The sequence below is a fragment of the Apium graveolens genome, chromosome 9 (assembly GCF_009905375.1).
Source record: "Apium graveolens cultivar Ventura chromosome 9, ASM990537v1, whole genome shotgun sequence".
NCBI classification, from domain to species: Eukaryota; Viridiplantae; Streptophyta; class Magnoliopsida; order Apiales; family Apiaceae; genus Apium; species Apium graveolens.
In genome coordinates this window covers 89,418,560-89,490,648 of record NC_133655.1, presented here as the reverse complement: position 1 = coordinate 89,490,648, position 72,089 = coordinate 89,418,560, and the positions used below count along the sequence as shown (strand labels likewise).

Sequence of the window (72,089 nt, the reverse complement as noted above, 5' to 3'; positions counted from 1 at the left end):
GAGATTTTGAAGAATTTTTCAAGAATGTTTGGGAATCAGATTGAATATGAGTACAACTTATCATCCTCAAACAGACGGCCAAAGTTAAAGAACGATTCAGACGATTGAGGACATGTTACGCGTTTGTGCCATTAATTTCAAAGAAAGTTGGGACGAGCATTTACCCTTGGTAGAATTTGCTTACAATAATAGTTACCATGCCAGTATTGGGATGCCACCCTATGAAGCTCTTTAGAGATATAAATGTCGATCGCCAGTATATCTGGATGAAGTAGGAGAACGTAAGATACTTGGACCCGAATTGGTGCAACAGACGAAAGAAATTGTTGAAGTTATTCAGAAAAGATTAATTGCAGCCCAAGACAGTCAGAGAAATTATGTAGATCAATCAAGGAAAGATATGGAATTTGAAGAGGGAGATTTAGTATTGTTGAAAGTATCGTTGTGGAAAGGATTAACGAGATTTGGAAAGAAAGGAAAGCTGAGTCCTAGATACGTCGAACCTTTTGAAATTTTAAATTTAGCAAGGTAGCCTATGAATTGGCATTACCCCCACATATGGAGCACATTCACAATGTTTTTCATGTATCGATGCTTAAAAAGTATAATCCAGACTCCAGGCATGTAATTGAGTACGAGCCAATAGAACTTCAGGCAAATTTGTCATATGTAGAGAGTCTAATAGAGATTCTAGAAGCAAGAGAGAAAGTGTTAAGAAATAAAGTTGTAAAATTGGTAAGAATATTATGGAGAAACCCAAAGGTTGAAGAGTCAACCTGGGAGCTAGAAAAGGATATGCGAGAACAGTGTCCTCATTTTTTCCTTAGGAGATTTTGAGGACGGGATCATTTTAAGGGGGGGAAGGATGTAATATCTGGGATATATCGTGTAATTATTTTTATCAATAAATAAATATTTTTTATCTATTTTGTGATTATTCTGTGAATTATTTGTTAAGTGGTATATGTGTTTGGATATTTAAATATGATAAAATTTCAGTATTTTAATTTTTATATGTCCAAAATAAAGTATATATAATTGTCATATTTTTTCTATTAATTTTTATGTTGTTATATGATTTTATAAAAGATTTATGGATTTAATAAATTATTTTTCCGAGTATTTATAAACTATTTTGTATAATCGGGAACCAACCGACTTCAACCGTTTTTACATTTTTGCAACCCGGAAGTCTCGGAAAAACTCCTTCCTAACCTAATTATATTATTTCGAGCATTTTCCATGTTTTGACTTTTTCAATCCGGAGTACGGTTTTCCCCGTGCGGGTCTCGGCGCAAAATTTTTGATACAAAATTCGTTTCGGTAAATCGATAAAACCCGTATTTTTGAGAAACGAGATCTTTTTATTAAACTATTATATTATCTTCTCGTAATACGTGTAACCAAAGTGCTGAGATCAAGTCTGCAGTTATAAAATGTATAGACTTGGATATTTATCCTAAAACCTGTACCGTTTTGGATCTTTTTAATCAAATAAACGTAATATTTTAACCGATATGATCCAACGGGGTACCAATATTCCGTAAATATAAATAGCCTTTACCGTATTTTATTTTGTACAGATAATAATTTACAAATAGTTAAATATATAATTTTCCAGAGAAAAACCCTAAATTCATAATAGTTTCTGAGAATCGAACCTTAATTTCAAGGCGTTACCGAAGTCCGATTGGAACGCTCGAGTAACCAAAACGAATGATTTGAAGAGTACTTTTAGGTTCCATGGCTTGTTTAACTGCAGAAACAACTAGTATTTTTCTATATTTTTAATTTATTTTGAATTATTTTGAATTAAAATATGAATTTTTGTTCAAGATGTTGTTTGTATGATTTGATGATTGCATGTTGTAGATCTTTTCTTCCTGATTATTTTGGTGTATTATATGACTGATTTGGAGTTCAATAACATGTTCAAAATTTAGTTTAATTTTCGAATTTTAAAATTAGGGTTTATAATTCGTTTGAATGTTCTTAATTGAAATAGGGGGTTTCTTCTACGGGGGTTATTAGATTAATTGGTTGGTAGGGATTTGTAGAGCTTGAAAAGAGGAGTCGATTGGTGGTGGTTTCATGTACAGACGATACCGGAATCGAGCTGGCCGGAGCAAGAAATAACTCGTTATCCGGCAAGTTTTCTTTGAGCTTTTCCGGCCAACTCAGGGGTAATTAACTTGATTGGTTTATATAGACGGCGAGTTTTCTTCGAGCTTTTCCGCCCAACTTAGAGCTTATTAACTTGATTAGTTTATACGATTGAATTCCTGGTGAATTATAGATCATTTCTAGAGGTGGTGGTGGCCTGAGCATTCCTGGATTGCCTTCTCCGGCGAAACAGGGTGTTTTCTGGGGACGGGGTGCAAAAATTACACTTTAGTCCTTGTACTTTTGAGAACGATGCAGTTAGGTCCCTATAGTTTCACAAAATTGTAATTTTAGGATTCCTATTTAAAAATTATTTAAAAATCATATTTTTATTTATTTTAATTACAGAAATTCGATCTTAATTATTAAAAAATTTAAAAATTATTATTTTAATTCCAAAACCTATTTTTAATTCAAAAATAAATCTGAATTAATTAGTTAATTAATTTTATTTAATAATTAATTAGTTAATTGGTCAATTAATTCAAATATTAATTGATTAATTGATTAAATTATTATTATTTATTTTAATTGATTATTTAACTAGATTTAATTATTTATTTTAATTAAAAATTCTGAAAAATAGTTTCGAGCTTTAATATATTATTTTAAATTGTTTTCAAGGCTCGATAATTATTATAAACTGATTTTAAAGCCAGATTCGGGAAATCGAACCCTGTTTATTGTTTTTAAAAAGATTCAACGGCCCGTATTAATTCCGAAAAATATTTAAAAATTCGTATTAAATATCTGAAAAAAATCATTTTAACATCAAATCTTCTTTGGAAAAGTATTTCCATATATCTTATGTGCTATATCCTATATGTGATCAGATTGATGTGTTATATGCGCATATGTGCATTGTTTGACTGTTTTAATCGTAACTTTCAATCTGTACATCGGAGTTGGGTGAAACGAAGGGTAGATAGAAGTTATACCGAATAGAATCAAGTGAGATAAGTATTGATAGATACTTGTGATGTCTGAGCAGAAGAAGAGAGGCGTAGGAAAGGGAAGCAGAGAGTTGGTGAATAAGAGTTAGTGATCGGAAGCAATTGAAGTGTTAGCGAGTTAAGACAAGGCAAGTGTTCTGAACCTTCTCAAGATATATTGTGAGTAATTGATTGTTCTATTTATATCGCAAGTGCTTTGAAGTACTGAACCCTAAACCATGATTTCAGTTATTGATATTTGAGCCATAATTCTTATTCTTTGTAAACCATTGATTTCTAAATACCCAGATACGAACCACAGATATACGATACTACTCCACAAATACATACAAACTCAATACCAATCACTGAACCAAAATTTTTTTAACACTCAAACCTTCATACCTTATACATTGAAAGACTAGCCCTTATAACCATGAGACTTTGATTCTTCTGTTATCCAATTCTTATACTGGTTGATAGCCAATCTTTGTATTTACTATGTTGTTATCTTGTGAAGATTGCAAATCACCTTATGCTTGAAACCCAATGTTATTTATGATTATGTTTACTGCTTTACATTTTTTATTCTATTATTATTATAGAATTGGATTATTTTATAAAATGTGGACCAGATTCATGGTCAGACCAATTTGGTGGTCGTATTAGGCCAATGTGTGTCTTGGATCCGGTATTAGAGCAGAGTTGTGTGCCTTGCTCGGGGTTAGTGTGTGACTGATCAGCAGCCTAACCTTGGTTTTTAAAATGAAAACTTAATATCCAATTCTAATCTCTACTCATCCATAAACTTGATACCTTAAATTATTTCAGTTGATCACTGTTAATCTCTGTATTGTTAATGTGACTTATTTAGCTAGTTAGCTCATTTGTGCGATTATATTTATGTTCTTTTCCAGCTAATAAGGAACCTGTTGGTAGTGAGGATCCCCAATCAAGTGTGCGAGCTAGGATTCTAGGTTGAGCGGAATAAGCTAGCTAAAGGCTTTTGTGATAGTTTAAGTTTGGGAAGTTTGTAAGAATATTTTCATAATCAGTTGTAAGTTTGAATAGTTGGGATTTGGAACGTTTGTAATATAAGTGTGTGTGTGTGGGTTGTGTGCATACTTTAACCTGTTGTGATCCGTGGATGAAGGTAAGTAGGGTCATTGCATATTATTACTATCTTAATTATTGTTACAAGTAGGTTTATATATATGGTGTGTGTGTGTATCATAGACCCCAAACTCCTGCCCGGGTTTGGAGAGCTCCATAAACTACCTCCTAAGCTTAAAGATCCAGAAAGCTTCACGATACCTTGCACCATTGGCAATCTATCGTTCGACAAGTGTTTTTGTGACTTGGGAGCTAGCATCATTCTAATGCCCTTGTCTGCTTTCAAGAAACTTGTACTACCTGATCCTAAGCCTGTGAACATGTCTTTGCAACTCGGTGATTGTTCCATCACTTATCCACGAGGAGTAGTGGAGGATCTCTTGGTTAAGGTGGATAAACTCATCTTCCTTGCTGATTTCATCATTCTAGACTTTGAGGAAGATAAGAAGATTCTCATTTTCTTGGGAAGACCATTCTTAGCTACGGGACGAACCCTTATCGATGTGCAAAAGGGTTAAATAACCATGAGAGTTCAAGGGCGGGATGTCACGTTCAATGTCTTCAATGCAATGAAATTCCCTACTGATGAAGAGGAGGGTCTTAAAGTAAATTTGGTTGAATCCATAGTGACTTCGGAGCTTGATCACTTGCTAAGGACTGGAGCCTTAGAGAGAGCCTTAACGGGGGATTTTGATAGTGAAGATGAAGAAGGGGAAGAGCAGATACAGTATTTGAATGCACTTCCATGGAAGAGGAAGTTGGACTTGCCGTTCGAGTCTCTCGGATTGAAAGAGATGAAAAATTCTCTAAAGCGTCTAAATCCATCTATTGAAGAAGCTCCTACATTTGAGCTACAACCACTGCCTGATCACTTGAGGTATGCATTTTAAGGTGATGCATCTACTTTGCCTATTATTATTGCTTCTGACCTTTTCAGGGAGTGATGAAGACAAGATCTTGAGAATTCTGCGAGAGTTTAAATCAGCAACCGTATGGATTATAACAGATATCAAGGGAATCAACCCTTCTTATTGTGTGCATAAAATTCTACTTAATGAAGGGATAAAGCCAACGGTTGAGAAACACAGTAGGTTAAATCCTATCATGAAGGAGGTTGTGAAGAAAGAAATTCTTAAATGGCTAGATGCAGGAATCATCTATCCTATCTTTAACAGTTCGTAGGTGAGCCCGGTGCAGTGTGTGCCTAAGAAAGGAGGCATTACAGTTGTATCTAATGAGAAGAATGAGCTCATCCCTACTCGAACATTCATAGGATGGAGAGTTTGCTTGGATTATCGGAAGCTGAATAAAGCTACCCGGAAGGATCACTTCCCGCTCACATTCATTGATCAGATGCTTGACAAGCTGGATGGACATGAGTATTATTATCTTCTGGATGGATATTCGGGATATAATCACATTTGAATTGCTCCAGAAGATCAAGAGAATTCCACGTTTACTTGTTCATTTGGCATTTTTTTCTTTTCGTCGAGTCTCTTTCAGACTTTGTAGTGCACCCGCTACTTTTCAGAGATGCATGATGGCCATTTTCTTAGACATGATTGGCACTAATGTGGAGGTGTTCATGGATGACTTTTCCGTGTTCGGGACTTCCTATGACGAATGCTTGCATAATCTTGGGTTGGTGCTGAAAAGATATGTTGAGACCAATATGTTGCTCAATTGGGAAAATGTCACTTCATGGTGCAATAGGGTATCATTCTTGGGCACAAGGTATCTAGAAAGGGTCTTGAGGTGGATAAGGGAAAGGTAGGGGTCATTGAAAATATTCCTCCGCCAAGCTTAGTTAAGGGAGTCCGCAGTTTTCTTGGTCATGCGGGTTTCTATCGGCGATTCATCAAATATTTCTCCAAAATCTCTAAGCCTTTGTGTAATTTGCTGGAAAATGATGTTCCCTTCAAATTCGATGAAGATTGTCTAACTGCTTTTGAAATATTAAAGAAGAGTTTGACTACAGCTCCTGTGATTACTGCACCTGATTGGAATGAGCCCTTCGAGATTATGTGTGATGCTAGTGACTATACAGTTGGAGCAGTTCTTAGCCAGAGGAAGCTGAACATTTTCCATGTGGTTTACTATGCTAGTAAGACCCTTAATGGTGCTCAGCTGAATTACACTACTACAGAGAAGGAGTTGCTGGCAATTGTCTATGGTTTTTAGAAATTTCGATCTTATTTGCTTGGGACAAATGTGATAGTTTACACTGATCATGCTGATATTCGATATCTGGTCTCGAAGAAGGATTCAAAACCTCGGTTGATTCGATGGATTCTCTTACACCAGGAATTTGAGCTGCAAACCAAGGATCAGAAAGGTACAGAGAATCAGGTAGCTGATCATCTATCACGCTTGAAAGATCAAGGCAAAACTTCGGGGGACAAGACATTGATCAATGAATCTTTTCCCGATAAGCAACTTTTTGGGGTGCAAGAAGAAGAACCATGGTTTGCAGATATTGTAAACTATCTTGTGAGTAATGTTATTCCCCCAAAACTCTCCTATGCTCAAAGGAAGAATTTTCTATATGAGGTGAAGTGGTATCGATGGGATGAGCCGTTATTGTTTAGACATGGAGCATATCAGATTATCCGGCGATGTATTCCGTATAGTGAGATAGAGGGAATTCTGTGAGACTGTCATTCTACTGTGTATGGTGGACATTATGGTGGAGACAAGACAGTTGCTCGTATCCTTTAATCAGGATTCTTCTGGCCTATGTTGTTTAGGGATGCTCATCAGTTCGTTTTGACATGTGATCGCTGCCAACGAATGGGTAATATATCCAAGAGAGACGAGATGCCTCTTAATGCGATGCTCGAAGTTGAGATTTTTGATGTTTGGGAATCGACTCCATGGGGCCATTTGTCTCGTCCTGCAATAATCAGTATATTCTGTTGGCGGTTGATTATATGTCTAAATGGGTTGAGGTTAAAGCTTTGCCAACCAATGATGCTAAGGTGGTGATTAAATTCCTTCATAAGCAGATTTTCACGTGTTTCGGCACTCCAAGAGTCATAATCAGTGACGAGGGATCGCATTTTTGCAATCTCAAGTTCACTGCATTGATGAAAAAGTATAACGTGAACCATCATACTGCCACAACCTACCATCCTCAAAATAATGGGCAAGCTGAAGTGTCTAATTGAGAGATTAAACGTATCTTGGAGAAGGTGGTGAGTCCAACAAGAATAGATTGGTCTTTGAAGCTAGATGAAGCTGTTTGGGCATATAGAATAGCATTCAAGACTCCTCTTGGTATATCTCTTTTCCAGTTGGTGTATGGGAAGGCGTGTCATTTGCTTGCGGAGTTAGAGCATATGGCATATTGGGCTTTGAAGAAGCTAAATCTTGATATGAAAGCTGCTGGAGAGAAAATAATGCTTCAACTAAATAAGCTCGAGGAGTTTCGACTACAGGCTTATGAGAATAACAAAGTGTACAAGGAGAAAGTCAAGAGATGGCATGATAGGAGATTAGTGCACAAGTCTTTTGTGCCCGGTCATAAGATTTTATTGTACAACTCTCATCTTCGACTTTTTTTAGGAAAACTTAAGTCGAGGTGGTCAAGGCCATTCACGGTAAAAATTGTGTTTCCACATGGAGCTGTGGAGATTTTTGATACGCAGCCGGATCAAGCGTTCAAGGTGAATGGGCAGAGATTGAAGCATTAATATGAAGATACGGTAAATCGTGAGGTGGTGAACACCGTTTTATCAATAACTTGATTCAAAGATTCACGTCAAGCTAGCGACGTAAACCAAGCACTTCGTAGGAGGCAATCCATATTGTTATATAGTACGTTCGACAAGAAAAAAAAAAGCAAAAAGCAAAAAAAATCAATTTTCCAGAAGCCCGGCGTGCAAAAAGCGGGGCGGCCACGCGGAAATGGCAGAAATTTGGCGCGGGTATGCGGGGTGGCCGCGCGGAGGTTCTAGAGGAAAAAAATAGAAAACAGAAAATTTTAAAACACAAACACCCCGGCTGAATTTTATTCCTTTTCCTACCTTAATTCTTATTCCTATCAATTCTAAACCCTACTCATTCCCTCACCTAGCCTATATATACATATACATCTCTTATATACATACATCTTTCTATTCTCTCCAAACCCTAATTTTTCATATTCACTACTTATATGCCAAATCTCTATTATTCTCATGGTACCCAAAAGATCGAGAGTCGTGTTGAGTAGAAGCTCTAATCACTCATCTAATTCGAGTGCTGGTGGAGTGGTGGCTCGATTTTCTTCTCCGGATGCACAAGCTGAGTTTAATCGATTGATGTCCAAATCAATTATGAAGGAGAGGGGTTTCTTACCCACTGTGAGAAATGGAAAGCTCTTGGAGATGATTAGTGCGCTGGGATGGCAAACTTTCTGTGAAGTACCCACCGCAGTGATGATGAGCATTATTTTGGAGTTTTATGCGAATGTAAGGGTAGATAAGAATGGGTTATATATTGTACGTGGTTTGACGGTAGATTACATACCGGCGGCTATTCGTAGGGTTATCAATCAACCCGTGAGAAAGCCAACGCAGGAGGATTGGGTCCAAAATACAAGGGAGGATTTTAATCTTGATCATATTGTGGCTGAGTTGTGTGTTTCGGGAACACAGTGGATGTGCAAGAGGGGTACAAATAAGCTGCTCACTTTTCCGGCGGCATGCATGAACAGGTATGCTCGAGCATGGAATGCTTTTATGTGTGCGAATATTATGCCTTATTCGCATCAGCATGATGTTACTGTTGATCGTGCTATTTTCCTTTGGGGGATCTTGAACGAGGAGTATGTGGATCTCATCCATGTGATATATCATAATATGTTGCGGTTTCTGAAGACCAGGACATCGGGGGTGATTCCTCATGCCTCGATTATGACGAAGCTTTGTGCTTCGGTTGGTGTTCGTTGGCCAGAGTTGGAGTAGTTGCAGATGTCGAGCGCTCCTATTGATAGCTCCAAGATCTCATTTATGCAAGAATGGTATGGTGAAAAAGCGGATACGAAGGGTCTGGGTTACAGTTATGATCATTTTCCCGGTGGCCAGCCAGCCAATCAGACTTATGCTGGTGGATCTCCTCCGGCTAGGCGTGCAACTTGGAGTGCTGCTCGAGGTGAGGTTAGATATTCACGTGTTCAGCAGGAGGCAGGAGATGGTTCTAGGCTTGACGATGCGTAGTTTCAGAGATTGGTCAGACGCATGGATGTGATGCACGATATGCACAGTCATTTTGTGGCTGACTTAACACAGGCTTTCGGCACTGCTTTTCGAGCAACTGGTGTTGAGGTCGATTGGTCGGTGTTTGGTGTGATTCTGTGTATCCGCCACCTGATACTCCACCCGAAGAGGGTGATCTTTCTGATGACTGGGTATTCCTGAAATCCTTATTATTACCTTCAATGAGGATATTGAAAATTTTAGGTTTGGGGGTGATAATGCAAGGATTAGTGTGTGTGTGTGTCCATATAGATTCATATAGATTCATGTTGCATATTTAGTGTATTTCATTTACATTTTTGCATGATTGTTCATATAGGACATATTTATTTGTTTTTATGTGAGTTCATATAGTTTCATGGGCATGTATATAGCATGATCCCTTAGGCTGAGCTATTTCTGATTGATAAGTTAATGTTAATTTGAGTGTAGTGATAACGAATAGTGGGTCGTTTAAGTCTAATGAATTGATTTTAATTCCCAGAAAAAAAATCACAAGTCTTATAGGATTTCTTTTGATCTAGATCATGATTATACTTGATTTGTTGAGATTTAATCACTTGGTTATATTTAGAATTTTTGGTATTCTCTTAATGACGTAAAAACACTGAATTTTAAATTGGAGAAAAACTTGGATTTCATTGTTAGTTGTGAATAAGGTTAGGCGTCAAATGGCTAGTAGCCGGCTCATATTTTTATGGATAGTCTAGGGTTGAATGAGATGGAGCGAAACACACTCATTCAATAATTGTTGAAAAAAAAATAAAAAAAGAAAAAAAAATGTGTTTATGCATAATTGATTTAGAGTGAGCTCTTTAATACTCGATTTATTAAGTTCTAGGGGATTTTGTGTCTAGTGACCTAAGGCTTTTATAGTCAGGGATCCACTAACATAACGCTCGCTACATGGGTATTATTGTATAAGTCTTTTGGGACCTGATTCATTGCACGATCAAATAAGCATCTTTGTTATGTATTCAATATTAGCATGAATCCTTGTATAACTCTGGTAAAAATGAGGTATTGTGAGTCATTGTGCTTTTAACATCTATTATGTTTATAAACTTGTGATTGTTTTGATGATAGATGAGTATGGTTATTGATCTAGTATCGAGAGTATATCTGTTAAGCATCCACAAAAGCACGTTTCTGTTTGTGAGTTGGTTTGTGGGATTTATTCGAACTCTGTTTAGAGTCATTGCATTCTTAGAGGCATTGGCTTATTCATTTGGTTATGGTTATTCTGAGGGGATCGATTGCATTATCATTTAGTTGCATTCACGTAGTTGTATTCATGTATTAGTTTGTTTTGTAGTTTTGAGTCTATTTATGCTTGAGGACAAGCATCGATTCAAGTTTGGGGGTGTGATAAGTGGATTTTATATCTATTTGGAACGCTTCATTACAAGCTTAAGTTGGTGTTTTGGACTCAAGTTATTAGTATTTTTGATGTGTTTTTCTGTTTTTGTGTTTTTGCATCACAGACATTAGTTGGATGAATAATTGAGCTTTTCAAGGAAATATACTGAAAGGATGTCAGAATCTAAGGTCAAGACCATTCTCATTTTGAATATCATCTCGATAGCTTCGCGTGGACTATTGGATCGCCAAATTCTGACAGACAGAACTCGAGATACAGCAAAAATAAGAAATGAAGTCAAGGGACAGAAGCACGGTGCGCCCGTGCGAAAGGCGGGGCGACCACGCCAGAGAAGCAGCAAGCACGCGCGCCCGCGCGGAGGTTGGGGAGGCCGCGCGGTAGTCCTGGCCCAGAATCATGATTCGAGTCCGATTTTAAGAGTTTGAAAGCCCAGGTCGTCCACAAGCTTATATAAGCCAATAATAATTCATTTTTACTAACAAGGAGCCAAGGGAGAGCAATACGAAGACCTGGAGATCACAAGACGGCTACGGAGAAGAAGACTTTTGTATTCTTTAATATAGTTGATACTTTGATTCTTATTTTCAATTTGTCTTTGAACCTTAATACTCTTTTATTATTTATTATCATATTTTCATTGGAACCCATGGTGGCGATGAGTTCGATTATGAACTAATCATTGTCATGGGGTTCTAACGGATTTATTTATGGATTTTAATAGTTAATTGTTTTAAATCCTTTGTGTGTGGTGATAAATGATTTCCTAATTTGGTTGTGCTTATTCTTCTTTGATGCGTAGCTAACATCTAAGATTGTTTGTAAACTCTATTGAAGCGAAAGTGAATATAGAGGTTTAGAACTTGTCATGCTAGTATAGGTTCATGTATATTTGTTATACATGATTTGTGGGTAATTTTAACCCTCTTATTTACCCTATGTAATCACGATAAATAACTTGCTCTTAAACCATTATGTTTTCGATCTTTATAGACATATAGGGACTAAGCATAATTGGTATATATTCAACTTATATCTTAATTGTGGATTTTTTATAGTAGAGTATACATATAACGGAAGTTAGCGGGTACTAGTTTCGTGTTATCTGATTAGTTGTCATCACCATCACATGCTAATGATAAGGACATAAACTTTGAATGAAGTATTTAATGAAGTTAGAATCTCATGTTTATTCTCATATAAGTAATTCAATCGTAATTCTCTTAGTTAATGCTATTTAGTATAATCACTTAGTTAAATCAAAAATAAATTTGTTATTGTCTTAGCATTGAACGATAACTATACATTATTGTATAAGTGCATAATCTCAAATTAACCTAAACCAGTCTGTGTGGGAACGAACTTTACTTACATCTTATACTACTTGTGATCACGTGCGCTTACGTGTATTTTCACGTGTGTTTTAGTCCGAACATCATTTCTCGTAATTAAGTATGAAGTCTTGGGATAGGGAGTGTAAAAAGCCAAGTTTTTAGAGGGTTCGGGATTTATTATATATATATATATTTATTATATATATATATATAATAGATATAGATTTGGGGGTGAAGGACAAATTTAGCCTATTTTTACATAAAATTGACAAAAATAACTCATTTCTGAAAAGTTGGCCAACTTTAGCCGATGGGATACCCAACTGTCAGTGGAGTATCCGCTTTATACAAGATACCCAACTGGCAGTGGAGTATCCCATATATGAAATACCCAACTACCAGTGGAGTACTGTATCTTATACAAATTGGGATACCCAACTGACAGTGGAGTATTCAATCGGTCAAAATTGGCCACTTTTTTCAGAATGACTATTTTTGTTAATTTTTTTCAAAAATCTGCTATTTTTGTCATTTTTTCTAGATTTGGCCGATTGAACTAATGCGGGCGGCAATAGCATCCGCCGATTGGTTAATCATCTGGCGCCTTGTAAAATAGTCTTCCTCATCCGTGAACATGTTTCTTTATATGAATGTTTGTAGTACTGATAAAGAATATGAAGAGAGTAGTATAAAGATTTATAATTTTATTAGTTAATGAAATCTAGTTAAAATTCATAATTTCATATATATCAACATACACGGTTGCATAAGATGATCGGTGGTATGATTTAAAGATGGTTAGCGTACTTCTACATATGAAATGCATTGATAAATATTTACTAAGACTCAATGTTGTAGTTTACCACACTCCTGATAAGATGCTTGTATGCACACTAATCATTTTCAGGGAGGTGGTCAGCGATGCCATCTGAGTTTTTTTTTTGAAATGTGTTTTGAATTCAGATTAGTCTTTTAAACTTCAGCTTATACACGTCCATATTTTTAAGCATAACAAAGCCTAATTATCTAAAGGATCCTCGACCAGGAGCGAAATCATCAATCTATCTATCTATACCATTATAAGCAGAACACCCTCTATTTGGTAGTTGCTCGGTAAAGTTGTTTGGTAGTTGTTCGGTACAGTTATTTGTTATGACAAATAACAACCGTCACATCTAAAGTCAGAAAAATGAGAACCATTGGATACAATAATAAAATATTATTATATTAATATTTAAACTGCTCTCATGGATTTAGGGTTCGAACTCCGTCAACAGCTTATTATATTTAAACTTTTATATTCTTTATTTAAACAATATATTATATTATATTATTTATTTTCAGTCAAGTCTCAAATTATTATAAAACATATATTATTATAATTTATTATATTCTTCAATTTATTTTTCAACTATTGAAAATTATATTATAAAATATATTATTAAAAACTATCAAATATTTAAAACAATCCGTGCGATAGGCTAGTATAAAACTAATCACAAGCAAGCATTTAAGTATTGTGATCATTTTCATCATATCATTTGCACTCATAGATGACTAATCACATGTGAGAATTTAATCCAAGGCTTCAACTTAATCTACCCAATAAAAATTAGTTAAAAAATCTGGGACAGAAATTTTAGAAATAAACACTTTTGTTGCTGGTAATGTTAATCTTGAGATATTTTTCTTATGTAATCTATCTATGATTAATACAAAACACAGCTGAATCCTTTGTGTAACCTTAGATTAAACAGATTCACTTCTGCTGTAAGAGCAACTACAATGGACAAAATTTAGGAATTTGGATTAAAATTCACTTTTCGAATGCAACTTCACATCTCTTACAAATTTTAGGTGAGAGAAAATGTTGGAAAATATGGGTATAAGTCCCATATTGGTAAGTCATATTTTTGAGCATTATGACTAAAAGATGTGTGAGATATGATGATATTCTCTTAATAATGGAAATTATTATTTTCCATTAGAATTTTGCTCAAATATTATGGCATAAATTAATTTGATTTTGTTTCAGATTAATTGATATGGTGTATGTCTTGATATATTTAATCTGATTCTGTTTCAGATTATTTATGGAATAGAGTAGCTTGCAAGTATTATACCGATTCCATAATTAATGATATTTAATTATGGAAAAGAGTAGCGCACAAGTCTATCTACACCTATATAAACACCTCTAAGGCGTTAGGGTTAGACACACCAAAAAAAACATATTCGCCTCTAAACACAAATCTCTCTCTCTCGGTGATAGTTTCGTGCCCGTTCAAGCTCGCTGAAGGTGCTCGTTATCCGTAACGCCGCCGCTACCTCGTTTTATCCTGGGAGGCTATCGACTCGCACATACGGTGAGAGGCGAAATAGCTTTAAGGAGACAGTTTCAACTGGACTCGAGGATCTCTCTTCTAGTTTATATCTTTTCTTCCTCCGTTTGATTTCGTTTACTCACGCACACACTTGTTTGATTATTTGTATTAATCGCAGATTGTTTTCACAATCTTAAAGCTATTTATTTTATATACATCTGTGACTGATACATCTGTATCTGCTTGTTTTGTTGAGTAACAGATCGATGGAGAACCAAACTGTGAACGATTCGATGAACATGACGGCTGATCCCAACGCACAGATCACTGGATCTGATGGGGTTCACCAGCAGCCGATTAACCCTAACGCACGGATCGTACGATCTGATGGGGGTCAAACGCCTGTTGGACATGTGCCTGTGGGACACACTGTCATTGGACAGTTTAGTGTTCCTCTTGGACAGATATCGGCAGGATTCACTCCTCCGATCATATATGCGGTGCCTACTGGTGTGCATACACCGGTAGTACAGACGCACGTACCATCTGTTCCACCCGTGGTGCCTGCTGCACCTGTTATGCCAACTGTATCTGCTGCACATGCTGAAAAACCTGAGAAGTTCAACGGAATGAACTTCAAACGTTGGCAACAAAAGATGCACTTTTATCTGACCACGTTGCATATGGATCGCTTCCTTAAGGAAGAACCACCGTTGCTCACTGCTGAGAGTAACATGCAGACTGTGTATGCTGCTGATGCTTGGAAGCACTCCGACTACATTTGTCGGAACTATGTGTTAAATTGTTTGTCTGACTCGTTGTATAACGTATATAGCGCGAAGCCAACAGCTAAGGTCTTATGGGAGTCACTTGACCATAAGTATAAAACCGAGGACGTTGGGGCAAAGAAGTGGATTGTTGGCCGCTTTCTTGATTATAAGATAGCAGACTCTAAGACTGTGGTCAGTCAGGTACAGGAACTGCAGGTGATCATTCATGACATTCATGCTGAGGGAATGGTCATAAGTGAGTCTTTCCAAGTTGCTGCTGTTATTGAAAAGCCTCCACCTGGATGGAAAGATTTCAAGAACTACCTTAAGCACAAGCGAAAGGAGATGTCTATGGAGGATCTTATTGTTAGACTTCGTATTGAAGAAGACAACAGAGGGTCCGAGAAGAAAGTTAACGTTGCCACTGAGAAGGCAAACATGGTGGAGCATGCTCAAAGCTCCAAGCCCAAGAAGGCTAATTCTGGTAAAGGGGCAAAGCTGGCACCCAAGGGAGGGATTTCGAAGTCGAAAGTTCAAGGGAAGTGCTACAACTGTGATAAAGTTGGTCATAGGTCTTCTGACTGCAAGAAGCCCAAGAATCCCAACAAGAAGAAAGAAGCAAACATGGTAGAGAATATCTCCAAGGAGATGGGTGACATAGACCTCTGTGCTACGGTCTCTGAAGTGAACCTGGTCGGTTCTAATCCACGTGAATGGTGGATTGATACTGGTGCTACTAGGCATGTTTGCTCAGACAAGGCAGTTTTCTCTAGCCTCAAAGCTTCCGATGCTGGTGAGAAGCTCTACATGGGGAATTCAGCAACTTCTACCATAGAGGGTGAAGGCACGGTGATCCTGAAGATGACCTCTGGGAAGAATCTGACTTTGAAGAATGTACTTTATATGCCTGATATTCGCAAGAACCTTGTGTCTGGTTCTCTGTTGAATAAGCATGGCTTTCGCATTGTAATAGAGTCAGATAAAGTTATTTTGTCTAAGAGTGGTATGTTTGTAGGCAAGGGTTATTTAACTGATGGGCTTTTTAAGCTCAATGTAATGTCCGTTAAGGACGATAATGAAATGAAGAATTCTTCTGCTTACTTGCTTGAGTCTCCTAATTTATGGCATGCTAGATTAGGACATGTAAATTATGACACTTTACGACGTTTAAGTGCAAAAGAATACATACCTAAACTTACTATCGATCCAAAACATAAGTGTGAGACTTGTGTTGAGGCAAAATTAACGAGATCATCATTTAAACGTGTGGAAAGGAACACCAAAGTGCTAGACCTAATACATAGCGACATATGTGATTTAAAATTCGCTCCAACAAGAGGAGGAAACAAGTATTTTATTACATTCATTGATGATTGTACAAAATACTGCTATGTATATTTGTTGAAAAGCAAAGACGAAGCTATAGATAAATTTAAAATCTATAAGGAAGAAGTTGAGACACAACAAACTTAGAAAATCAAAACGATACGAAGTGATCGTGGAGGTGAATATGTTGAACCGTTTGGGGAATTCTGTTCACAACATGGTATAATCCATGAGGTCACTGCACCATACTCCCCTCAGTCAAATGGTGTGGCTGAAAGGAAGAATCGCACTCTGAAAGAGATGATGAATGCGATGTTGTTAAGCTCTGGGCTCCCACAATCGATGTGGGGAGAAGCCATCTTAAGCGCAAATAATATTTTAAATATTACGATGCGCAAGAATAAGGATGTAAGTCCTTATGAAATGTGGAAGAAAAAGAAACCAAGTTACCAACACCTGAAAGTGTGGGGGTGCCTTGCAAAGGTACTGATCCCTACACCGAAGAAGGTGAAGATAGGTCCTAAGACTGTGGATTGTGTCTTCATCGGATATCCTCCACACAGCACTGCATATCGGTTTCTTGTTCATGAATCCAAGATTCCTGATATTCAAAAGAATACCATTATGGAATCAAGGAATGCCTCATTTTTTGAGACGATGTTTCCCTGTAATCCAGGAAACCAACAACCTACGACGTCTAAACGATCTCATGAGTCTGTAGATGATGATAATGAGAGTGACGAAAGTGAAGACGAAAATGTGGGGGTAGTGAGAAGGAGCAAAAGACAATGAACGGAGAAATCCTATGGGTCTGATTTTATGACCTATTTGCTCGAAGAAGGTGACCCAAAAACTTATAAGGAGGCGGTTACCTCACCTGATGGGCCTATGTGGAAAGAGGCCATCAAGAATGAAGTTGATTCAATTATGCAAAATCATACTTGGGAATTAGTGGACTTGCCAACTGGTTGCAAACCATTAGGTAGCAAGTGGGTTTTCAAGAAGAAGTTGAAAACTGATGGCACTATTGATAAGTATAAGGCCAGACTTGTAATTAAAGGATACAAGCAACAAAAAGGCCTTGATTACTTTGATACATATTCTCCTGTAACGAGAATAACGTCCATAAGGATGATGTTTGCTATTGCTGCAATACGTAATCTAACTGTACATCAAATGGATGTGAAAACAGCTTTCCTAAATGGAGACATAGATGAAGAAATCTATATGGAACAACCTGAAGGGTTTATTGTCCCAGGACAAGAAAGGAAAGTGTGTAGATTGGTGAAATCATTGTATGGTTTGAAACAAGCGCCTATGAAATGGCATGAAAAATTTGATGAGGTCGTGCTTGCCAATGGTTTCAAAATCAATGAATGTGATAGCTGTGCCTATTACAAGGATAACGAGAACAGCTATGTCAAGGAGAATGACAATGGCTATGTCATGATGACACTATATGTAGATGATCTACTTATTGCTGGAAGCAATGATAAAGTTATCAAATCTACAAAGGACATGTTGAAATCAAGGTTCGACATGAAAGATATGGGACTAGCAAATGTAATTCTGGGAATTCAAATTTCTAGAACATCAGAGGGTCTCGTATTAAGTCAACCACATTATGTTGACAAGATCCTTGAGAAGTTTCTTAAGGATGACTTTGAGAAAGCTAGGACACCTGTGGATATGACTTTGCACCTATCCAAGAACAAAGGTGTAGCTGTTTCCCAATTGGAATACTCGAGGATAATTGGTAGTCTGATGTACCTCATGAGTTGTACAAGACCAGACATTGCATACTCAATTAGCAAGTTGAGTAGGTTTATGAGTAATCCGGGAGCTGATCACTGGAAAGCGATTATAAGGGTACTAAGGTACTTGAGGGGAACTCGAGACTATGGACTGCACTATGGCAGATACCCAGCAGTATTAGAAGGATATACTGACGCAAATTGGATATCTAGCAAGAAAGCACTTAAGTCTACGAGTGGCTATGTGTTTACATTAGCTGGAGCGGCAATATCATGGAAATCCTCAAAACAAATGGTGATAACTCATTCCACGATGGAAGCTGAGTTTGTGGCACTAGATAAATGCGCCGAAGAGGCTGAATATCTATGTCAGTTTCTGGAGGATATTCCAAGATGACCAAAGCCTGTAACTGCAATAGGGATTCTCTGTGATAGTCAATCCGCTATTGGCAGAGCACAGAGCACGATGTATAATGGAAAGTCTCGTCATATACGACGACGACACAGTTCCATTAGACAATTGATCTCAACCGGAATTATCACTATTGACTATATACCGTCAAAGGATAATATCGCGGATCCACTAACCAAAGGGTTATCAAGAGAAGTGGTTGAGAAATCATCGAGAGGGATGGGCCTTAAGCCTATTGCTTAACGGCATCATGGTGGACACCCAACCATTGCTGACTGGAGATCCCAAGAACTTGGTTCAATGGGACAACTAAATCATGATGACCAAATCACTGTGGGGGTAACCCCTGGCCTGTTCCTAGGATGAGGAAACAGTGAGACCCGTAAGGTACGAGGTTAAGCTTTGAGCCTTTAATGATCTTTGATGAATACATGGAGCTCAGGAGTGAACGCATGGAATTCAGTTGAGTAAACGCGGGTTACTCTATAAGATAAAGATCACCTATGTGGGAGAGAAGTGGGGCCGCTTCAAAGGAGAATTGCGAGGCACAATTCTTTAGAAACTTCTGCAGAACCAGGACGATGTTCCATGGCCAAAATGGACATACTCATGAGAGCTGAACGAGTCAGAAATGATATAGTGATAAGTATATCATCGTTTACATAAACGGTCGAACAGTTCAAGGACAAGCACGTCTACTGTCTACCAGTAAAGTCGGTATGCTTACTCGAGCGAAGGTTCAAGGAGCATTCTCTACCTATCGTATGCTATATCTGATCGAAGAAACTATCACCAAGTCAAACTCCGTGTCTGCCTGTCTGTCTGTCTGGTGTGTGCTACTAAGATCACCAATCTCACCCATGTGGGGGATTGTTGGAAAATATGGGTATAAGTCCCATATTGGTAAGTCATATTTTTGAGCATTATGACTAAAAGATGTGTGAGATATGATGATATTCTCTTAATAATGGAAATTATTATTTTCCATTAGAATTTGGCTCAAATATAATGGCATAAATTAATTTGATTTTGTTTCAGATTAATTGATATGGTGTATGTCTTGATATATTTAATCTGATTCTGTTTCAGATTATTTATGGAATAGAGTAGCTTGCAAGTATTACACCGATTCCATAATTAATGATACTTAATTATGGAAAAGAGTAGCGCACAAGTCTATCTACACCTATATAAACACCTCTAAGGCGTTAGGGTTAGACACACCAAAAAAAACATATTCGCCTCTAAACACAAATCTCTCTCTCTCGGTGATAGTTTCGTGCCCGTTCAAGCTCGCTGAAGGTGCTCGTTATCCGTAACGCCGCCGCTACCTCGTTTTATCCTGGGAGGCTATCGACTCGCACATACGGTGAGAGGCGAAATAGCTTTAAGGAGACAGTTTCAACTGGACTCGAGGATCTCTCTTCTAGTTTATATCTTTTCTTCCTCCGTTTGATTTCGTTTACTCACGCACACACTTGTTTGATTATTTGTATTAATCGCAGATTGTTTTCACAGAAAACTCGTCCACTTATTTGATGGAGCAAAAAGAATATCTCCACGATATTATTTAAATATAATAGAATTTATAATTATACCTCTGAGTCAGAGCCTGTACGCACCCGAAAGTTAGCGGCTACGAATTATTTATAATAAAAAAATATATGATAAATATTAGTTTTTAATACTCCTGCATCGGCCCATAAAAAAATATATGATAAATATTAGTTTTTAATACTCCTCCATCGGTCCATTATATTATATATGACATTCGACCTTTTTCATATTCTTCCACGAGCTTAGAACATATTTTTAAAATTAATATTTTACAATTTTTTTCTAAATAAAATTTTAATATACATATATATTTTATTTTAGAAAAGAAAAGAAAAAATATTAAATATAAATATCTAAAATATATTGAAATATGTATAAAAAGTCAAATAACTTAAATTATAGACCCGAGGAAGTCCTAACAAAGGATGTGGCTGAAATATTTGAAGTTACAATAGTATGTATTATTTAGTAGTTTTTCAGTTAAGGTGTGTAAGTACAAATTTATCTTTCATGATTCACGTTAAAAATTGTTTGTACTCATCTAAATTACGTGAATACGTATATAAAAGCATCAAGCTCATTATTTAATATTTACTCGTATTAGATTATTTTTGCAAAGATTTTAATTTATGAATAAAGAGCTAAAGCTCCTGAAGTGCTTTGCTACTTATTATGACACACTACTTCTAGCAAGCTCTGCTCATATAAGTTATTAATACATTTGATTTAGATCTAGTGAAATATTTGGTAAATAAATTAATTTAAATTTAAATAAATAATTATCCCAAAACTTATACATTTTATTTATTGGACTTATATTTAAATTGAAGAACAAATTTTGTTGATACGTTAATTTTAACTTAAAAATCCAAAATTTAAAGTTTAAAACAACTAAAAAAATAATTATAAAAAGCAATTAACGCGCTATAATTTTATCTTTATTTTAAAAAATACCGAATAATTATAAGTTACTCTACCAAAAAAATTTTTGAATTCATTTGATTAAGGGAAAATGAATTTTTTTGTCATCCAACTTATTGTGTATTTAGAAATTTACCACTCAACTATAATTTTTTTGTTTTACTCACTAACGTTAGGTTCAGATTTTTTTTAATCACTAACTTTAGGTTCGGATTTGATTATTAGTATTTTGTCAATTTTCTATATCAATATTAAAATATAGTGATAACTAGTACAAAAAGTGTTATATGTGTCTTATAAGATAGCTTATATGTGTTTGCTAGATGCATATGGAGGAGTCATATAATGTCTGAATTATATACGTATGTTATAGGAATAACACATATTGTTTTAAACATCTAATCAGAACAGATGTATATACATTGTAAACAGACGCATATCTCAGTTCATTTACGTCTGTTATTTTTTACGTGGGGTACTAAACTCAAAACCAAAATTATTAGGATGATGCATCGCAATCCGCACTAAAAATATTGGGAAATAAAAAAAAATAAAAAATTCAATATAATTAAATTAGCAAACTGATCATAAAGTACTTATAAAAAAAATTAAAAAATTACATATCAATATTTTACCAAACGACACTTTCAAAAACCCAATAAAATCACCAATCACAACTCCTTCATGCAACTCTTACCGACTCAAAACCAAAACTATAAACTCATCCATTCTAGTAGAATTGTGAAACAAGTATATATATAAACACAAAAATATAATAATATTGTAATAATGTGAATTTGGTATTAAATCAAACAACTCTCACAAGATATTTATCTTACAAATATAGTTTTATAACTTATTTTTAAGATTTTTTTTTGTATATAAAATTTAAACGTTAAATTATTATTTATAAGAAAAAAAATGAAAAATAATTCATGAAACTACATCTTTAGGAGCCTTAAAATGCTTGTCAAACTCTCATCACCAAGGTAAACGTCTCGGGTAGGGCTGTGCAACGGTCGGTTTGGTCGGTTTTTTACGATCAAACCGGACCAGACCATACATAACGGTTTTACATAATATCAGACCGGACCAGACCGTTTGAAATTTCGGACCAGACCGCAAGTTAATGGTCCGGTCCGGTCGGTTCGGTTTGAAACCTAACTAAATACATAAATATAAAATTTATTATTTTTTTAAAATTTAAAATACAAATATTACATGTAAAATACAAATTTGAATATATTAATTATAAAATAAATATATAAAGTATAAAATAAACTTAAGTAATTAATATATATATACATAAAAATGGTATATAATTATAATAAATATATTAATTTATATTGAAACAGTCCGGTTCGACCTTAACGGTCCGGTTTGGAGATGAAAACCAGGTCGAACCATAAAATAACGGTTTTTATTCATACTAAACCTAGACCAAGTCGAACTGCCGAAAAAACCGTAAAAAGCGGTTTGATCGGTTTGGTCCGGTCCGGTTCGGTCGGTTTGACTTTTTTTTGCTCACCCCTAGTCTCGGGGGACATATGGAGTACTATATATAAAGATATAGACATATATCAAATCATTAAAAAATTACAGACTACCACTATATTTTAATAATGCTACCAAAAATTGACATAATACTAATAATCAAATCTGAACTTAAACTAAAAACAAATACGAACCTAACATTTTTAAGTAAAAGACAAAAAATAATTTAATGGTAAATTACTAAAAACACGTTAAGTTGGGTGATAAAAAAATCCATTTTCCTTTTGATTAAAAGTCTAACTAATTTTGATTTAGGTCTTTTAGAACACCAAAATTGCTGGTGCTAGCTTGGATCATTTCCAACCCAACTACTCCCTCTCTTTTTATTTACATGACATTTGACTTTTGTGCATACATTTTTAAAGGTTTTGACCGTATAGTTACATAATTATTTTTAATTTTTTTTTGTGAATAAAAATCTATAAGTAAAACTTTAATTTATAAAAAAAAAAATTAAATAATATTATTTTATCTATTCGGTCAAAGTACTTAGAATCATGTATAAGAAAGTCAAACGACATATAAAAAAATAGAAAAATATAGGGAGTATGAAACTCTTCACCAACCCAACTCTATTACGTGTTGAGTGAGCTCGCAGGATTTACTCAATGCGCACCTGAAGGGTAACGGTTGCGGGTTACCTACGATTAAAAAAATGGTATTATACTAAATTTTTAGAGTTTTTGTATATTACCATGTTATTCTTGTACTCCTTTACGAAAATCAATTTATTGAATTTGTATCTCATCACTTTATAATTTTTAATTTTATTTTTATGCTTTAATAGTAAAAAAAATTATATAGTAAAAAACATGATTGCTAAATACAGTAAAAAATTGCTTAACACAATAACCTGTAATTACAATAATACCCTTTCTCATTTTCTGTGTAACAAGAATAACTGTGCATGGTTAATGTTAGACGATTTTCTCGGTGAATCTGGGATAAACAAGTACATACACCGCCTCGCTGGTTTATTTGGTTTATAAATATTTTTTTATTCTTTTAAACTTATTAGGGTTTTGTTCTTTATAATTGTTATTCTTAAATATTAAAAGTTTTAAAATTAAATTTTTATTATCTAAAAATTAGGGAGTTTCTAAATTAATTCAAAATAATTACATAAATTATTAGTTGAAAAAAATCGTTTTTTATAAAATTAAATTTTCAATAACCTTAATAAAATCTTCTTCTTTTTTAATCGTTGGTAACCCGAGGCTCTGACTCAGGTGATATAATCATAAATGTTAGGTCACACTTTCACTGTAGAGGGGGTGAATACAGTGTTTATTACAATCAAATCAAACTTCAAGAACTTATGTAACAGAAAACAAACTTTATTGAAATAATAAACTCTGTTACAATCTGGAACTGTTATCTCTCAGTGATGAACAAAATATCACGAGAGCTGCTAGGGTTACAGTAAATAATATTCTCGATAATGATAACACTTATAGTGTAAACCCTATGTCTGTGTTTATATATTACACAGTTACAAGATAATCGCTAATTGATATGGAATATAATTCTGCTTCCTAATATATATCAATCAGATATCTTTTCTTCCAAGTATTCCATTCTTTATGGAATTCCTTCTTCATGCATATCTCTTCTTATGTTTATCTTGATCTTCTTAACTTTAATCAGCTACTGTCCTTATCTGATCGTCCTTCAGCACTTAAGTTCTGATATCTATCTCCTGATGCTTATCTCCTGATAACATAAGTACTGATATCCCTTAAGTCCTGACGTCCAGTATAAGTACTGATCAGTTAAGTACTGATTTGTCCTGTTCAAATAAGATCTGAAATCTAAACATAAAACATATTAGCCATGACATTATCAAATATATCTAACAATCTCCCCCAACTTGTAAATTAGCAAAATATACAAGTTTAACAGATATTTGATGATGTCAAAAACATTAAGTACAAATGCATGAGAATTAGACAAGATAACTACAACTTACAGTCCTTAAAGCTTTTACCAATTCAACTTCTGATAACAACTTTAGTCTGTATACACATCAGAATTTAAGCAGTTGTAGATCTTCGACTTGACTTCATCATTTTCTGATCTCTCTGATGTCAGGAGTTGTTCTGAGATAATTCTTCAACAAACATTTCTCAGCATATCTGAGTTCATCAATCATTCTCCGTTTGACATCTTTAAGCTCTGCAGTATCTTCACCAGTTTGAAATATTGCAGCTCTGAGATCATTAATCTTTGCTTTTCTCAACTCCTGATCTAGTCTTATGACATAAGCTTTGTCAGACTCTAGATTAAATTCAAGCCCCTTAATACCAAGATATGTTCTGATCTGTGCAGTATTAGGCTTCATATCAACAATATCACCATTGTGATTTCTGTACTTTGGAACATATATGCTGTCAGACTTAACAGAATAAAGTCTTTTATGTCTCTGAATCTGTTCTTTCAAATAGTTTGCAGCAGTCCCTGTCAATCTGTCATCCACTTGAAGTAAGAATAATACATGCTCCAATTCTTCAAAATACTTCAATGGAATGGCATTTTGTCTTATATGATAAACCCTACCATCTGTCATGAAATACAACAAGATGTGTTCCTTCAAGTAGGTATGGTAAACCATTTGTACAGATTCCAGTTGATTCAATCTTTCAGGAGTTGCTCCAATACCTGGTTCACTCAAGGAAGTTGGATCATTGGTAGTGTTGTGTACTCTTCTTTCATCAGCACTTCCCAATCCAGTTTTATCTCTTGCTTCCTTTCCAGTAACTACTCTAGCTTCAAAACGACTTGCAGTAGTCTTCAAAGATTGAGTTTGTTTTGCTTTAGTGAATCCTGGTAGGAGTGTTTTTGATCTTCCTTCTGATATCAAGTTAACTTGAGCTGTATCAGAGGTTACTTGCTTCTTTTGAATATCAGAACTTACAATTTCTTGACTCTGAACAACTTGAGCCATGTCAGAGGTTGTTTTAAGAACTTTTCTTGAAGTCAGAGCAAGATTATCTTTGTCATCAGTAATTTCTTCATCTTCAGGAGGTACATAAACTTTAACAGGTTCACCAACCTTTTCTTTACCCTTGGATCTTGGATCTATCTTTGGTTGTGATTTAGCAAATGTTGCTTCAGTTTGTGCCTTTTCTTTAATCACAATACCTTTCAGTTTTGGAAGTGACTTTTTACCAGAAGCTTCAGATTTAGATGTGGCTTTCTTTGATTTAAGTCTAGCTTCTTCTTCCTTTAAACTTTCCAAGTCTATTCCTGGATTTTCTTGAAGAAATAACTGTCTTGACATTTCTTCATCAAGATCTAGAAGTTCATCAAAATTTATTCTTTTACCAGTATCAGAACTTATTCTCTTCTCAGTATCAGAACTTATCCTGTGACTTGCAATTTCAGCATTTCTTGATGAGAATCTTTTACCTTGACTATGACCTCCACCCATTCCAGAGTTTCCTTGGTCATCTTTTTCATCATCCTTTCCTTGCAGTGTCTTGTCATCCTTGCATTTGGACTTAATCACTTTCTCCCCCTTTTTGGCATCAGCAGGAAGTAGAAGAGAGATAAGCAATTCCACTGAAGATTGGATTTCAGTCAATTGTGATTGCTGAGAAGCTTGATTTTGCAGAATTTGATCAATCTGTGCTTGTTGACGATCCTGAGTCTTCTCAATATAAGCAATCCTGTCCATAGATGGTTGAAAGAACTTTTTCTTATCAAGTTTCCAAACTTGTTCTTGTTTGATAAAGTTCTCCTGAATCTTGTGTATTTCTGCATGAGTAGTTGAATGAAGACCTTGTAGATGTTTAGTACTCAATGCAGTGACACGAAGCTGAGTTTTGAAATCATCAGAATTTAACATTTCATCAGCTTTAGTCAAGTGCTCAGTAAGATGTAACGCAGATGGAATACATGAGACTGAGTTCCATTCCTTAGTCCACTCCTGTCCTGTAGGAGTTTCACTCCAAGGCACTGGTGGTTCCTCTGTAACAAACTTCTTTACTAGTTCAGACTTAGAAAGAGGAATGTGTCCTGAAGGACCTGCTGCATCAGTATTTGCAGTTGGAGCAGCATCACCAGTATCTCCAGCATGTGCAGCATCAGAACTTATAGAATCAGTATCATCTGATATAATAGCAGTGTGAGTAGCAATGGAGGCGTCAGCATCCTCTAATTGCTGATCTGATGCTAAGTTCTGATCAACAGCCATATCCTGATGCTCACCTAAAGTCTGATCATCAGTGTCTAGATGCAGAGAAGGTGACTTAGATAATTCCGGAGTTTGAATAGCATCAGTAACAGGTGTTGGCAAAAGATTTGTTGCTGTTGGAGCTTCTAAGAAAATTACTCCAGGCACAACTAAGTGTTGATCAGCATTATCAGCACTTGTGCCTTGATTATCAAGAGACACAGATGGGAAATTAGCCTTGGCAGATACAGTTTCCTGAGATGGAGTGAATGGAGAAGAAGTAACTGGATCAAATTCTTTTTCTTGTGAGATCAGAGATTCCTGATCCCCTTAGCTGCTTCCTCCTCATCATCTGAAACTGGCCTTTGTGCCCTCTGTTTCTTGTATTTCTTGTTTGATTTGGATTCTTTTGGAGTTTCAGGAACAGTCATTCGTCTAAGCCTTTTAAGAAGCTTAGAACCCCCAATATCAGAATCCTTCTGAGAAGTTGCTTTCTCAGCTTCATTTACCACAGGTTCTGAAGAAAGAATCTGTTCTTCAGAATCTGATTCATCTCTCAAAGTAATCCTTCTCTTCTTCTGAGGTGTTTGAGAAACAGTCTTTGTTCTCTTTGGCTTAGAAGATGTAGGCTTCACATATGACTTGAGATATGTTCTGAGAGATGGTTGAGAGGTTTGAGGTGGCTGAGTAGAGGTGGTAGGTGCTGATGAACCAGGTTCTGATGTTTGAACATCAGGATAAAGTGCAGTGTACTTCACAGGATCATAGGTGATTAAGGCTTGTTTGACAGATAAAGGTATTAAGAGGGGTCTTAACACAGCCTTTTTATTATCAGAAGATAATAAATCAGTAAAAGCTCTCTTAGCTATTCTGAAAGATGGAAGTAGATCACCAAAATTTTGGGGCTGATTACAACAAAAACTATAAATAAGCTGACAAAATCTTGCAAAATATACAGTATTATGATCTTCTGTCATCCTATCCCCAATAAAACCTAAGACTGCTCGTGCATAATCAAAATTAGTGTGATTTAGAAGTGCATACCCGATTTGTTGGCTGAATATGGGAATTGCATCAAAATTTGAACATTTGTTGGCGAAAGCTTTGGTAATGCAATCAAAGAAGAAACTCCATTCCCTCCTTATGAAAGATCTCTTCAACTGTCCAAGCTTGGTCAATGTTCCTTCATATCCCAGACTAACCATCATGTGTTGAAGAACTGAGTCATCAACAGTAGAATAAACACAGTCCTCAGGTAGCTGTAATGCCTGTCTAACCGTAGACAGAGTCACAACATACTCATCTTCCCCTGATGAAAATATTATACTTGGGGACCCTTGAGCACCACCATTGTCATATACTCCACTCCTCCAAAACTCCAGTACTTGAACTCCAGAAATGGATGTAGGCTCAGTTAGAGCAAACCCAATATCAGAACTATGAGAAAGTCCTGAATGAAATGAAGTTCAGAGGGTGCCTCTGTAGTGTTTAGTATCGCAGAGAAGTTATTAGGAATAAACTTTGCTCCATCAAAGAGAATGTCCTTGGGTGCCATTATGTTTGGAAAGAAATCGGTAACCTGTAATGTGTTTGAGAAAATGCCTCTTAAAAGAAAATCGTCAGTAGATGAGAGAGTTGAAAAGTAAAGAGAGAGATAAAATGTAAAGGTAAATAAAAGATTTGACAATCTTTGCTCTCTTTTACTTATACACAAAAAGTAACCGTTGAGGACACATGGCAGACATGCATTTAAAAGTAGTGGTAAATACCTTGACACCTGTTATACATAGAGAAGGCAAAAAGTAATGGGCACGGTAAATAAGGAATAATTACCACCCACTTGCAGTTTTTCAAGGAAAAACCGTTCCACTTACCTAGATTCCATTAATCAAGGTGAATCAGTTTTAATTTAAAATTGAAACTGTTCCCACTAATTCAAATATTTTACTCTGCAATATCAATATTCTGAAAAAAAACTGTGTGTGAGAATGAGTAAAATCAATCAATTAAGTAAGTACTGATAAAACATTGTCAGAACTTAAAGTCAGACACAATTTATACGATCATCAGAATATGTATCAGGATTTATCAATGCGTATCAAAATTTCTCAGAGACAAGATCATAAGACAAAAACAAATTCCATTAATATATCAAAATAATACATTGATGAAATTGAAATTACATCAGAACTTTTACAATCTTGTCCTAAGCTTCTACATCTAACATCAACAGCCTTAGTCCTAGCTAAGAAGCCTGACAAAGCTGAGGATGAAGAAGAACAGGAAGAAGACGAGATTAAGTCATCTTCCTCTTCCTATCTTCGACAAACAAGATAGCGAGTCGAATGATTCGCTCTTGCTGACGGATAGCTTCCCGCCTTTCCTCCTCCAATCGATCAAGATGAAGCTGGTAGTCCATCTCGAAGAACAGAAGTCGGTTCAGCACCGCCTGTGGGACAGAGCCCCATATCTCTTCAGGAATGGCAGTTACATGCCACTCCTGCTGCCAGTCGGCGCAGCTTAGCTCCATATGAAAATTTTGGTAATTCAAAAACATGTTGAATCGGACCATGATGTTTTTGAAAAAGAATATGAAGTTAATATTGTGAGAAAAATTGATGGAAAGGCTAATGTGAAGTGGCTGTTTATATAGGCAAGAGAATGCCAGGAGACGCGAAGATATTTAATGCTGACAGATAGAGTTAAGTCTACCTCGTCTCCCTAGACTTGAAAAAGAATAACAGTCATTTGAAAAGGAATGTGCACATGTAACAAGAGTGAACTATTCAAGGACGAGTGCCATTAGTCCTAACCATAGACTATTAATCTTCCACTTCAACATACTCTAAATTAATCTGAGACTGTTACCAAATTTTACTCACAGATAAGTCAAGTAAAGGGTTAGACTGAAAAATCAGAACTTAGACCTATACCAGAACTTAACAGTCATCAGAACATAATGTCTTAACTCGAACAAGGAATATATATCTTAGTAAGTTTTCATACAAGTTCTGAGTTATAGTCTTCAGAACTTAATCATCAGAACATGTAACTAGACCTTGTCCTCAGAATTTGTGCAAGGTGACACAGTGACTGTTTGTCTAAAAGAACATAGACCACCACAAAAATTTCATCATTCATATGGAGTGATTTGTGTGTGCATTAAGCTAAATAACTAATAAAGAGTAAAGCCTGATTGACTTCAGTACATCTTAGAAATAAGTCATAATTAAAATTTTGCTAAAGAGCTGTCATTATCCTGAAACCTACTGATAAATGAGTTCATGCATGAGTCCACCTCAACTGTTTTTGTGCTAATTTTATGCATCTTTTTAAATTCTATTTTACAGTGGCTTCTCAGTGTAAGTGAGTTACGACTGCTTATCAGAATTTATGCAATTATCAGAGTATTTCTCCAGTAATCATAGAGTGTGAAAAGTCACCAAGAAAATATTTTGCTTTTCTAATGCATATTTACTTAATACCAGCTATGCACTTGGGTCGTCCCATTCACATTTTTACTCTAGATCTCAAAGGAGTACCTGATATGCTTCTTTGATTCTTTTTCTTCTTCTTTTGATAAGTGAGGTTTATCAGCACTTAGTACATTCAGCAGTTTTACTAGAATCAGAACTTAACAGATGAGTAGCATTATTCTAATTTGTGACTTAGTAATAAGATGAATAAAGTAAACTAAACTAAGCTCAAGTATCATAATTTGCTTGTGTCATAAGATTTCCACAGAAATAATTACTTCTTTCATGGGATCATTTGTTTATTGAAGACTAGTAGGTCAGTATCTAGCACAATTATCCTCATAGGATTGAATGATTACTTAAACAGATATATCACTTATTAGAGTTAAGAGATATATATCAGACAACAGTCAGTACTTAAAAACATTTATCAATTAAGCACAGAATACACAAAGAGATTAATTCTGTAAATACTGATCATAAAGTCTGATAACATAGAACAAGTTTAAGCAGATTTAGAGAAAGAACCTAAAATCATTCCAAGTTCATTTACCAATCTTGTAAAGGTAGCTTCACACAGTGGTTTTGTGAAGATATCTGCTACTTGTTGATCTGTGGGAACAAAATGCAATTCCACTGTACCTTCATCCACATGTTCCCTGATGAAATGGTACCTGATGCTGATGTGCTTTGTCATAGAGTGTTGAACTGGATTACCTGTCATAGCAATAGCACTTTGATTATCACAGTAAATAGGGATTTTGAAATATGTTAACCCATAATCCAGTAACTGATTCTTCATCCAAAGAATCTGTGCACAGCAGCTTCCTGCAGCAATATACTCTGCTTCTGCAGTTGATGTGGAAATTGACTTTTGTTTCTTGCTATACCAAGAAACCAATCTGCCTCCAAGAAATTGGCAGCTTCCACTTGTGCTTTTCCTGTCAATTTTGCAACCTGCAAAATCTGCATCTGAGTAACCTATTAATTTAAAATCTGATTCTCTAGGATACCATAATCCTAGATCAGCTGTTCCTTTAAGATACTTAAAGATTCTTTTTACAGCTGTTAAGTGAGGTTCTCTTGGATCTGCTTGAAATCTTGCACAAAGACAGGTAGCAAACATGATATCTGGTCTACTAGCAGTTAGATAGAGAAGTGAGCCAATCATACCTCTATAATTAGTAATATCTACTGAATTACCAGTATCCTTATCCAGTTTTGTTGCAGTGGCCATGGGAGTGGATGCACTTGAACAGTCTTGCATTCCAAATTTCTTCAGCAAGTTTCTGGTGTACTTAGATTGACAAATAAAAGTGCCTTCTTCACTCTGCTTGACTTGAAGGCCCAGAAAATAACTAAGTTCTCCCATCATACTCATCTGATATCTTGACTGCATTAGTTTGGCAAACTTTTTGCAAAGTTTGTCATTTGGAGACCCAAAAATGATATCATCAACATAAATCTGGACCAAAAGTAAGTCCTTGCCATGGTTGAGATAGAACAGTGTTTTGTCAATAGTTCCTCTGTTGAATCCACTTTCCAGAAGAAACTGAGCTAAAGTCTCATACCATGCTCTAGGAGCTTGCTTAAGTCCATAAAGTGCTTTATCAAGCCTGTAGACATAATCTGGATGTTTGGAATCTACAAAGCCTGGAGGTTGTTCAACATATACTTCCTCCTCCAATTCTCCATTGAGAAAAGCACTTTTCACATCCATTTGAAAGACAGTAAACTTTTTGTGAGCAGCATAAGCCATGAATATCCTTATGGCTTCTAACCTAGCAACTGGTGCAAATGTTTCATCATAGTCAATTCCTTCCTGTTGAGAATATCCTTTTACAACCAGCCTTGCCTTGTTCCTTGTAATTATGCCATCACTATCAGTTTTATTTCTGAATACCCATTTTATACCAATAACAGATCTATTCTTAGGTCTTGGCACTAAGGTCCAGACTTTGTTTCTTTCAAATTCATTCAATTCTTCCTGCATTGCTTGCACCCAATCAGCATCTTGAAGAGCTTCTTCCACTTTCTTTGGGAGACTGAGAGAGAAAAGAATTGTAAAGACATTCATTCGAAGTACCTGTTCTAGTTCTGACACCTGCATCAGGATTTCCAATTATCAAATCAGGTGTATGTGATTTTGTCCACTTCCTTGCAGATGGAAGGTTTTCTCTAGAACTGGATGCTCCCCCATGATTCATGCTGTCTTCGTTTTCATTTTCTGATGCTCCCCCTGAAACTATGCTCTCTGAGTTGGATTCTTCATCATTTAGATTTTCAGCACTATCAGTACTTGGCTTATCAGAACTTGACGAATCAGAACTTGAAGAGCCAGATGTGTGTTCTGATGCTTCTTGAGATGTGATAATATCTTGAGTATGCTCCCCCTGTATTGGTGCATCTTCCTTTGACGTAGTCACCACAGTTTCAATAACATCAAAGGTTTAATCCATCAGAGTTTACAGTATCAGGACTTAGACTGTCAGGACTTAAGGTATCAGAATATGAATCTTCATTTTCAAATCTCAGCTGATCATGATCAATGCAATCTTCAAGTCCAGTGATCTTCTTGTCATCAAAAGAGACATTGATAGATTCCATGACCACTTTTGTTCTCAAATTATAGACTCTGAAGGCTTTTGTGGAAAGTGGATATCCAACAAAGATTCCCTCATCAGCTTTTAGATCAAACTTGGATAGCTGTTCAGGATGAGTCTTGAGAACAAAACACTTACATCCAAATACATGAAAGTATTTCAGATTTGGCTTCTTGTTCTTCACCATCTCATATGGTGTTTTTCCATGCTTATTAATGAGTGTTGCATTTTGAGTAAAACAAGCAGTCTGCACAGCTTCAGCCCAGAAATAGGTTGGAAGCTTTGCTTCTTCAAGCATTGTTCGTGCAGCTTCAATGAGAGTTCTATTCTTCCTTTCAACAACTCCATTTTGCTGTGGAGTTCCAGGAGCAGAAAATTCCTGCTTTATTCCATGATTTTTGCAGAACTCTTCCATTATCAGATTCTTGAATTCAGTGCCATTATCACTCCTCAAAATTTTCACAGAATCTTTGATCAATTTATCCAGATGTTTGACATGATCAATCAGGATAGATGCAGTTTCACTTTTTGTGTGCAAGAAATACACCCATGTGTATCTGGTGAACTCATCTACTATGACCAACGCATATTTCTTCTTTGCAATAGACATGATATTCACTGGACCAAATAGATCAATATGAAGTAGATAATAAGGCTCAAGAATTGATGATTCAGTCTTGCTCTTGAATGAAGATTTTCTTTGTTTGGCCTTCTGACATGAGTCACAAAGACCATCAGGAGCAAACACTAATTTTGGCAGTCCTCTCACAAGATCTTTCTTGATTAGTTCATTTATCTTGTTGAAGTTTAAATGAGAGAGTTTCTTGTGCCAATTCCAGCTTTCTTCAATTGAGGCTCTACTCACTAAACAGATTGCAGAACCATCAGAACTTGTTGAAAGCTTAGCTTCATAAATGTTACCACGCCTGAATCCCTTCAGAACAACTTTTCCTATAGATTTGCTAACTATTTCACAATGTTCTGCAAAGAAATCAACATGATTACCTCTGTCACAGATTTGACATATACTCAGTAAGTTGTGTTTAAGTCCTGAGACCAGAGCTACATCTTTAATGATGACATTCCCAAGATTGATATTGCCATATCCCAAAGTTTTTCCAATGTTGCCATCTCCATAAGAAACACTTGGGCCAGCTTTCTCCATAAAGTCTGATAGCAGGGCCTTATTTCCAGTCATATGTCCTGAACATCCACTGTCCAGAACTAAAATATTTTTCCTGTTGCCCTGCAATCAAAAAGACCACTAATTATTAGTTTTAAGGACCCAGACTTGCTTGGATCCTTTGGCCTTTTTAGGTTTGTTAACATTTACAGCGGATTTAGCATCAGATTTTATGTTAACAGTTTTCTTATCAGAACTTATACTACCAGACTTTGAATCAGAACTTACACTAGAAGGAACAACAGAAACTTTCTTTAAAGAAGGTCTTATTTGATAATAATCATAGTACAAACTATGATATTCCTTACAAGTATAAATGGAATGCCATAAACTACCACAATGAAAACAAGGATTTTGTGGTTTGTATCTAACAGACTGACTCTTAACTCCTGATTTTGAAGATAAGGAGTTAATATTCTTATTCTTCCTGCAAAAAGAAGCCAGATGGTTAGAACTTCCACAGTTATGACATGCTTTCCTAGGAGCATCAAGAACAGATTTATAGTTATTGCTTTTATTCACACCTTCCTTTCCATTCCTGTTTTTCCTAGGTGATTTTACCTTGTTTGCATTCTTAACATCTTTCAGCTTATGCTTAAGCTGCTTCTTTGTCATTAAGCCTATGTTAACTTCAGCTGTCTTTTCCTGTTTTAGTTTGTCAGAAGCTAATTCCTTTTTAACTTCTGATTTCTCATTTTCAGATTTTTCAGTTACAAACTTAACAGGTTTTAACTTCGGCTTTTGCTTATCAACAGGCTTAATTTCTACAGTTCCTTTTTCATTTTTATTTTCTCCATAACCTAAGCCCTCTTTCCAGTTTCCACTGCTTAGCAAATTTTGAGTTGTTTTGCCAGAGTTAGTCCAAGTCCTAATAATCTCTCTCTCCTTTTCTAACTCAGTTTTTAGAGATTCATTCATTTTTAGCACTTCATCCCTAACATAAAAAGCATCATCTCTATCCTTCTGAGTTTGATGGAACATGACTAACTCTTTTTCTAAGAAATCATTTCTTTTCCTAAAAGCAAGATTTTCAGAAGTTAATCTTTCACATGTTAAAGTTTGATCTCTATAACTAACAAACATGGTTTTAAGATATCTTCTCAACTCATTAATATCATCAGTATGAAAAGCATAAGTAGTCTGAGGTACCTTTGTTTCAGCAGCTTCAGAACTGCTCTCAGAACTTGATTTATCAGCATTTGCCATCAATGCATAGTTCTCCTCACTTCCAGAGTCTGAGGTGTCTGTCCAGCTTTTCTGCTTTGTGACAAGAGCTTTGCCTTTGTCACTCTTGGTCTTCTTGCAATCAGGAGATATGTGGCCTTTCTCACCACAATTATAACATTTAACATTGGCGTAATCTCCTCTGTCAGACTTTTCTCCTCTTCCTTCAGATCTTCTGAAATTCTTCTTATCAGAACTTATGCCTTTCCTGGAAAACTTCTTTCCCTTCCTGAACTTCCTGTATGCAATCTTTGTGATTCCTTTCACCATAAGAGCACACAGCTTCATCATCTCCTCATCAGCATCAGTTTCAGGCAAGCTTTCAGAATCTGAGTCATCATCACTCTCAGAACTTGATGACTCAGTATCAGACTTTATGAAAAGAGCTTTACCCTTGTCTTTCTTTGAGGAAGGTGCTTTGGGGGATTCCTCTTCAGCCTTGAGAGCAACTGTCCTTGACTTTCCTCCTTTCCTCTTGCTTCTTTGTTCCATCTCAAGTTCATGAGTCTTGAGCATTCCATAGATTTCATCAAGAGTTGTTTCATCAAGATTGTAGTTGTCTCTTATTGTTGTTGCCTTCAAATCCCAGCATTCAGGAAGAGCTAACAGGAATTTTAGGTTGGTATCTTCAAGATCGTACTCTTTATCAACCAATGACAAATCATTCAAAAGTTTGACAAATCTATCATATAAATCATTCAATGACTCATTAGATTTTGAGTCAAAATGTTCATACTCTTTAGTGAGTATTGTCTTCCTGTTCTTCTTAACTGTTTCAGTTCCTTGACACCTTGTCTCCAGTGCATCCCATATCTCCTTGGCAGTCTTGCAGTTGATTACCCTGTTTGACATTATATTATCAATGGCACTATGCAGTAAGTGTCGTACCTTGGCATCCTTAGCAATAGATGCTATATCTTCAGCAGTGTAATCACTCTTTTCCTTTGGTACAGTCTTTGCTGCTTCACCTGCAACTACAACAGCGAGCTTGGTAGGTTTGTGAGGCCCTTCCTTGATTCTATCAAGGTATTCTGGATCTGTTGCTTCCAGAAACATGGTCATCCTTACCTTCCATATGGGATATTCAGATGGTCTCAATATGGGAACTCTGATAGTCTCATATCGACTCTGAATTGATGTCTTTGATGATTCCTCAGTTTTGGTAGGCTTAGTTGGAGTTTCTGTGTCAGACATGATTGTGTTTGGATCTTTAACTGTATGTGTGTTAACAGAAGGCTCTGATACCACTTGTTAGGTCACACTTTCACTGTAGAGGGGGTGAATACAGTGTTTATTACAATCAAATCAAACTTCAAGAACTTATGTAACAGAAAACAAACTTTATTGAAACAATAAACTCTGTTACAATCTGGAACTGTTATCTCTCAGTGATGAACAAAATATCACGAGAGCTGCTAGGGTTACAGTAAATAATATTCTCGATAATGATAACACTTATAGTGTAAACCCTATGTCTGTGTTTATATATTACACAGTTACAAGATAATCGCTAATTGATATGAAATATAATTCTGCTTCCTAATATATATCAATCAGATATTTTTTCTTCCAAGTATTCCATTCTTTATGGAATTCCTTCTTCATGCATATCTCTTCTTATGTTTATCTTGATCTTCTTAACTTTAATCAGCTACTGTCCTTATCTGATCGTCCTTCAGCACTTAAGTTCTGATATCTATCTCCTGATGCTTATCTCCTGATAACATAGGTACTGATATCCCTTAAGTCCTGACGTCCAGTATAAGTACTGATCAGTTAAGTACTGATTTGTCCTGTTCAAATAAGATCTGAAATCTAAACATAAAACATATTAGCCATGACATTATCAAATATATCTAACAATAAATTTTCCTCCCGTGGGATTCGAACATGTGACCAAGACCAAGAGTATGTTATTTACTCTTTAACCAACTGAGCCAATACTCGCGGGCTTAACCTTAATAAAATTTTGAATATTAAATTCATAATAAATAAAAATAATGCTAGATAAACAATGCTAGATGTACCCAATTGATATTAAAATTATTTTTATTGTGCCTTAATAATTTAAAATGATTTTAATGATGAAATTAATGTAAATGCACAATCCATTGTTATTAATTGTATTGTAACCAACTTAATTATGACATGTAAGATTTGAGATCCATATCAATTTGTGGCTTTTAGTATTTTCCAATTTATAATACTATTATGAATATTTATTATTAGAATTAACAAATACGAAAAATTTGATATTCATCAGAAATAAAATTAATATTATATGTATTCGAAATAAAATAAATATTATACATTTTCGAATGCTGATATAATATAGGCATATTGGTATACGATAATACTCAAATACGAAATTAAATATATATAACATTTGAATATTATATATATAACTATTTAGTTATATAAATTTAAAATATTTTTATTAAAAAGTGTTTCATATAAATAAAAGTTTAAAATCAAAATATTATAGATTCATTATACGAGTAATGCTTGTGAGTTTTGATAACTTTCCATGAACTTTTAAGTTTTTATATAGTGTAAAGATGTAGGCGTATAGTTTTAAGTTAATATTTTAATATGGGATTATGTATATCTAAATTGGAAAAAAATATAATGCAACTTGTGAGAGAAATTTAAAATGCGTATAATACTAGAAAAAGCCCCTTTATTGAAACGTGTGTACCATATTTATCACAACTAATCAATATTAACATTAAATTACATTTAACACGTGTAAAGTTCAAACTCAGCATTTAATATGTATAAAATCTCAAATTTCTGATTACTGTACGGAATAAATTTTTACTGTATTTAGTACTATCCAAAAAAATGATGTAAAATTTAGTATTGATGAGTTTGATTTAAATTTTAAATATAATAAAACTTTTATACTATCTTAACATAGAAATTATATGTAAATAATGTAATAGGGTCGGAGATGGCGTTAATCTACCCTGGCCGCCGGAACACGATAACATAAGTTGAACATCAAATAAGTTGTCCATGAGTCCATGTCGCTTTTAACACAAACATATGTCCATTCTATAATTGGGCTTATCTACAAGTAACAGATATGGTAACCCAAACACGCACTGTAATTTCTCTTCTGACCCAACTGTTCGGAAGTCATCTGGATTTCGCCAAAATTCTGAGTCGACAAATCGAATCTTCGGGTGCAGGTGCTAATTTGAATAATGGATCCAATCTTACTAAAGTTATCATGCATTGAAATCTCTGTAATTTTAATTAACCGGATTCATATTTTATTCAAGCGATTCCTTAATCATGATTTACAGCTATATCAAACACTACAAATTCCAAGAAATAATACCCCAAAAATAGAATATATTACATGATTCATATTTAATTCAAGCGATTCTTAATCATGATTTGCAGCTATATTAAACACTAAAATGCCCAAGAAATAACCCGCTAAAAACGGAATATTGTTGTAAAATACTAGCTATATAACAGTATTATATCGAACCTCTGTAAAAAGTAAATAGAGCAGAAAGAGAGATAAAGAGAGCTGACTAGAGAGAAAGAAGCAAGCTGCTTGGTGCATTTTCATCTCTAACGAATGAGGATATTTATAGCCAATACAAACAACATGTTCAATAAATGCAATGTAAAATTTTACTCCTATTAATATAGCCTTATTATTTAACTTTTGACTACATGGCAATCAACTTATAACACTTCTCTTTGATTGTCATGATAGTGTAGATCATAAATTGCTTCGTTAAAACCTTTTCAAAGAAAAATCCAGTGAGATAAAAACTTTGACGAATGAAAAAGAGTACAATCTCCCCTTGGAAAAACTAATCATTCTCCGCAATTTTGTTGTAACAAATTCTTGAGTCGACGCATTCCAATGTTATGTCGTAACTTCCCAAATATAGAATTCGGTAATGATTTCGTGAATAAATCCGCAAGGTTATCACATGATCGTGTTTGTTGTATATCAGTTTCTCCATTCTTTTGAAGCTCGTGAGTGTAAAAGAATTTTGGTGAAATATGTTTCGTCATGTCTCCTTTGATATATCCTTCCTTAAGTTTGATCAATGCATGCAGTGTTGTCTTCAAACATGACAGTAGGACTTCTTGTGATGTCCGGTAATCCACATGATTCTTGAATATTCTTGATGATAGACCGCAAACAAATACATTCTCTACTGGTTTCATGAATTGCAATGAGTTTCGAGTGATTTGTTGAGGTTGTCACCATAGTTTGCTTCGTAAATTTTCAGGAAATGGCTGCACTGCAATATGTAAATACTTATCCAGTTTGTGATTTGTCAAAATGAGAATATGACAAATATCCAGTGTCTGCATATCCGATCAACTGAGATGTTGAGTTTTTTGGGAAGAATAGCCCAAATCAATTATTCTACGAAGACAACGAAATATATGCTTGATCCCATTCCAATGTTTGTCCATCGGAGCATAGCTAAATCTAGCCAATAAATTCACAGCAAATGCAATATCCGGCCTTATATTATTTGCAAGATACATAAGTACAACAATTACACCTAGATATGGGATTTCAGGACCAAGAACCTCTTCATCATCTTCTTGTGGTCGAAATGGATCTTTATTAGGCTCTAAAGATCTAACCATCATTGGAATAGTCAATGGATGAGATTTAGCCATGTAAAATCTGTTCAAAATCTTTTCTGTATATGTGGATTGGTGGAGAAAAATTCATGTTGACAAATGCTCGATTTGTATCCCAAGACAATATTTTGTCCTTTCAAGATCTTTTACTTCAAACTTTGTCTTTAGGTATATGATAGCATCATTAACCTCCGTAACTTGTTCCTACAAGATTTAAATCATCCACATATACAGCAATAATCACAGAACTAGATTGTGATTTTTTGATAAAAACACATGGAGAAATTTGGTTACTAATATACCCATTCTTTTGTAAATAATGACTTAGTCTGTTATACCACATACGATCATATTGTTTCAGTCCATACAATGATCGTTGAAGTTTAATGAAATATATATGACGAGGTTTCTTGAACTCATCCATTTTTAACCCTTCTTGGATTTTCATAAAAATTTCACTATCAAGTGAACCATACAGTTATGCAGTAACGACGTCCATAAGACGTGTTTCCAAGTTTTCTTTAGATGTCATACCTAATATAAAACGAAAGTAATTCCATCCATTACTGGCGAGTATGTTCTTGATAATCAATACCAGGCCTTTGAGAAAACCCCTGTGCTACAAGTCGGGATTTATATCTCATAATTTCATTTTGATCATTTCGTTTTCTTATAAATATCCATTTATTCCCAACGGGGTTCACACCAATTGGTGTTTGGACAACAGGTCCAAATACTTCTCTTTTACGCATTGAATTTAATTTTGTTTGGATTGTGTCTTTCCATTTTGACCAGTATTTTCTTTGACGACATTCATTCACACTTTGTGGTTCAGGATCAGAATTTATGTCTACATCCAATGCTACGGAATACACAAATACATCATCGATTATGGATTTATTTTGATCCCATAATTTCATATCATGCACATAATTTATTGAAATTTCATTATTGTTTAAATCCGTATCTTCAGGGACAGGAATCTCTTCAAGAGATAATACCACTTCAGGGGTATTTGCTTCTTCTGGAGCATGTGCCACTTCTGGGGAAATTTTTTTCTTTTCTTTTTCGTGGTGAAATATCTTTTGCACTGACCGGTCTACCAAGCTTCAAGCGTGGCTTTGATTCTGTAACCAATTATTTTATATCTGATTTTTGAATTGGAAATCTATTCTAGTTGGAGTATCTGATGCAGGTATATGAAGTTTAGTTATATTTCTAGAATTTCTAAATGTGTCAGGCATTTGGTTTGCGATATTTTGCATATGAATAATTCTTTTAACTTCAAGTTCGCATTGAGCGGTACGTGGATCTAGAAAATATAATCCTAATGCATTTCATGTTATGTCAGGATTAACTTTATTTGAATGTTTGTCTTCCCCTAAGGGAGGAAACATAGACTCGTCAAAATGACAATCTGCATATCTTGCGGTAAATAATTCTCTGGTTAGAGACACCAGATATCTAATTATAGATGTGGAATCAAAACCAACGTAGATACCTACTCTTCTTTGAGCTCCAATCTTCGATCTTTGTGGCGGAGCAATCGGCACATATACAACACTTTCGAAAATTTGAAGTGAGAAATATTAGGAACTTGACCAAGTACTAGTTGTAGCGGAGAATGTTGGTTGTACGAAGTTGGTCTAATCCTAATAATATTAGTATCATGAAAGCTATAACAGTATTATATCAGACCTCTATAAAAATTAAATAGAGCAGAAAGAGGGATGAAGAGAGCTGACTAGAGAGAAAGAAGCAAGCTGTTTGGTGCGTTTTCATCTTTAACAAATGAGGCTATTTATAGCCAATACAAGCAATATGTTCATTAAATGCAATATAAATTATACTCCAATGAATCTAGCTTTACTATTTATTCTTTTGACTACATGGAAATCAACTTATAACAAATATATAAATATTTGCAGCTATATAGAACACATTTTTTGCCTATAATATTTGCTTGGTCTTTAATTTAAAAACTGTTTGATCATGGCACCATTTTTTCAGCCCGCAATATTAAATTTGTTAGATGCGCCGACGCTTCTGCAGTATATTATATCAAACATAATAGATGATTGCAGGATAAATGAATAATTAATCATTTGTTGACTGGGGTGAATGCTCTGATTCAAACACCCCCTATACGACTAAAGCTGGGAACAAATTTGATTGGGGTTCATCGGATCCTTTATTTGACAACAGAGTTACTTCAAAGTAGAGGTGTCAAACGGATATTTAGGATACGAATACTGCTATATCCGGATCCGAATCCGGAATTCAGAAACCGTATCCGAATTCGCATCTGAATGTGGAAATATCCGGGAAAAACAAATATGTATCCGTATCCGGCGGATATTATCCGGATACGGATAATATCCGAATCCGAATCCGTTTTTTTTAAAATAAACAAATTTTATAAAATTTACAAATTTAAATAAAATAAATAAAATAAATGTGATAAAATGTACTCCGAGACATTCTTAAACAAACCCCAAGCACTCTCACAAAAATTAGAGTACAAGTCACTTATTCTATTAAACAAGCAAATGTATTAAAAAACAAAATGACATCATTAATCATAAAGAACGACTGAAAGCTCCATCTCCCGGCTTGCCTTTATAATGCAGAGAAGATCCATAACCTGAGAAACAGATACCGCAATTTTGTTAGTAACATCAATACTAACAAGAGGATACAGGGCTTGCTGACATCTGTGTGTGCAAATGTTTGTGTTTACAATTTAGTAACATCAAACAACCAGTAGTTCTTTGTATTGGTGGTTGACATAATTTTAAGTATATTCCATTTTAAGAATAAGGGGAGTAGGCCATGAAAATCAAACTATAGACCACTTCTTGCACTACGAGTCTAGGACCACCTTTGCCACCTCTGGAGCACACCTTTATTTTCTAAAATTTTATAACCAGTCCTCCCGAATATGGAGTTGCAATTTTACTTAAATAACTAATCTGAGTGGGGGGAACTCTTAAGCACACCTAGACCAAATGGGAATGCTAAATAAATCATTCAAAGTATGTCATGGCACCTGCGTACAGTGATGAGAAGTGCAGTTTGGTCTTCTTATCCACCTCATCTTTTTAAAGAGTCAATGTGCTATCTAGATCCTGTAAATGTAAGTTGCCATTCCCCAATTATTTTGGTTAAAACTAAAAATTTAGCTTTCTCTAAGACAATCTAAGTTCTAAGGACATAATTGTATACTAAGTCACTAATGTAACTTGTGTAAGGATGTAGATTTGGCCAAGGGAGAAACAGAACCATTTTTATGCTAAATAAAGGAGTAACAGAACTACACGAGCTTCTGAATAAATGCCTTTTGCTTATCTAAAATCTTCTGTTATTTGATTAAACGTACACTCTTTTCATCCTGCTGTCATACCCATTTAATACTGTCAGTGACAACTATAAATTGAACGCAAAGCTACTGTCATACCCATTTTTGGCAACTAAATTATCTTCTTGTGTAACAATTATGCAATCCAAATCACTGCCCTTAGAAACACTTGCGACACATTTGGATGATACCATGCCAACTGAACTTGATGATACACTTGGAGTTGAACTTGAGGCATGACCTGTAATTTTAAACAGACATACATACATGTATAAACACAAACACATGAGCAGATAAACTAATTAAAAGTATAATAAAAGTTTAAAATTCAGAAAAGGTAACAAAATAAATTAACAATTCTACCTTGTTCCATTGAGAGAAACCCTAAGCACAAAACTTAAATCTGCAAACAATCAAAGATTCGAAATTATATTAAATTAACAATCTTCATATCATTAAATAAATCGGGTTTAGGGAATAAACTGGACAAACAAACCTCTTTAGTGAATTATGCTTTTTTAAGAGACCATATAAACAGTGAAGTTGAGAGAGTAATGACAAAATCCAGATGAAACAGTGCGATGAGACTTGAGAGAGTAATGAAGGCGGCAAAGATGAGTTGGGCGGCGATGAAGTTGAATATGGAACGAGTGAACGGCTAAGGGTTTTGAGCCTTTTGAGTTTTGACTAATTAAGTATAAAATAAAATATTATAAGTTACTATCTATTATGAAGTTTAATTTAATTAGACACCCCAACAACTCAACTTACTTTATTTTATATAAATATGATAATTTAATTATTTTAAATATAATATATAAAATTAAATATATTATTTATTTATTTTCGGATTTGAATATTTTCGGATACGGATGTGCCCATATTCGTATCCGTATCCTAAATATTCGGATTCAGATACGGATAATATCCATTTTATTTCGGATACGGTTAATATCCGCTTTTTCTCGAATACGGATACGGATTTTTCGAACGGATATCGGATTTTTCGAATTTTTTTGACAGGCCTACTTCAAAGTTTAATAAGTTCTTATACAAGTTAATAAGGTAACTCATAGAATAACTAGTATCTCTAAGAACTAATAAATATTATTATTTCGCCTACCTGGAGTCTATTACATATGATTATTCCTTTAATTAATGGAAGGGAATTTGATTTCAAAAAAACTAAAATAATTTGATGCTACCTTGGCCCGAATATAATAGTATTGAGTCCCGACTTGGGACGGATAGAATATTAGATAAATTTTCACAAGAAGAATTCTTCCACTTCGAAAAAGAATCTCTAAAAATAACATATTTACACGGGGTCGCGCTCAAATGAGAACCACCATAATTGTGAGATATGAGACCCAATCCTAGTCACTCATTTTTATTCTCTATAATAATCTCTCACCATACATTAGTTTTTAAATATTAAATTATTTTATCACCATCTTCTTTCTAACTCCACCACCTGCCACCTCCAACCTCCACCAACCACCATTTCCGGCCACCACCATCTCCAGCCACCACCAAAAAATCACCACCGATAAACATAAAATTATCACAGTCATATCTAAAATTACCATCGGAAAATAAAAAATTATCACAAGAAAACGAAAAATCATTGATGGTAATCGAAAATCACCGCACCTAACCACTATTTTTGTCCACCAGATCCAGCCACCAGCTTGTTTATTAACTCAGACCATCATTATCATTACGAAAATCACCAGATTTTAACTATAACCACCACATCACCTTCATTACCACCACCATCATCTATATACCCTAAATATTAAAAGAATCACCATTCACAAACCAAAATTACTGAAAAATGCACACAAATTAATAATATGCTACCTGATTTTAAACCGCATAAATCTAGAATCTGAGCATCAAGGTTCAAAATTCGGCTCATTCGTCGGAAAATCGATGACATGCAGGCCGATTAAGATAGAGATTGACTGATACATGAGAGAACTAATCAGAATATTAATTGATAACGAAATAATTAATTTTTTAACGACGGTGGCATGAACGAAATGACGGTTAGGCGGTGATTGTACAGGATATGAGGGGGCAGGAAATGATGAAAGTAGTCTGCGTATAAACTGTATGTATATGAAAAAAGAAAATGAGAGAGAGGGGGGAAGGGCTGACGGAGACGGAGGGGTGAGGAGTTGGATGAACATGAGTGAACTGATATTTTAGAAAAAATTAAAATATTAAATGGATGGCTATGATTCAAAATGGGTATAAAACTTGTATGGTTGAGATTAGATCTCATATCTCACATTACTAGGGATTCTCATTTGAGCAAGAGCCTATTTACATGGTTATTTATATTTATTGAATTAATTATGTTTACTTTCTAAACAGATTATTCACTTAATATATTGCATAAAATTAAGTTTAAAGTTTAGTTGCATTTCAATTATGTCACGTAGCAAATATTTTTTCATTATGTTTAAACTATTCACCGAGGCATGAACAAAAAAAGGCATGCACAAATAAGTTGCTCCAACTCGTGAAAATATCACTTTTCTGATATGTATATTAGTGGATGACCCTAAAATATTCTAAATACCAACCTTTAGTTTTTCATCTTCTCGTAACTTAGACTTTTGGCCTTTCAAATTCAAGACTCTTAATTCTACAAGTTCATGTATCTCATTTCTTGTAAGCCTATAAATAAACCTCATATTTGAGCTTGTAACATATACAATAAAATAGTAAAATCATTATTTTCACTCTTTTCTATATGCTCTCTATATAGTCTAATATATATTTATTTTTGCAACACGTTATCCGCACGAGAAGACTCAATATTTTTAAGAAGTATCAAGGAGGTGTAAAGATTTAAGGTATTAGTAAAGTTGTCTTGGGATCAAGGCGGTAATGAAATATAGGTACATCAGGTATGGATAAAAATATATACTTTAATTTGTCTCCATAATATATAATTTTTATATTTATTAATGATAGTGTACCATGCAATCTCTTAAAATTTTTCCTTCTGACTACAATCTCTCTAAAAAAAATTTAACACTCTTGATTATTAAACGATGGTCACTGTTGTTTTGTTTATTTTTGCATGTGAATATGTGATTAGGAATTATACGACCTAATAAATTCCTTTCTATTTTAATTTAATTTTATTTAAATACGTGACTTAATTTTTGTGAACATGAATATTTACAATTGCATACTTTTCCTTTGTCTAGATTAGTTGATAACTATTAGTGATAAACTTGAAGTGTTGTTTTTGACATCTTTATTACATATATTAATATGTGACAAAATTAGTATCAATAATATTTGTGATAATTTTGTATTAGGTGACTTTTGTGTTTCTAATAAAAAAAGGTAAGAATTTTGAAAATAAATTTTCTTTCACGTAGCAATTATATATTAGGTGACTTTCGTGTTTCTGATAAAATATTTGTTATGAAATAATCGAGTAATATTATATCCATTGCTCCCCTCTAATATGGATATAAGAGGGATATAGTGATACCATAATAAAATAATAAGTTTTCTAGACTATAAGTCAATTTTGTAAGTGATAGTCAGTAGCATTAGTATAAATGTTTTATTTGCTTTTCACGCTATCCACCAATTAATCGCATGTTCCTTAATTAATTATTTTCCGTTACCCCATAGTTAATTATTGTCCATATACACGTCTCTCTTAAATCATTGAGTCTATAATTTGTTTATGTTTTTACTGCAATAAATCAAGTCATTGATCGTAACCATGATATTTCACTTTTATATTATAGACCTTTTTTTATGACATGTGTAATTAAATTTATTGAATTTTTATCACATATATTTGCTCTTAAACTAATTTTTTACATTATTTATTTTAGTAATTGCAATGTCAAATCTTATAAAACTTGAGTTCAACGCACTTGATGTCACCAGAAAAAATTATTTGGCATGAATTTTGGATGCGGAAATTCATTTAAGTGCTATGGGCCTCGGTGACACAAGAAAAGAGGGAAATAAGGCCTCTGAGCAAGATAAGATAAAAGGCATGATATTTCTCCTCCGTCATCATGAAGAAGGTTTAAAAACCAAATATTTGACAATTAAAGATCCATCAACTCTTTGAAAAGATCTAAAAGAGAGGTATGACCACCGGAAAATGGTGATACTCCCTAAGGCTCGTTATGAATGGCTCCACTTGCACTTGCAAGATTATAAAAGTATGAGCGAGTAAAATTCTGCAATGTTTAAAATTACATCTCAACTGAAATTATGTGGCGAGAATATCACCGATAATGATATGTTGGATAAAATATATTTCACATTCCATGCCAATAATATGCTCTTGCAGCAGCAATATCGTGAATGTGGATTCACAAAATATTCTAAGCTTATTTCAGTTTTGCTTCTTGTTGAACAAAATACTGAACCCTTATTGAAAAATCATCAAGCATGCCCAACTGGCTCAACCACCATTCCCCGAAGTGAATAATGTGACTAGTAATGCATATGTGCCAAATAAGCCATTTGGACGTGAAAGTGGATATGGGCGTGAATATGAACGTGCCTGATGAGTGGCATTTATGACACTTTATTACGCTCCGTAAAGCTTCGAATTGGTATAAATGTGCTCAAGTTGTTGGTGTTTTTATGTATTTTCTAGTGTTTTTACATTTCAGGCATTATTCTAAGAATCAGGTGAATTAACATTGTTTTGGTGCTAATATGATGTTAGGATGATGTCAGAGGAATAAAGCTTCAGAAGCCAACTCGATTGCAGCAGGAATTAAAGAAATTCAAAAGTTTTTCCAGAAGCACGGCGTGCCCGTGCTGGTTTAGCGTGTGGTCGCGCCCATTTATCAAAGAGCCAGCGCGCCCGCGCTGATGAAGCATGCGGCCGCGCCGGGTCGGGATTCCAGAATCCTGATTCTAATTGATTTATAATTGGAGGACTTCTATCTTGCATGGGCTGCTATATATACTAAAATAAAGGATGTTTTCTAGAAAGACGGATACACCAGACCATAAGGAGAGCCGTAAGAAGACTGTGTTAGCATGATTCAATGAAGCTGAAGAAGATCTTGTTTTTACTTGTGAATCTTTGTTCTAATTTGTAACTTGGATGCTAGTTTTCTTAATCGTGAACCTTACTCTTATTTCGTACTTGGTTTTATTATCTATTCAGTATAAAGACTACGTTTATCATACCATGCTTTCATCAGAACCCACATTGATGATGAGTCTGATTATAGGCTAATCGTTATCGTGGGGTTCTAGCGGATTTATTTATGGATTTCTTTAGTTAATTTGTTTCGATACCTTAGTGTGTGGTGATTATATGATAACCTAGTATTAGTTGCGCTTATTCGTCTTTTGAGCGTCGCGAACTTATAAGATAGTGTGTTAATTCTTAATGAAGCGAAAGTGAATTTAAGGATTTAAAACTTGCCATGCTAGCATAGGTTCATGTGTTATTGTTATGCATGATTCGTAGGTAATTTTAACCATCTTACTTGCCCTATATAATCATGATAGATAACTTGTGCTTTAAACCATTATGTTGTCAAATTCTATAGACATATAGGGTCTCAATATAATTGGTGTCTATTCAGCTTCTATCTATTTTATGGATGTCTGGTAGTATGGTATTCGTGCAATGAAAGTTGGCGTTTATCAGTTTCATGTTATCTGATTAGTGTCATCACCATTACATGCTAAGGTTAAGAACAAAAAGGCTATTGAATGAAGTATTTAATGAAGTTAGAATTCCATGTTTGTTATATATATTAATTCAACCATTCTTATTCTCTTAGTTATAATTGTTAGTTTAATTCTTAGTAATAATCAAAAACCCAAATCGTTTTAGTCTTAGTATTGGATAATAATCATATCGTCGGTGCATAAGTACATAAATTAATTAGTTAACCAAAGTCAGTCTCTGTGGGAACGAACTAGAAATAATTCTATATTACTTGCGAACACGTATACTTGCGTGTATTATTAGCGCGTGTTTAGCGACTAACAAGTTTTTTGGTGCCGCTGCCGGGGACTATATTGTTAATTTTTTGTTTATGTGTTTGTCATCAGTGATCGTTAAAGTTCATTGACTCGAACATTGTTACTTATCTGTTTTCTTATCTTAATTCAGGTACTCTAGCGAGCGTGTATGCATACGCGTTCGCGGTCTCATAAGAGAACTCTGGACAAAGTCGAGGAAGAAGTTGTAGTGGTTCGAAGGGATGTTGTTGAGGACGAAGAGAAGATAGAAGAAGAAGAGAAGATTGAGGAACCAGTTTTAGTAGTGATGGGAGATCAAGCAAAAAATTCTAAGGCTTTTATGAACTACTCTCAGCCTAAGATCAATGATATTCAGTCAAGCATTATCAGGCCAGCCATATCGGCTAACGCTTTTGAGATCAAGTCAAGCACGATTCAGATGATACAGAACTCAGTTCATTTTGGGGGTTCTCCTACTGAAAACCCCAACATGTACATCAGGGATTTCATCGAGATCTGTGACACTTTCAAGTTCAATAGTGTGACTGAAGATGCTATCAAGCTGCGACTATTCCCATTCTCTCTGAGGGATAAAGCGAAGTGCTGGTTACATTCTCTACCACCAGGGTCTATCACCACATGAGAGGATCTTGCTCAAATTTTTCTCACTAAATTCTTTCCTTTGGCGAAGACTGCTGTAATCAGAAATGCTCTTACTCAGTTTACTCAGCAAGCTGGAGAATCTCTGTGTGAGGCTTGGGATCGATATAAGGAGATGCTAAGGAAGTTCCCACACCATGGCATGCCTGATTGGATGATTATAAACTGTTTCTACAATGGATTGGGTGCTACTTCTAGACCCATGCTCGATACAGCAGCAGGAGGAGTCTTGTGGGCTAAAAGTTACAGTTAATACCAGAATCCTTCTTAGAGACTGACTCAGGGAAAAGTAGCAGGAATTCTGGAGTTGGATGCAACAACTGCTATAGCTGCCCAACTTAAGGCTTTGACGATGAAGGTGGACACTTTCGCTAATTATGGAGTTAATTAAATCGATGGATTGGATGATTATAAACTGTTTCTATCAAGACCTTGGAAAATCAAATTGGACAAATTGCCAATGTCTTGCTAAATCATCAACCTGGTACATTATCTAGTGACGCTGAAGTGCCGGGAAAGAGGGAAGCTAATGAGAAGGTGAAGGCAATCACTTTGAGGTCTGGAAAGGTTGCGAATCCCGAACAAACTCAAGTTTTGAATGAAGAAGCTGGGGCTGAAGAAGAAGTAGAGCAGCAGGAAGCAGAAGTGGAACCAAGGAAGACTACTGTTGAGCACACTCCACCTGAGGGTAATATAAAGGAGAAACAGATCTATCCTCCACCGCCTTTTCCTAAGCGGATGCAGAAGAAAAAGATGGATAAGCAATTTGAGAAGTTTCTGGAGGTGTTCAAGAAAATTCATATCAACATACCTTTCTGTGGCTCTTGAGCAGATGCCTAGTTACGCAAAGTTTATGAAAGGTATTCTCTCGCGGAAAGTGAAGCTTGATGGTTTAGAGACTGTTGCTCTCACGGAGGAATGCAGTGTGGTGCTGCAACAGAAGTTACCTCCGAAGCTTAAAGATCCAGGAAGCTTCACTATTATTCCATGCACTAATGGAAAAGTGTCTTTTGACAGATGCTTATGTGACTTGAGAGCGAGCATCAATCTGATGCCTTTGTCAATCTTCAAGAAGTTGAATCTGCCTGATCCAAAACCAACTTATATGACTTTGCAGATGGCCGGCCGTTCTATTACATATCCGAGAGGTACTGTGGAGGATGTCTTGGTCAAGGTTGATGAACTCATCTTCCCTGCTGATTTCATAATTCTTGATTTCGAGGAGGATAAGAAGATTCCCATAATCTTGGGAAGACTTTTCTTGGTGACTGGCCAAACCTTGATAGATGTGCAGAAGGGTGAGCTTACAATGCGAGTGTTGGATCAGGATGTAACTTTTAATATGTTTAATGCTATGAAATTTCCTACTGAAAATGAGGAGTGTTTTAAGGTGGAAATGGTCGATACTGTGGTTAATTCTGAACTCGATCGATTGCTAAGGTCTGATGCCTTAGAAAAGGCCTTATTGAGGAATTCAGATAGTGAAGATGATGAAGGTGATGAGCACTTGCAGTATTTGAATGCTTCTCCCTGGAAGAGGAAGATTGATATGCCTTTTGAATCTCTTAGATTTGAGGAATTGAAGAAAGCTCCTAAATGCCTCAAGTCATCTATTGAGGAAGCTCCTACTCTTGAGTTTAAGCCTTGACCTGGACATTTGAGGTATGTATTTTTAGGTGATGCATCTACTTTGCCTATTATTATTGCACCTGACCTTTCAGGTAGCGAGGAGGAGAAGCTTTTGAGGATTCTAAGAGAGTTCAAATCGGCAATTGGATGGACTATAACAGATATTAAGGGAATCAACCCTTCTTATTACATGCATAAAATTCTGCTAGAGAAAGGTAGCAAGCCTACGGTTGAGCAACAAAGAAGACTTAATCCGATCATGAAGGAAGTAGTGAAGAAAGAAATTCTTAAGTGGCTAGATGCAGGGTTTATTTTTCCCATTACTGACAGTTCTTGGGTGAGTCAAGTTCAGTATGTACCAAAGAAGGGAGATATCACAGTTGTTGCTAATGAGAAGAATGAGCTCATTCCTACTCGAACAGTCACGTGATGGAGAGTTTGTATGGACTACAGGAAGCTGAACAAGGACACTAGGAAGGATCACTTCCCTCTGCCTTTCATTGACCAGATGGTTGACCGATTGGTTGGTCACGAATATTACTGTCTTCTGGATGCTTATTTGGGTTACAATCAGATTTGTATCGCTCCAGAAGATCAGGAGAAGACTACCTTCACTTGTCCATTTGGTACTTTCGCCTTCAGACGAGTTTCTTTTGGTCTGTGTGGTGTACCAGCCACATTTCAAAGATGTACGATGGCCATCTTTTCGGTTATGATTGGCTAGAATATAGAGGTGTTCATGGACGACTTCTCTGTATTTGGCGATTCTTTTGATGAATGCTTGTAGAATCTTGGACATGTTCTCAAGAGGTGTGTTGAGACCAACTTGGTTCTCAATTGGAAGAAATATCACTTTATGGTGCGACAGGGCATTATTCTTGGGCACAAGGTTTCTAGTAAGGGTCTTAAGGTGGAAAAAGCTAAAGTGGGGGTCATTGAAAATCTTCCTCCACCAATTTATGTTAAGGGAATTCACAGTTTTCTTGGTCATGCAGGTTTCTACAGGCGTTTCATCAAGGACTTCTCTAAGATTTCGAAGCCATTGTGCAGTTTGCTAGAGAAAGATGTCCCTTTCAAGTTTGGTTACGAGTGTCTTGCCGCTTTTGAAACATTGAAGAAGAGTTTAATCTCGGCACCTGTAATAACTGCACCTGACTAGAATGAACCTTTTGAGATGATGTGCGATGCAAGTGACTATGCAATTAGAGCATTTCTTGGGCAGAGAAAGAACAACATATTTCATGTGGTCTACTACGCTAGTAAGACCTTGAATGGTGTTCAACTGAATTATACTACTACGGAGAAAGAACTCTTGGCTATTGTCTATGGTTTTGAGAAATTCCAATCTTATCTACTCGGGACGAAGATGACAGTTTTCATTGATCACGCTGCAATTCATTATCTCGTCTCGAAGAAGGACTCGAAGCCAAGGTTGATTTGATGGGTTCTTTTGCTTCAAGAATTTGAATTAGAGATCAAGGACAGAAAGGGGACTGAAAATCAAGTCGATGATCATCTTTCGTATTTGGAGAACCCTAATGCTACTTCACTGGATAAGACATTGATAAATGAGTCTTTTCCCGATGAGTAATTATTTGGAGTGCAAGAGGAAGAACTGTGGTTCGCAGACATTGAGAATTACCTTGTGAGTAACATCATGCCTCCCGACTTATCGTATGCTCAAAGGAAGAAGTTTCTGAATTAGGTGAAGTGGTATATGTGGGATGAGCCATTTCTTTTTTGACAAGGAGCTGACCAAATCATCACGAGATGTATTCCTTACAGCGAAATGGGGGGGGGATCTTGCGAGATTGCCACTCAACGACTTATGGAGGAGATTATGGTGGAGAAAAGATAGCAGCTCGTATTCTTCAAGAAGGTTTATTTTGGCCAACCTTATTTAAAGATGCTCATCAGTTCATTTTGAAGTGTGATCGATTTCAACGTGTGGGGAATATATCTAAGAGGGATGATATGCCTCTTAATGTGCTTCTCTAGGTCGAAGTCTTTGATGTTTGGGGAATTAACTTCATGGGGCCATTTGTCTCATCTTGTAACAATCAGCATATCTTGTTGGCGGTTGATTATGTGTCAAAATGGGTTGAAGTTAAGGCATTTCCAACGAACGATGCAAAAGCGGTGCTTAATTTTCTTCACAAGCAGATATTCACAAGGTTTGGAACTCCAAGAGTCATAATCGGTGATGAGGGGTCGCATTATTACAACCGCAAGTTCACCGCTATGATGCAAAGGTATAATGTGAATCATCGTATTGCTATATCTTATCATCCTCGGACAAATGGTCAAGCTGAGGTGTCTAACAGAGAGATCAAGCATATCTTGTAGAAAGTTGTGTGTCCATCGAGGAAAGATTGGTCTTTAAATCTTGATGAAGCTGTTTGGGCATATCGAACAGCGTACAAGACTCCATTGGGAATGTCACCGTATCATGTGGTTTATGGTAAGGGGTGTCATTTATCGGTGGAGCTAGAGCATGAAGCATATTGGGCTTTGAAGAAATTGAATCTGGATTTGGATGCAGCTGCTAAGAAGAGGATACTTCAATTAAATGAACTCCACGAGTTTCGACTTCAAGCTTATGAGAACAACACAATGTATAAGGAGAAAGTCAAGAGGTGGCACGATCGGGGTCTAGTGCTCAAATCATTTGTGCCGGGGCAACAAGTTCTTTTGTTCAACTCTCGTCTCCGTCTTTTTCCTGGAAAGTTGAAGTCAAGATGGTCAGGGCCGTTCGTTGTCAAAACTGTGTTTCCACATGGAGCGGTGGATATTTTTGAGAATGATCCGGGCCAAGCATTCAAGGTAAATGGTCAGAGATTGAAGCATTACTATGGTGACACAGAAAACTGCGAGGTGGTTAATGCCGTTTTATTATCCGTTTGATCTCGAGTTTCTACGTCAAGCTAACGACATAAAGCAAGCGCTTTTTGGGAGGCAACCCAAGTTTGTTGTACATTAGTAAGTAGAGGAAGCAAGAAGAAAAGAGAAAATCACAAAAAAAAATTAGAAAAACAGAAAAATTCAGGGTGAACTTCAAAAGCCAGGCGTGCATGCGTTGATCTAGCGTGCGGCCGTGCTGAAATTATAGACACGGCCGCACCGAGGTCCCGACTCAGAAGAATAAAATTAGCAGTTTTGAAGAGGAAAACGGGATTTTTGCTACAAAATCAATTCCTACCCGAATTTTACTGTCCCACATCCCAAATTTCCCTCTCCAAATCAAACTCATTATTCCCATTATTCCCATAATCAAATCCCAGTTATATTCCATATATAATTCTCTTTTCACCTCTTATAAATATATACACTTATACACAAACTTCTTCACCACTTCACAAATTTCTCAAACATAAATTCTCTCTCAAACACAACTCTTATTCTCTCTACTCAATTCCAATGGCACCCAAGAGACAAAGAACGCTAGTAAGCAGCAGCACCACTGATTCTTCGACTACGGGTGGTGTGAGGCCGAGGTTTTCTACTCCCGAGGCTGAAGCGGAGTATACGAGGCTTCTCTCAAAGCCTATCATCAAGGAGAGAGGTTTTCTGCCATCAGGGAAGGATGGTAAGCTGTTGGAGATGATTCTTGAGATGGTTTGGGTTCCTTTTTGTGAGGCACCCGCCGCTATGCCCATGAGTGTTGTTCGTGAGTTTTATGCGAATGTGAAGGCTAGGAAGAATGGCTTCATGGTTGTGCGAGGGATGACTGTGGAGTATAGTGCTGATGCTATTAGGAGAGTGATTGAGCAGCCAGCGAGGAAGCTCGGGCATGACACTTGGAATGATAAGACTCTAGAGGACTTTGATCTAGATCTTATTATTGCTACGCTATGCATGCCTGACACACACTGGAAGATCAAGAGGGGCACTAATGAGTACTCTACGTTCCCGGATTCCAGCATGAACAGGTTTGTCTGTGCATGAAATGCGTTTATTTGTGCTAACATCATGCCATCTTCGCATGTGCATGAGATTACCGTAGAGCGTGCACGAATATTGTGGGGCATTCTTCAGGGCGATTATGTGGATCTAGGGATGGTGATTTATTAGGGTATTCTGAAGTTCTTGAGGGGGAGTACCACGGGGTCTATACCATATGCGTCTGTTGTGATGAAATTGTGCGTGGTAGTTGGTGTTCATTGGCCAGCACATGAGACGTTGCAGATCCCGAGTTGCCCTATTGACAACACTAATTTGGATATGATGCAAGAGTAGGATGGAGGCAAACCCATTCTGAAGGGGCTTGGTTATACTTTTGACCATCTACCTGGCTGGAGGCCAGCTGCTGGGGCCACCCAGACGAGCAGGATTTCTTGGAGATCTCAGCTAGGAGATTAGGCGGAGCCATCGCAGCAGGCACACGAGGAGGAGGAAGGAGCTGATGTTGGAGCTGGTATGAGTATGGCGTAGTATAGGCGTTTGGCTAGGAGGATGGATGCGATGCATGACATCCATAGAAGGTTTGCACGTGATCTCACTCAGGCATTGAGGACAGCTTTCAGAGCCACCGGTGTTGACATCCAGTGGCCAGTATTTGGTGAGGACTCCATGTATCCACCTCCAAACACGCCTGACACTCCACCCGTTGAGGGTGAGGATCCTGATTCGGATTAGGTATGCCTGATTCCTTACTATTACCTTCACTGAGGACAGTGAATATTTTAAGTTTGGGGGTTGTAGTTGAAGGAATATTTTTTGTGTGAGTCACATATAGTTTGCATATTCATTATAGTTTAGTTCATATAGTTGCACATTTTACCATGTAGTTTTTTTATTTTTATTAGTTTTGTTTTTGTTAGTTTGTTCATGTAGTTCATGCATTTGCATAATATCATGATCCCGTAGATAATTTTTCCGATTGACTTGTGATATTAATGTTAGTGTAGTGATGTCGTATTTAGTAATGTTAAGTCTTATTGAATTGATTTGCATGCTAGAGACAACTGTATTTCACTAAGTCTTATAGGTTGCTAAAGTACTATATCATGGTCATGGTTTATTTGTTTGTCGAGGTTTACTCACTTGTTTATATTTAGAATTTAGGATATTCTCTTAATAATAATGTAACATGAATTTTTAGAAATTGGAGAAAAATGGGATTTCATTGCTAGTTGTGTTGGCTAGGTGTCAAATGGCCAGTAGCCGTCTCATATTTATATGAGTAGTCTAGGGTTGAACGAGATGGAGTGAAACGCACTCGTTCAGAAATTGTGAAAAAAAATGAAAAAAAAATAATAAAATAAGTGTTACTAGTAATTGTGCCCACTGCGCTATGCCGTTATAAGTGTGGAATTGAATTATCTAAAAGTATTGAGCTATCATTTCAATATATCAGCTTTTAAAGAAAAATTTGAAAAAGTATTCAAATAAGATTTCGGAAAAGATTATAACTGGAACAACAAATTATAATAAATTGTAATTTTTAAAATTTTTAACAAATTATAAGCATAACAAATATTTATCAAATTCTTTATGATGGAACAACAATGTTTTTTATTTTATAAATATAATCTATAACTTGTTCAACATCTTAAATGAGGAAAAGTTTAACCATAAAGAAAGTAATTAATTTTATAGTTTCATGTCAAAAAATGTATATAGAAGCTTAATTTTCTTATTTAACATTATAAAAAAGTAATATTTAAAAAAAATCATTAATGTTGTTATTAAAGTTTGACAACTTTGGAACAGTTTTCTTTCTTTCTATTTTCTGCAGACAAATTAAATGCATAGATTTATTTTCATTTAATATTACAACAACCTACTTGTCTACTAATTTTGTGTTATATAGGTACATAATCTCATATCCGTTGTTAATTTTTTTTCTTAATCAGGAAAACATCTTATTAGTCCCTTAACAATATAGCAAGAATTACAGAAGGGGGGTTGAATGGAATTCTTGAACCTTTTTCTCGAAATAAAAATGTTCAACTCGAATATAGATATAATGTTTTGATTAGCACAATGTGGAATAGAAACTTAATTGAATCAAAAGTAATTAAAAATAAGAGTCTTTAAAAACTTTCTGGTGGATTTAAACAATTCCGCCAGAGATATATATAATATATCGAGAGGACTCTATGTGCAGGAATGCTCACAGCTGCTTACAAATTGAACTACTGAGAATACAAGAAATGCTAATGATTCTGCTTACAAAGATTTCTCTGTTTTTGTGTTTCTCAGCTATCTCAGTCAGTTTTTCTATTTTCTACTCTCTTGGTTTATATAATACCAAGATTCCAAAGTCAAAAAGACCGAACAAATGTAAAAACTATCAGTCTTAAGCTATGCTGATTTTCGTCCTCTATTACCCAGTTAATGGGCTTCCACAGTGTGTTTGTATACATCTCGACGGCTGTGTGTCAGCTTTCACTGTTCAACTGCTGTTTGAATTCTTCATATGATCATCCAGTTCATCCAGATAAAGATTTAGATCTGAAAATTCTTTGATTTCATACAAGTACAAGTAGTCTCCCCTGTTGACCTTGGGTTGAGCTTTAACTACTGACTTGGATTTGAGAGGTGACAACTTCACTTTCTTGACTGCCCTTGACTTTGTCCTTTTGGGCTTGCTAAGGATTGGTAAGTTGAAGTCAGGAATTGGTATGTTATCCCACTCTATTGGCTCATCCTTTGGCACAATAGGTTCACCATGTATGTTCCTGTAGGGATCTACCACCCTTATGTCTTCAAATATCACAGAAGGCTTTGATGCTTGAGTTGTATCTGGTGTGGATTCCTTAGGAAATTGATCTTCCAATTCCTTGTCAATAACATCCAGTTTCCTTTTTGTTCTTCTAGACAATTCTTTCTTCCTTGGGGATTTCTTTTGTTCTTCAATTTTCTTCTTTGATTCAGCAGCTTCAGATGGTTGAGAGGGAATTTGTTGAGAAGAGTTTACAGCATGTAGCTTGGCCAAGATAGCAATCTGTTATTTCTTTTGTTTAGACTTCTTTGCATCTAGAGTAGCTTGCCTCTTTTCCTGCTTTAATTTGGCTTTTTCTTCTTTCTTTGCTTGAGCACATTGTGGATGTCCAGCTACCACACAAATTTCCTTTTCAATTCTGAATATCTTAGCAATTCTCCTTTTTGAAGCTGAATCAGCTGGATCTTTATAGAAGACAATAGATCTTGACAGAAGCTTCTTTTCATCAGGCTTGGGTGTCTCATACACAGTGTCCATAGGGTTCTTCCCAGATGATTTAGGATAATTTGCCCTTGGTTTAAGAATTATTTCAGCCTTTGTAGACTTGATGCAGGAAGATTGTCCTTTTTCCAGATAGTTCATGCTCATCTCATTCACACTGATTGGCTTGACATGAGAGTGATGGATGGCTGACTTAACTGGCTCCTTGACTAGTTCAAACATTTTCTGTATCTCCTCATCAATCTTATTCCAGTTGATCAAACTCAACTTTCCTTTTTCAGCAACTTTCAAATTTGTTGCTGCTGCTTTAATTAGATTTATACCATCTGCAACTGTTGGCTTGGAGACAGTAATTGAAGGTATAATTACTTTGTTGATTTGTACTTGAAGTTTCTCCCCCTCAGTTGGTCCTTTCTCCCCCTTACTTGATTCTCTCTCCCCCTTTTTGTTATCAAGTTGAGGAGTTAGGCCATGAGCTTTAGCCAGTTGCATGAGAAGATTTGTCTGAGTCTGTTGATTTTGAAGAAGGATAGCCACTGAATTCTCAATAACTTGAACTCTGTCTTCCATCTTGGCTAGCTTCTTTTCAGAATCTGATTCTCTCCTCAGTCTCAGTAATAGATCTTGCATGGTACCATATGGCATTACTGAATCCAGCTTCTCAGAATTATAAGTTTTCAAGTCAGCTATATCTCTTTTTAGTTCATCCACACTCAGATTCTGTCTTAAGTGCTAGATCTTCATGAGATGTAGAGAGTCTAGGTGAGCTTGAAGAATAGCCTTGGTACCAGCATCTGAAGTTTCCTGAAGGGCCTTTTGAATAGCCATCACTTGCTTGACCAAAGATACACCAAATTCTCCTGGTATAGATTCCTATGTCCATGCCCATCCAGGTAAATTTAAAACAGAACTTGGGCCTTCATCTCCCCCTAAGTTCATGCTTCCATCCAGAGAAACAGAGTCATCATCATTAGAATTTACTCCAAATTCTTCAGATGGCTCACCAGCTTGAGAAGGCATCCTATTGACAGCAGCTTTATCTCTTTGAAGAGATTCTGAGGTGTGTACTAAATTCAAAGTGTGTTCTGCCTCCACATTACCCTGAGTAGCCAACAATTGATAGGCTGACACAGGATGAGTAAAAGTGTCAGCATCCAAGGAAATGTTATCAATTTCAGCTTTATAATGTTGCTGAAATTGTCTTTCCTTTTCAGCATCATCCACAATCATTGACTCACTAGCAATAGCTGGATCCACCCTTATTTCTCCTGTACCTGCCTTTCTCTCATAATCTCTTTTTTGTTGCATCAGGGTCTCACCCTGGCTCCCCACCCTCACACCCTCACCTTCACCTACTAAGGTGGGACTCCTCTCACTCACTTTTGCCAATCCTGAATAAATGGATTGCTGAGATTCACTCTTTTCCTCTCCTTTTTCCTGGGAGCAACCCAGCCTCTCACTCAATGCACTCTCCTCTCTCAGTCCTAAGAGTGACTCTATTACCACTAAATCTTCTGCACTAGAAATAATTGAAGTTTAAAGTTGTGCAGAGACACTCGACGGATAAGTGATATCCATCGGGTAAGTGGTAAAGCTATCCGACGAATAACTGCTGTTAAGCTTATCCGTCGGGATACAATCACTACTCGACGGATGAGCAATATCCATCGAGAGAGTAGAAATGAATGAGGTGGGAAGAGAAACTATTGTTGACTCTGTGTTGATTGAAGTTATTTGAGGCACAGATGTCACAATAGTATCTGAAAGAATTGGCAAGTGAGCCAACAAATCATCTAAAAGATGATGCTCACTTGCACTAGATTTTGGCTTCCCCAACAGAGTTAAAGAAGGGGAATCAGGAATTGAAGTGTTTATCATATCCACTTCCAGAGAGTTTGTTGGTGAGTATGGTATTTCAGAGGCTTCTATTATAAGAGATTTTGGCTGTGACTCCACATTTATTGGAGCCACATCAAACTGAATTTGAGAAAGTGCAGGGACTGTGACTTTAGCACCAGTTTGCACTGTATGTGTGCCATGTGCATCCCCAATGGTTTTGGATTTCTTCTTTCTTGTGTAAGTTTGGTGTGAGCTTGTGTCCCTAACCCTTTTGGCCTGTGCTCTTGGCTGAGAGCTTTGTTCAATAGCCACATCCTTTTGGGAGGATGCAGCTAGAAGTGAGCTTTTGTCCTTTTTAAGCACTGCAGTTTGTTGGGAAACTGCAGTGTGGCTAGGCTGGGATTCACTCAACTCTCCAACCTTATCCTTGGGGTTTCTTTGATGTTTACCCCTTCCCTCACCTAACTGACCCTCCTTCACACTCCCCTCTCTGGCTTTGGTAGATTTTTCAACTGGTACCTTTTGAGAGATACCAGAGGGGGTTTTCTTTGACTTGGATTTAGAAATTACAGTTGTTTTGGCAACTTTGGTAGGCAACTGTTTGGTCATTGTCACAGTTTCCATTGCTACTCCTGAACTCAAAGAAATTGAGGAGATTGGAATAGTTGAGGGTATGGATGAACTTACCTCACTTACCTTAGGTGTCTATATTATAGGAAAGTAGAACATTGGCACATCCCTATGGTGGTTGGCTCTGTTCAAATCTGCATTGATTCTTCTCTCTTGAACCCAACAAGCTAATTTATTGTTTGGGTTCTCAAGTACAATCTCTTGACAAAGATGGTTAGCCAATATCATGAAAAATCTAGCATAATATACATTCTTTCCCCTTTTGGCTAATTCACCTAGTTTAAAACCTAACTCATACAAGACAAGGTCACTGAAATTGTAAAATTTATCTGTAACTAGCATGTATAGCATGTTAAGCATGGAAATGTTCACATAATCAAAATTACTGATTTTTCTAGAGAAAACTTTAGTCACAACATCACACATGAAACTCCATTCCTTCCTAAGACCTAATCTTCTAATATCACTTAGCTTAGTAGTAGGAAGTGCATAATGCATGGAATTAAGCATATTGATAATATTAGTGTCATTGTGTGGTGAAGTTACATTATCATCAGGAATTTTGAAACATGCTTTTATCACATCACTATTGATACAAAACTCATTACCTTTGATAGTTAGAGTGATGGTTTTGTCAGTAGAGTTGTAGATTGCAGTGGTACACATCTCTTCAATAACTTCACAGAAAATTGTGGGTGATTCAAGCATGGCATAACTTAACTTGTAGTTCTTCACGAAGTCCATCATCTTGTGATAGTCTTCTGATTGCTGAATACCCTTATTGACCAAAGCAGTAAAGTTGTTCTTCTCATAAATGAACCCAGTCTGAGACATAATCTTTACTACGGGTGCCATTATTAGAGAATGAAAGCTTGAAGAGAAAGAGAATATTTGCTTGAGAGAGAATGAAATAAAAGCAGTTGAATTTGAGAATGATAAAAGAAAATAATTGGAATGAAATAAGCTTTTATACTATCTCAAAAACAACGGATGAAAATAATAAAGAAAAGTAAATTACCCAATAGAAATTGCCTAAAATAGACGTTTTAAAAATAAACTGTAAAAATTCCACCCATTATCCGTCGTGTAATGCTTACAAACTGTAAGTATACTCGATGGATAATGTTCAGGGAATTAACGGTTAAGATTTAGATAATTCGACGGATGAGGATAAACTGTTATCCGTCGAGTTTTAAAAGATTCCAGAAAAGTAATTGATTTTTATTTGCAAATAGTATATCGACGGATGACTCAACTCGATGGATAATGGTCATCCGTCGAGATGCAAATTTTGACTTAGCCAAAATTTCATCCATGACTAAAAGTCAGCTAAATTTCTGGCTACATTTCAACTTGCAAAATAACTCAGATAAATTCAAGAGTAATTAAGCATACCTAACTCACTTACCAACCTTGAAAAGGTGGATTCATCCAGTGGCTTGGTAAAGATATCTGCAAGTTGCTTCTCACTTGGAACAAAATGTAACTCTATAGTACCATTCATTACATGTTCCCTTATGAAATGGTACTTGATGTCTATATGCTTTGTCCTTGAATGTTGCACTGGATTTTCAGTGATGGCAATTGCACTTGTGTTATCACAGAAAATAGGAATCCTCTCAACTTGCAAGCCATAGTCTAACAATTGATTCTTCATCCATAAAATCTGTGCACAGCAACTGCCAGCAGCAATATATTCAGCTTCAGCTGTAGAAGTAGAAACTGAATTTTGCTTTTTACTGAACCAGGACACAAGCTTGTTTCCTAGAAATTGACAGGTTCCTGTTGTGCTTTTTCTGTCAATTCTGCAACCTGCATAATCTGCATCTGAATAACCAGTTAGATCAAAACCAGAATCTCTAGGATACCAAATGCCAAGTTTTGGTGTTCCCTTGAGATATCTAAAAATTCTCTTAATAGCTATCAAGTGAGATTCTCTAGGATCAGCCTGAAATCTAGCACATAAACATGTAGCAAACATTATATCTGGCCTACTAGCTGTTAAGTACAGAAGTAAGCCAACCATGCCTCTATAGCTTGAGATATCCACAGACTTTTCAGTAGTGTTTAATTCAAGCTTAGTTGCAGTGGCCATGGGAGTTTTTGCAGATGTGCAATCCATTAGATCAAACTTCTTTAAAAGATCAAAAATATATTTAGTTTGACTAGTGAATATTCCATCACTAACTTGTTTAACTTGTAAACCAAGAAAGTAAGTTAGTTCTCCCATCATACTCATTTAATACTTACTTTGCATCAGTTTGGAAAACTTTTTACAAAGTTTCTCATCTGTAGAGCCAAAAATAATATCATCTACATAAATTTGGACAAGTATGCTAGAGCCATTAACATTTCTGAAAAATAAAGTTTTATCTACAATACCTCTTGTGAAGTGATTTTCCAAAAGGAACTTTGATAAAGTGTCATACCAGGCTCTAGGTGCTTGCTTCAGTCCATAAAGTGCTTTCAGTAGATAATAGACATACTCTGGAAAATTTGGATCTTCAAAGCCAGGAGGTTGACTAACATACACTTCTTCCTCCAAATCTCTATCCAGAAAGGCACTTTTGACATCCATTTGATAGACCTTGAAATTGGCATGGGCTGCATAGGCTAAGAAGATTCTGATGGCTTCAAGTCTTGCAACAGGAGCAAATGTTTCATCAAAATCTATTCCTTCTTGCTGGCAATAGCCTTTAGCAACCAATCTGGCTTTGTTCCTTACTACTATGCCATTTTCATCCATCTTGTTTCTGAATACCCATTTGGTGTCTATTGGATTCTTTCCTTTAGGCTTGGGTACCAGCTTCCATACTTTATTCCTTTCAAATTGGTTTAGCTCCTCCTGCATAGCTAAAATCCAATCAAGATCTAACAAGGCTTCTTCTACCTTCTTTGGTTCTTCCTTTGACAGAAAGCTGTTGTATAGACATTCTTCTTGAGTTGCTCTCCTGGTTTGAACTCTAGAAGAAACATCACCAATAATCAGTTCAAAGGGGTGATCTTTTATCCATTTCCTTGGTTGAGGTAGATTAGCTTTAGATGAAGAGACCTCAATGTTGTCTTGATGTGTGATTGAGTTTTGATTGCTAGAAACTCCCCCTGAGTTTGAGGATCTTTGATTTGAGAAAGGGGTACTTTCTATGGGTGATCTACCTTGACTTCCTGCTCCTTTAGATAACCCGACGGATGGTGAATTTTGAGTACCGACGGATGAGGCAGGTTATCTTCCGACGGATAACACAGATTGCCTTCCGACGGATGAAGTATTATGTAACTCGACGGATGTTGAGTTTTGTGCTTCATTGGTGGTAGATTTGTCTGCATTATCCTTAGACACTGTTTCTTGATCACTCTCATCATCACTTTCATCACTGACCATCTCAACATTATCGAATTTGAGGCTCTCATGGTAATCTCCATCTTTCAGTCCTTTAATCTTTTTATCATCAAACACAACATGTATAGATTCCACAACAATGTTGGTTCTTAGATTGTAGACTCTATATGCTTTACCAACAGCATATCCAACAAAAATTCCTTCATCTGCTTTAGCATCAAACTTCCCATTTTGATCAGTTTGATTTCTCAGAATATAGCATTAACAGCCAAAAACATGAAGAAAGTTTAGAGTTGGCTTCTTGTTCTTGAACAATTGATAAGGAGTCATGCATCTTGCTTGATTAATCAGAGAGATGTTCAGAGTGTAGCATGCAGTGTTTACAGCTTCAGCCCAGAAATATGTTGGTAATTTTGATTCTTCAAGCATTGTCCTTGCAGCTTCAATAAGTGATTTGTTCTTCCTTTCCACTACTCCATTCTTTTATGGAGTCCTTGCTGCTGAGAACTCATGTAAGATTCCATTTTCCTCACAAAATGCTCTCATGACATAGTTCTTGAACTCAGTTCCATTATCACTCCTGATTCTTCTAACTTTGAAATCAGGATGATTGTTAACTTGCCTTATGTGATTGATGATGATTTCACTAGCCTCATCTTTAGACTTTAGGAAATATGTCCAAGAGAACTTTGAAAAATCATCTACAATTACTAGGTAAAATCTTTTCTTTGAAATTGACAATACATTGACTGGTCCAGACAGATCCATGTGAAGCAGTTGCAGAGGCTCTTCAATTGCTGAATCAAGTTTCTTCCTGAATGATGCTTTGATCTGCTTCCCTTTTTGGCAGGCATCACACAGTCCATCCTTTGTAAACTCCACTAGAGGAATGCCTCTTACTAGTTCTTTCTTTACCAGCTCATTCATGGTCTTGAAATTTAAATGGGATAGCTTCTTGTGCCATAGCCAACTTTCATCTTGACTTGCTTTACTGAGAAGACAAGTTACATATTCTACTTTAGATGAGTTGAAGTCAGCTAGGTACACATTTCCTCTTCTCACACCAGTGAGAACCACTTTGTTGTTTTGATTATTAGTCACAACACAGGCTTCTTTGTTGAAGGTTACTGAGTTGCCTTTGTCACAAAGCTGGTTGATACTCAACAGATTGTGTTTGAGACCATCCACTAAGGCAACCTCTTCAATGATGACATTGTCCTTTGAAATCAAGCCATATCCCACAGTATAACCTTTGCTGTCATCTCCAAAAGTAATACTTGGGCCAGCTCTCTCTTTAAACTCTGTGAGCAGGGTAGAATCACCAGTCATGTGTCTTGAACAACCACTATCCAAGTACCAAAGATTCTTTCTGTTTCCCTGCACACATCAAAATCAAATCAAGTTGATTTTGGTACCCAAGTTTCCTTGGGTCCTTCCTTGTTAGCTTTCCTTATGTTTTATCTCATTTGACTTAGGAATTTCAGATTCTTCCTTAGTCAATTGGGTTGTACCTTTTAAACCACTAAATGCAACAGAATTATCATGCATGTTATGGCTAACAGGAAATGGCATGCTTGGTGCAAACATGTTATTCCAGTAAGCCATGCTAAATGACATTTGAGGCATATTGTATGCAGCATAATATGGATTAGGTGCAAATAGCATATTAGTAAACTGTGCATTCATATTCTGTGTAGGCATAGCATTAACAGGCATGGGAGGCATGGCATTCATGTTAGGAAATTGAGGCTGAACAGACATGGGAGTAGGCATGGCAGATTTGCAATTAACAGACAAATGATTTACACTACCACACCTTACACGGATTTTTCTAGGAGCATATTTATCAGGTGTGTAGTTATTGTGTTTGTTAATCCCTACTTTACCATTCCTATTGTTTTTCTTTTTAGTCTTTGTTTTTACCTCTATTTTCTCAAGTCTGTCACTTAACTGTTTGACAGTCATGTGACCAACTTTAGCCTTTTTCCCTTTCTTAGCTTGACTTGACTCTCATGAAACAAAGTTCTTGGAAACAGACCCATACTTATCATTTAGCTTGATTAATTTGGCGTTGCTAATGGGTTTGCTTACAGCCGACATACGAGGATTTTTATCATTCGACGAATAACACTTTTTGTTATCCGACGGATAGTCCTCATCATCCGTCGAGTCTACATCTGTCAGCAACCCATCTACCAAAACAGGTTCTAGTTTCTCTTTATTCTTTTTCCAGGCTTCATCACAAAAAGACTCAATTCCTTGAACTTTGGTGATTTGAGCATGAACATCCCTAGATGTTTTCCATGCTTTAATCACCTCTTGTTCACGCTCGAGCTGCTTCTTCAAAATTTCTTCCTTTTTCAAGGACTCAGTTAATTCCTCCTTGGCAATCTTACACTCAATTTTTAGTTTCTCAAACTCAACAAACTGAGACTCAAGCACATTATTCCTCTCACTTAAAAACAAGTTGTTTTCTTTGATTTTAGCATTTTCTTTAGTGAGGGACTTAAGTGTAACACGCAAATGATACAATTCTGTAGACATGTCATTTATGGCATCATTACACTCAGATTTAGATAAATGTGCAAGGTTTGTAGTGATTACCTGATTGCTTGAGGAACTTGTCTCTGTTTCATCAGACTTGGCCATTAGGGCTAGATTGACATAGCTGACATCTTCATCTTCATTCACACCATCTGCTGCCCAGTCATTCTCTTGTGTAATAAAATCCCTTTCCTTTTGTTTGAGTAGATCACAGTATTTTTTCTTATAATCCACAGACTCAAACCTTTTCTTACTGGAATCTGACTTTGTACACTCATTTGCAAAATGCCCTGCCAAGCCACATTTGAAACATTTGAATTTTGACTTATCCACCATGTTTCTATTTGGCTTGGCTGCTCCAAAGTTCTTCTTGAACTTGAGCTTGGCAAATCTCCATGAGAGAAATGCTAGGTGCTCATCAATGTCCTCCATGTCGTCTTGGCTCAATGATTCTTCACTTTCTGCAGCTAGCCCCTTACCCTTATTCTCACAGACCTTTGAAGTTGATTCTACAGCTTCCATCTTCATTTCCTTCTCCTTTTCCAGATCAGCAACTAGTGCAATGGATCCTCCTTTCTTCTTTCCTCTCTCCATTCTTTCATCCTGCTCTATCTCAAGCTCATAGGTCTTCAGAATGCCATACAGTCTCTCCAAAGTAAACTCCTTATAATCTTGTGAGTTTCTTAATGAGACTGTCATTAGTTTCCATTCCTTTGGAAGAGATCTGAGAAATTTCAGATTGGAGTCTTTAGTCTGATAGACTCTTCCATGCAACTTAAGAGCATTTAGTAGTTTTTGGAATCTACTAAAAATGTCAGTGGGTGACTCACTTTCTTCATTGTGAAAATGCTCATATTGCTGAATCAGGAGCTGCATTTTATTTTCTCTTACTTGCTCAGTGCCATCACAAATTATCTGTATTGTGTCCCAAACTTCCTTGGCAGTTTTGCAGTTGATGATGTTATCAAACATGTCTGCATCAACACCATTGAACAGAATGTTCATGGCCTTTTTATCTTTCCTGACTTGTTCAATGTCAGGATCAGACCATTCATGCCTTGGCTTTGGAACAGATGGCTCATTTCCTGTTGCAGCTCTCATTGGAACATGAGGGCCTCTTTCTATGCAGTCCACATAGGCCTCATCTTGAGAAAGCATATGAAGATGCATCTTTACCTTCCAATGATGGTAATTATCTTTATCAAGAAAAGGAATGTTGACTCCAACATCTTTCTTGTTCATCTTGCTGAATTGTTTTGATCTTTAAACTCTTTGTAGATTAAGAGCTTGCTCTGATACCAATTGTTAGTCCCTTAACAATATAGCAAGAATTACATAAGGGGGTTGAATGGAATTCTTGAACCTTTTTCTTGAAATAAAAATGTTCAGCTCGAATATAGATATAATGTTTTGATTAGCACAATGTGGAATAGAAACTTAATTGAATCAAAACATAAGTAATTAAAAACAAGAGTCTTTAAAAACTTTATGGTGGATTTAAACAATTCCACCAGAGATATATATAATATATCGAGAGGACTCTGTGTGCAGGAATGCTCACAGCTGCTTACAAATTGAACTACTGAGAATACAGGAAATGCTAATGATTCTGCTTACAAAGATTTCTCTGTTTTTGTGTTTTTCAGCTATCTCAGTCAGTTTTTCTATTTTCTACTCTCTTGGTTTATATAATACCAAGATTACAAAGTCAAAAAGACGAAACAAATGTAAAAACTATCAGTCTTAAGCTTTGCTGCTTTTCGTCCTCTATTACCCAGTTAATGGGCTTCCACAGTGTGTTTGTATACATCTCGACGGCTGTGTGTCAGCTTTCACTGTTCAATTGTTGTTTGAATTCTTCATATGATCATCCGTCGACTTTCAGAACATCCATTGATGGTTTAATTGATCATCCGTCGACTGCTATATTAAACATCCGTTGATAGTCATTTGATCATCCGTCGATGGCTTTGTTAATCATCCGTCGGTAGCTATTTTGGCACTTGACTCTATTTCACTTATGCAGAATTACAAGACATCATTTATGTACAATTAATCAACCTATTCTGCATATCTAGTTAAAGCCAACATGACTTATATGCTACTACAGATTCTATACAAAGGTGCATACATAATTGTGCTACAAACTTATTATTACATAAGCTACTCACTCGATGGATAAAAAGTTAATCATCCATCGGGACTATAATGAGTTATCCGTCGGGACTATAATTCTTATCCGTCGAGTGCTACATAATTTCACTAAGTAAAATCTACTTAGATGTTTTGTTTATGAAATCATCAAGTACACAACATATACACAACACATCTAGCTTACTAAAAGATTGTTATGAGTTCAAAAGAGGTAAAAATAAGCTTTGTGTGCCCCAACGTTGCTTCCTCTTATCGGCGTGGCGAACTGGTAAGGGTTTATTTTCCTTTAATTTGATAAATTAATAGCTATAGTTGTTTTGATCCATTAATATATGTCCAAAACAATGTTTTTGAAGGTACTACCAGAATCTTTCAAAACTTATCCGGGTCTGTTGTTGCCTTAGTATGTGTTTCTTAGTGTTGATAAATTTCGAACCTGGCATGGGAAGATTTCGAAAGAAGGGTGTAGGATTGAAGGACTTGAGTGTATGATGGATTTCTATGGATTGAAATCTTATTACTGTGTTATGTTGGAATATGTTGGATCTGGAAACTTTTGCATTCAAGTATTTAATCCTTATGTAATTGAAATTTTATACCCCTCTGAGAACGTGATTTGACATGGAGCAGCTTTATGTGATGATATTAGTATGGAATGGCTGCGGTATGATTTTGATAATAACGCAATTGGAGATCTAAGTGTTGTCTGGAGTTTTGTAATTTAATCATTACACTTAATTGGGGATGATTCAATACCTGTGAGTTTTGTATTAGTCAAAATTAGCATGAATGATTTGTTTTTTATTGTTATATTAATCATTGATCTGTTGTGGTACAGGTCCTTTCGCGAAATGCTTGCCGTGTCCTTAATTTGGTACCCTCTTCTGACATGATTTTTTTAACTTTTCAAAACAAAATCTGGAATGTAGATGTGAAATGGTCTTCTGGATCTGCTTGTTTTGGTAAGAAGTGGTATGATTTTGTTAAAATAACCGGTTTGTCCGCTGGTGATATTGTTACATTTAAGAAGTGCAAAGATGGTATTTCATGGGATATATTTGTCTATGATCAGAAAGTTGCATGTAAAGAAAATTATTTAAGAGGTATCATGTTTATAATTATAGAGTAATATTTGTAGCATTGTGTTAGTATTAAAACAATGTAATTTTATCTGAAAAGTTTTATATATGTGATTGAAATAGATTTTTGTGGAATGAAGACTTGTTTTCGATTTTTCAAGTACATAACTGAATATTGTATACTAAGCGGAGAACTTGTAAGTTAGAAATAGCATTTACTTCAATGTGTATCAATATCTTACTTGTTCCTTAGCATATTTCCTAAATGAATTTTCACCTTTTGTTAGGTCCTACCATATTTATTCATATCAATATACGGAAAGCAGTTGGGTTGTTCTTGTAGATTTCTCCTTGGCGGTGGGACATCATTGATATTTGAATATCGTGACCAAAAGTTATATGGGCTGAAAGAATTTTTGCAGAACTTTCACATAGAAATGAACTACATATTATTCTTCAGTTATATTGGAGCCTCTGTATTTGAAGTTTCTGTGTATGATAGTGATTGTATGGATCACCTTCGTGATTTGGATGGATATTTAAGGTTTAAAGACTTTGATCTGAAAATTTCTAGTGATGTATTCGTAGGTGACCATCAACAAAATCAAGGTATGTTTTATTAAGAATCTAACTATTTATTTTAGTGAAATGCGTTACCTCCATTTATTTTTCATTTTTTAGGTGATGATGATTTAAATAATGTAATTGTGTACTCTCCTAATTCTGCGAACAATACTAATGATGAAGAAGGTATTGCTCTATTTTTTTCTTTTTTAATAGATAGGATAAACATTAATTCTGATTTATACAATGAATTTTATCGTCCAGACAGTACTGATGTTGAAGATAGTGATGATGATGATTCAGTTGAATTCCAAGTTCTACTTAAATAGTCTCATGTTGATCAACACGACCATGGGGCGGTAATATAAAAAAATGAATGAATAAACATTGTTATCTATGTAAATTATGAAAAAAGCTTAATTAGTGTTTATTTCTATATTTGATTTGCATTATTTAGGGCGTAACATGTCCCAGATAACATGTACATGGGGGCGAAAGACTGAGGCAACATTATACTATGGAGAAAATAGTTGGGAGGTGGAGGTTATTAAAAGTAAGGGGACTTTTAGGTTTGGTATTGGCTGGGACACTTTCATCAGAGATAACGATATGGTAAGAGACCGACGACTGAATTTTCAATATGCAGGCAATTTGTGTTTCATAGTAACCATGTTTCCTAATCCTGTTTAAGAACTTTTATTGATAAATTAAGTATTATCATGTATGGTTTTAAAATTCTACGTATGAATTAATTTATTTCTTCATATTGTAAATTTTTGTTATCTGTTATTGTTAGTATTGTCGTAATTTAGTAAATATGATAGTTTAACATAATAATGTTTAGTGCAATAAATTAAAACATATAATGGACGTGATATATTTGGTGCTAGGTGAAATAATAACATAAAATCCATATTGTTCTGAACCACCTTGTTCATACTTTATCTGCTCCAGTTCAGTTGTTTTCAGACATGGATTCTGCTTGACAGTTGGAAGAAGATGGCTGAATAAATAACTTGCTGTTAACATACCAATTGGATAATAATCTTTAATTGTTCAATGAATA

At 35.8% G+C, this 72,089-nt stretch overlaps 1 protein-coding gene, 2 long non-coding RNA genes and 1 other non-coding gene across 4 annotated transcripts; 2 read left to right on the top strand and 2 right to left on the bottom strand.

Annotated features, from left to right (window-relative positions):
* Positions 1-6,998: 6,998 nt before the first annotated feature.
* On the top strand, positions 6,999-7,900 carry LOC141685391 (uncharacterized). The gene is made up of 2 exons (XM_074490495.1): positions 6,999-7,103; positions 7,400-7,900. Exons 1-2 carry the CDS (start codon positions 6,999-7,001, stop codon positions 7,898-7,900), a joined length of 606 nt encoding a protein of 201 aa, XP_074346596.1.
* Positions 7,901-42,481: 34,581 nt separating this feature from the next.
* LOC141686609 (uncharacterized) lies at positions 42,482-45,630 on the bottom strand. The gene is made up of 5 exons (XR_012560743.1): positions 45,289-45,630; positions 43,922-44,112; positions 43,789-43,828; positions 43,525-43,666; positions 42,482-42,711 (listed from the first exon to the last, which is right to left on the bottom strand). It is a non-coding gene; the product is annotated as an uncharacterized LOC141686609 (long non-coding RNA).
* Positions 45,631-46,179: 549 nt separating this feature from the next.
* LOC141682695 (uncharacterized) lies at positions 46,180-48,582 on the top strand. The gene is made up of 2 exons (XR_012559918.1): positions 46,180-46,346; positions 48,155-48,582. It is a non-coding gene; the product is annotated as an uncharacterized LOC141682695 (long non-coding RNA).
* Positions 48,583-50,113: 1,531 nt separating this feature from the next.
* Positions 50,114-50,220, bottom strand: LOC141688342 (small nucleolar RNA R71). Its single transcript, XR_012561789.1, has one exon. It is a non-coding gene; the product is annotated as a small nucleolar RNA R71 (small nucleolar RNA).
* Between the last annotated feature and the right edge of the window lie 21,869 nt (positions 50,221-72,089).

Coding starts and splice junctions, on each gene's coding strand:
- LOC141685391 (XM_074490495.1), top strand. CDS start 6,999: ATGGGTAATATATCCAAGAGAGACGAGATGCCTCTTAATGCGATGCTC. Junction 7,104..7,399: donor GGGGCCATTTGTCTCGTCCT/GCAATAATCAGT, acceptor ATCTTGGAGAAG/GTGGTGAGTCCAACAAGAAT.